The sequence below is a fragment of the Malus domestica genome, chromosome 14, assembly GCF_042453785.1.
Source record: "Malus domestica chromosome 14, GDT2T_hap1".
In the NCBI taxonomy this organism is placed as follows: Eukaryota; Viridiplantae; Streptophyta; class Magnoliopsida; order Rosales; family Rosaceae; genus Malus; species Malus domestica.
In genome coordinates this window covers 24,349,850-24,418,740 of record NC_091674.1, presented here as the reverse complement: position 1 = coordinate 24,418,740, position 68,891 = coordinate 24,349,850, and the positions used below count along the sequence as shown (strand labels likewise).

Here is a 68,891-nt window from a genome sequence, read left to right as displayed (position 1 = left end):
AAATAAACACAGGAGAAACTTAAGGAGTGAAATGATTTTCATACAAATATTTTAGTAACGCATGAAACTCAATAATTAAAATAAGAGAAATGCTAAGGAGACTGTCTCAAAGTGAGACTCTCCATAAACTATACGCCACTTCATGATTCTGGCACAAGGTTTTATGATGTTGTCACATGAATTACGCTAAAAACATGAGGTGGTGGAGAGTTCATAAAAAATCTCAAACTCAAAAGAATTTCCTTAATGTTTCCCATCAAAATAATTCAAATTTATACTGTTTACATGTATCGATACTTAATATCTTTTTGGTCAAATCCCCAAATATCTTTTACATTATATTTGGATGAAGAAATTTAAGATTACCAAAGAATTTTAAAATGACGGGATTTTATTTTCTAGAATTTGTGAATTTTCTTGTTTGGTTTGCCTAAAAGAACAATGAAATTGAATACAGAATTTGTTATTTTTAAGCTCTCAATCATAGAAATTGGGAAATGACACCTATGTATATGGAATTAAAACTTGGGAATTGGAGGTCCCAAATTCCAAGTTTTTTTCTACGCGGAAATTCTAAATTTCTGTGTTTATGAATCCAAACAAGAGAATTCGTGCATATCAATTTACAAATTCCGACTTTTATCCAAATTCTAAGTTTATTTCCTTCATCCAAACATAGCGTTAGAAATTGGGAAATGCGGATAATGTCTAGGTCACATGGTTCAGTTCGACAATAAAAATATAGGTCACGTGACTCTCATTTTATTTTACTCATTTATATAATTCCATACAGGATATCTTATCTTTACTGCAAATAGGCACAAGAAATTAATTCTTTATGCAAAAAAAGGAAAACGTGATCAAATATTAATATGTAAATTGATCACAGCATATTTTGTGAGACGATGCTGTAGACAGGAGTGCAAATATTGTTTAAGAAGCTTAGGCCCACGAAATTAATATTATGTTTTTTTATATTTTTTATTGGTGAATAGAGAGGGTGAAGACATCCAAACAAACTAATATATATCATTAATAACAATAAAGCGGTCCATAGGGGCACCAACAATATCATCCATTAGATGTTGCATAAGTCACTGGGGAGAAGACTGAAAAGAATACAACCCAAGGTTCAAATTGTAACTTCATTTGGCTAGCTGATCTACAACATTGTTCACTTCCCTGAAGATATGTTAGCTCACAATGCTCAATCCGTCTCATCAAATCCCTACAACTCTTCAAAAGGGTTGCAAGGGGCTGGAAAGTATCTTGTACAGACTGATTCAACAATAAAACAGTAGAGGAAGAGTTCATCTCAATGATTAACTTAGATATGTCTTTTCAATAGCAAGCTGGAGTTCAAAATATAATCCCCAAAGTTCAACATCAATAATCTACCCTTGACCTAGATTAATAGAGAAACCTCCCAAGCAACCTTTGTGGTCACGGAGAATTCCTCTAGCACCGATGTTGCTCGAAACCATTTTTCTAGATCCATCCACATTCAATTTATGCCAACCAAGAATAGGAGGCTCCCACCTCAACATAACATGCATTTGAGGAGGTGGTCTATCAATTTTTAGAAGGGAATCTATCCATTCAAAGGCAGCTCCAACAATAACCTTTTTAGGATCACTAGGGAGGGAAAAATCCACTTCAAAAATTTGGTGGTTCCTCCATTTCTAGATATACCAGCAAACAAAGACAAACAAACAATTTCATGCTATCTTGCTAGACCCATTACCTTGGACGTCACGTTAGCCATCAACCAGGCTTTCAAGTCCAAATTAAAAGTATTGCATAATTGAGAAGGAATTCGTAGAATATCCCACTGCATTCAGCTTTGCTACACTCCCTTAGAATATGTGTAATGGTCTCCAAAGGCCAAGAACAAAGGTTGCAAGAGGAATCCATAGTTAAATTCCTTTTGGTTCTTTGCTCATTAGTAAGTAATTTACCTTAACCAATGAGTTAGAGAAAGAATCATATAACACATTATAGTTAGTCTTTACGGTGAAAGTTCCATTTGAAGTGCATCTCCATATAAGTTTGTCCTCTCCAGCACCAATAGTCCCAGCAGGCCAACTGATAATTTTTCGGACCAAGTTTTCTAGAAAAGCATATCTTAGCTTACTGACATCCCACCAACCATCCCGAAAGAAACAAGAGATTGGAAAATCCTCCTCATGAAAGTTATTAGCTTCAATATAATTAATAAAAGGAGCATTCAACACCCAAGGGTCTTTCCAAACTTGACACCATCACCTTTTCCAATTCTCCATTTCATTCCTTTGTGCAACAAGTCAATTCCATAAAGAAATCCTTTCCAAGTGTATGAGCAGTCAGACTTCTCATGTAATTTAGTATCCAAAATAAAGTTCCCTTGCAAGTATTTCGCCTCATAGATTTTCGCCCGGAGACCTGTATCCTTAACATGAATTCTCTATCCAATTTTAGCCAACAAAGCTTGGTTCATCTCTGTCGTTTTCTTTAATCCCACACCTCTAACTCACTTGGGCCAGCAAACAAGGTTCCATTGACATAAATGAATTTTCTTTTTCTGTTGAGAGTCCCCCCAAAAGAAGTTTATGTTCAACTTATCCAAATGCTCGCATACACTAACTGGAAGCTTAGTGGTTTGCATAGCATACACCGGTGTAGCAAAGGTGACTGCTTGGATTAAGGTGGCTCTTCTAGCCATTGAAAGGATATTACTCTTCCAAGAAGAAAGTCTACTCTGAACTTTATCAATATCACCCTTATAAGTTGATTTAGAGACTCTACATTGGATCAATGGCATCCCTAATAATTTCCAAGATTATCAGATAGAGAAGATCCACAAATAGCACTTATTTCTCTAGCCTCATTTGCACAAGTATTAGGAGAACAATACAACATAGATTTCTCAAAGTTGACTGCTTGGCCAAATGCTAAAAAGAAATTTTCAATACATCTCTTCATGACCCTAGATTGTTTTGGTGTTGCATCTGCAAAAAGCATAAGATCATCTGCAAAGAAAAGATGAGAGGCGCGGGGACCAAACTAAGAAGCCTTGACATGTTTCCACTTACCAGAATTGACTTCATTAGTAATAACATGTGACAACTTCTCAACACAAAGTACAAAAATATAAGGGGACAAATGATCCCATTGGCTAATACCATTACTAGGCGTAAAGCTCTCAGTTAATTCACCATTAACACAAACCTGGTAATTAACGGAGGATATGCAGTCCATGATAAGATGAATCAAACTTTCAGGCAAGCCAATCTCATAGAGCACACCACTGATAAAGCTTCAGTTTAAGCGGTCATAAGCCTTAGACAAATCAATTTTCCATGCTAAAAAACCTTTCTTACCCTTGGACTTTCTAAACTTATAAAGAATCTCTTGTGCAATGAGAATATTATCCGTTATATGTCTACCAGGGACAAAGCTAGCTTGATTTGGGCTTATCAATCCAGGGAGAAGAGGCATGAGCCTCATCCTTTGAGGGTTCTCAATTTTAGGCACAAAAGCAATTAACGTACTGTTCAAACCATAAGGCAATTTATGAGTTTGAAATGTTATTTTAACCATATCAACAATATCACTTGCATATTTGCCCCATTGAGCTTGATAAAAGCAAGTAGGAAACCCATCGATACCCGATGCTTTAGTACCTCCAATACTGAAAAGGCTATCCTTAACTTCCACATGGTCAATCTTTCTATTAAGTGATCCAATATCATCCAAATGAATAGAAGGAAAAAGTTTAGGTAGAGAATTAACCTGTCTAGACCATTTCCATGAAAGAAGAATGTCTGAAAGTACTCCACAACAAGACTTTTCAGGTCATCATGGTCTACAATCCAATCACCATAATCATTCTTCAGTCCCTCAATTCAATTTCTCCTTCTTCTCACAATCATGGTAAGATGGAAAAATTAAGTATTACGGTCACCGTCTTGTAACCATTTCAATCTAGACTTTTGATGCCAGAAGACAGCTTCCTGATTTAAAATTTCGTTGAACTCTGAAATTAATTCCTGTTCCAAGTTGAGAAGAAAATTGTTTGGGCCTCTACATAGTGTTTTATGGATACCATCAATGCGTCTATGGAGCTTCTTCTTCTTCTGCTTGAAGACATGAACATTCCATCTTTTAAGGGGCTCAACTAGAGCACAAGTTTTGTCCAAAGCAGAACCATGAGAATTACTCTAGTTTTCTACAATAAGCTCATCAAAAGCATCATGCCCAAGCCACATAGCCTTAAATCTAAAAGGTCTTTGAAGAGGATTGGGGACATGAGTAGATTGAAGACTGATTTTGAGAAGACAATGATCAAATTTGGTATGTGGTAAGTGGAAAACACTTGCTTCTGAGAATAAGTTTCTCCAAGCCATATTACATAATCATCTATCAATTCTTTCTAGAGTATTCTTGTTAGTCCAAGTGAATTTAGGATCAACATATCCTTAGTCCAACAAATTATTTGTATCCACCAAAGCTTTAAAGTCCTTGATCCTACAAAGAGGAGCACCACCTAGCTTATCACCCACCTCTAACATTTCATTAAAATCCCTTGCTAGCATCCATAACATTTGGTGGTAGTCAACTACACCATTAAGGTAATCCCACAATTTTCTTCTCTTCGCAATACAAGGGCTAGCATAAATGAACGTAAGCAACCAGGGGTTATAATCAGCTCCCCTCACACAAACCGAGATGGATTGATCAGTGGTGCCAATAATATCAATATGAACTTTACTGTTATCCCAAAGAAGCCATAACTGTAACGCCCCGCTTTATTTCATAATTTACCTTTAGTGGTAGGCCAAAAATGTCATAGTTACCCTTTATGTTAATAACCATTCTAACATTTCTCAATTTGACGATTTTCCACTAAAATTTAATCTCATTTATTTTATGGCTGCATCTAACTTCTCATTAGACTGCCTACGTACCCTTCGAAGGGATCAAGCCAATCGTAGTTTACAATTCACAAACATAGATCAATGACAATAAAATAAAATAACAATTCAATATAAATCACCGATATTATAATCACTCATACGTAAAACAAAACACCTGCAGTCGCAATGAGCCCACTAAGCTTCATGAAATGTCAACATCACTCTAAGATAAACGGCACACTAGAAACTCGGTTTAGTTGACTATAAAAAGTCAACCGTCGATCAAGATCGAGGATAGGGTTCATAACCCTAGAAATCTAAACCGGAAGATCCGCCTATCATATTTATGCTTTGTAACTTCTCAACATCCACATTATGCCTCTAGAACAACATACTAAAATTTCATTACGATCCAATGGTTGGATCTCCACCAATCGCAAATTCAAGTGGCGGCCAACGTTTGATTTTACAAACTTAGAAATCTAATTCGGGAAGATCCGTAAGTTCCTATTGTCCTCAAATATTACGTACTATTACGTGTTAAATTTTGGTGACAATCTAACGGTCGGATCATCGATTCATATAATATCCAAATGGCGGTCCTTATCAAAACTATAGTCATGCGACGAGATTTCGTCAATCGAACGTCATATATGGAATCAGGGTATTCAAATTAGTCTAGGAAGAGCAGGTGGAGTCTTAACCCATGCGCTGCCACCACGTGCCGCCGCACGCGGCTGCCGATCACCCCGACTCGCAGGAAAATCAACTATTTCTAAAAATTGCCAAATTTTACAAAATTGTATATCTCAATGAGGGGAGCAATTTTCATACCTGGGCCGAAGCCTAGTTTGGCCAGAAGTGGCCTGAAATTACCAAGAACCGCCAGAAAACCCTAAAAGAGTGAACTTCAATTCGTCCATTATGTCGCTCCCCCCCTCCCCTAATGTTGATTGGGCTTTGTTCCTGGACTCCAAAGACACCTAAGGGTGGTGATGGTTGACGAAAATCCCTTCGAAAATGGATGAATTCCCGTCGTGGCTTCGGAACACCCACCGTCGGTTCTTCACCAAATTACCCCCAAATTCCTTCAAATTTTGGGTGAAAATGGAAGAGGGAATGGCAAGATGATGATTGGGCATGATAAATCGGTCCAATTCGTTGGAAATCCGATGGAAAACCATCGAAAAATATGGAAGAACGGGTCGGGTCATGCGGGTCAAGGGGAAACCCTGTTTCCCCCTCATTTTCTTCTCCCTCCTTTCCCCTCATTTCCTCTCTTCCTGATTGGCCGGTCCCATTCCTCCTTTCTCTCTTTCTCATCCCAATCGTCCATCTCCCTCTTTTCTTTTCTTTTCCTTTCATCCCAGCCACACACGTGGCATATCACAAACAGCTTGCGCCTATACATTCGTGAGATCGAGCTCTATCCAAAGATGCCAAGAAATATGATCAAATATATGAGGATAAAATACATCCTCATATAGTTACGTTAAACCAACTAAGGGCATTTTCATCTTTTTCACTTATCGATAAATTTTACGACGTAAATTATAATAATTTCCGATAACAAAATTATAAAATTTCTCAATTAAATTTTCATAACCATAAATCGATTTATTTTCGATTTTCTCCACATATTCATAATTCAAATTCATATACTTAAAATTTTCAGGGTATTACAATAACCCTCCAGAGAACCCATTAGCATCCACTATTTTAAATGAAGGAAAGCCCAACGATTTGGCCACAAAAAGGGATTTGGATCCTCCCTTGAGCTAATGGAGAGGATCTTCCTGACCAATCATCGTGGGTCATTGGATTTTTATCTAACGGTTATAATTATTATAACTTTAAAGCATAGTCTAAAATATCCATAATATCCTGATATTTCCATCGAAATTTCCATGTTTTTGGACTACCGATATTTTTTTGGACTACCGATATTTCCGATATCATCGATATTTTAGACCTTGCTAAGTCACTCATGTATCTTACCATGCAATGTATAAAGTGTAAAATATTATACTAATTCATTATATATAAATGATTATGGTGTGTTTAAACTTATTTCATTAATTACTACATATTTTCTACACTCACAATATTTGCCAGCTCTCTATATAATCAACTTAAATCAGTTATATCTATCATGCAATGCATTTCCTTCCAATTTTTTGTGATAAACTAATAGATAATTGACTAAATAAACATCCTGCAAAGTTTCAATAAAAATTTCCAAGTTTTTCTTACAATTTCCGTGATTTTTATTTAATTTTTATCAATATCGATAATATCCTAATATTTCCATCACAATTTCCGTGTTTTTGGACTACCGATATTTCCGATCGATATTTTATACCTTGCTTTAAAGGGATGTTTGTAACTGTTAGATAAAAATCCAAATTGCAAGAATCTCCAATTTGTGGTTTTGCTTTAAATTAGTAACATTATTCTAAAATTTGATGCAGCCAAATCCTCTAGAGTTCCACACAACTATATTCATGTTTAAAAATAATATGGATTGAGAAGGCAGAGAACCAACATCATCCAATAACAAGCACTACACCTTTAGAAATGTTGACAGAACGCATACCTAACATATAAAAATTTGAGACACAATCTCCTGACAGATCAAATGCTAGGATACCCAGAAAATCAAGAACACAGACAACCCTAGAGATTTGCTGGTACAAATTAACAAAATTGTGGAAAGTTACAGAATTTTGGGAAGAATTACCAAATTATCTCAGATGGGTTACGAGGCCGCAACCATCTATATCAACAATCGAGGCAGCAGCAGAAAAACAGAGATCGAAAGAATGATTTTCCACCGATTAGCAGGAGGTCCAGGTTGCTTTCACTGAGGAGAGAGAAATAATTGCAGGGTGGAAGATGGTTAGGAAGACTAGGGGAATAGAGGGTTAAAGGGCATAGCGTGATACTGGATAAAGGGAAAGGGTAGATCTGGAGGAGGAAGAGAGAAGGGATGAAGGTAAACAGGAAAAAAAGGCAAGCAGGAGAGGCTCACAGATGAGAGCATTTCACAAACGTGGGTAAGCGTCTACGTTTTTAGAGTTGTTAATCTGTTAAATACAATTGTGTTTTGAATTCAAATTCTTCTGATTAGTCTATCTCTCATACTTAATTGGTTTGACTCTACACAATTATTCGAGAATGAATAATATTTTACTCTTAACGAGAAATTTAACATTGGATTGAGTAATAGAAGTGAGAGGTCTTAAGTTCAATTCTTATCAAAAGTGAATTCAATCTAAATTACTATGACTAGTTATTATGAAGTTTAATCCACTTCCTCACCCCTTAGTGTAGTTACAATTATATATCATTTAGCTAATCTTCTCTTGTCAAATTGATGCAGCACTTTGCCAGCTCATGAATTCTACAAGAACTTGGAATGTCAATGTAGTGGTGTTTCAAATCAAATATGCAATATTATGTGAGTGAGGACTTAAAATTAAAAATGTGACGTCGTGTTATTAGTCAAAAATTTCACGATAGCTTCCAAATAAGGCAAATAAGTCCTCCAAATCAAGGAAGCTTTCACATGAAGTAGCTAAGAGTTTTCTTTTCGCCTTATTGTTCATTTCACTGTAAAAGCTCTGCACGTTTATGGATCCGACAAAACACTAACACATACAAATTTACAGATCACAAAATCAAATAAGAAACAAGTTTGATTCATGGTCATGTCGAGTTAAATACTAATTTATTATGATTGGCTGAACTCATTGTTTGGCTCAACTAAAATTCTCAATCAATCTTTAGTTTAATAAACCGTTGTATTAATAATAAAAATTAAAAAACATGCAAAAGCAGTCTCACTCCTATTTCTTATTTTTTTAGGTAATAAACAATCAAATTTTTAAATATTAAACATAACCATATTCCTAATTAACTATTATTATAATCTTGCAGTACAAGGGTAGCCGATTGACCTGACACACGGTGTTTTCTTGTATCCAAATCTGTAGGACAAGAAGGAGCATGTAAGGTATGAACCCTCTTCACACATCTCGTACCTGAACAACCAGGTATCATTCTGATTCATGACTTCCGATTCCAAGTCGGTAAGCACGCAGTCAGTGGGAACACATACCAAACACACGGCTGTCCCCAAGCAATATATACATACAGATTGATCAGAGCATATTCTCTGTATCATGCTCTTGCAACATAGCATATTCAGTTGATGAAATTAAAATCCAGTGCAAGTCAAGGTTCATGATTCATTAATCTACGAGAAGTAGTATCGGTACAACTATACGGGAAATATATAATCTAGGAGAAGTTGTATCTCGGTTTTCCTAAGGAGAACTATCATTCGGATCAGTTAAAAGCTCAAAACTAGTAACGAGTTAGCAAAGCTCTTTCTACATTACAGAACTACAAATGCGCAGGCAGGACATAGGAGCGACTCTGGCGTTTCATATCCCTTCATTTGTTTGCAACTTCACGCCTTAAAAAGGTGGGGGCAAGCAGCTTCTCCAGCTCCACTAATCTGAAATTACATGTACATAATTGGTAAAACAAGCAGAAATGTGTTCTGGAGCATAAAATGTAGCACCAAACATCAATCGTTGACTTACATCTCATATTTCTGGATTGCTTCCTTTCGTTTCATCACATATGCGTCACCATCTTTAGGTGCATTGATCAATGCATTGCATACAGAGAGTGGAGCTGGGAAGCCGGTCAAACCAACAGAATTGGGTCAAATGACAAAATTAAGAAGGAAAAATGCAACATCTTATATAGCACTTCAAATCCATATGGCTATTTATAGCCTTTAAACTGAGTTTATTCGGTCTCGTGACAGACTTCAACTTATTTGTTTGTCAATTTTAGGTGATGGCTCCATTCTCTGTAATGCAACCAAACTAGAGAATGTTGTTTGAAAAGACAAAAGCACACCGGTCATTCCATTCAGAATGGCTTTCAAATATTCCACAGATTATAAAGAAAATGTTACATACATGGCAGCAAAGCTTCTTGTTTCATTGCCACGTCTTTGTGAACCTTTAGGGAGGCTGGTTTGTCAGGCTGCTTGATACCCTGTTCAACACACGCAATATAACCATAAATTGTAATCCATCCAAACAGCACTCAGAAATAAATAGCAGTCAACGGAAACTTTTGATAGATTATGATCACCAAGTGGATGTATCCTCTGTTACAAAAAATAAAAACTACTGAGACAAAAAGAAAAAAAAATCTTACTGATGTGGTCCATATCGAAGAAGCATCTGCATCTTCAGACAGACGCTTGGAATTTTCTAGGCTAATTGGGCCAAAACAAGAAGTATCCACTACCTTCTTCTTTTCCCGCCTCTTCAGTATCTTCATATGGCACTTCTTGATATAGTGCATCAAATGATACTTAGAATGCCTAGAGCACAACTCTGCTTGGATATCCGGGTTCTCAGTTAGCCAGTCGGCTATATCTTTGGACTTAACCACGTCATCTTTCTCCAACGATTCTAACCAAATGTAAGCCGGTCTCCATTGATCGGTGCGCTTAAATCGAGCATGTGGAATATCACCCTGGTTTTCTTCCTTTCCATCCTGCCATTTAACATTACAGAAACCATGTCAAAACATCTGCATAATATTACCAATTCAAACATCAATGGTGTATTTCCCAAACTCCATTAGTAAATTAGCAAAAACACCAATGACAACTATAAGTTTTACAGATACATAAGAGCTTAATTGGAGAAAAGAACTCTTCAACTATCTACTTGTCAGGCTCTAATTGATTCTTAGTTGCGAAATTCCGCTGTTACCTTTCTCCATTGGAAAGCAAGAAAAGTATTTTTCTAAATTATTAGGTTCGAAGTGTTTTTCCCTAAACTGTAATCTTTTCAAGGGTTTATAGTCGAAAAGCCCGATCGTTTGCCTTATAATCTGCCAGAAGGCACCTAAAACTTTCGCTAATTTGCCTAAAAATCTCATCTAATCCCAATTAGCTTAATCACACAAAGATTGGACCTTTAACAAAAACCCAATTTTCTTTCTGGAAAATTTAACAAAATTAAACCTGAATTGGAGAATGTGGGTCCTGGTTGGGGAGTCGCATGCAATTCTGAATGGCAATGAGGCGGTGGCAGAGGTCGCCGCGGGGCATGGACTTGATGCCTTGGGGTATGAAATCGAAGTTGGAGTCGATCCAGGCTTCGACCTCGTCCATGGAGACAGCTTTGGCCTCGGGGAACGAGCAGAGCCAAGCTCGGGCCATGGTCTCCCATTCCTGGGAGGACTGCTCGCTGGCGTTGTCGTTGTCGGAGACTCTCTGTTCTGCCACCGCTTCTTCTTCTTCGGTTGCCGCTGGCGGTGCTGCTGGTGGTGTCGCGGCTAGGGTTTGGTCTCCGGAGTTCGACATTTTGCTCCCCGCGAAGGAGGAGGAGGAGAAGAGAACGGAGTCTGACACCGCTGCGAATTTTGCAGCAGCTTTCTGTGAACTGTTGATACAATTGAAACAAGGGGGCAACAACGACGTCGTTTTCGCGATGGTGGTTTGGTAACACAAATGTGTGACATTTATTTTGGGTTAATTACATTTTAACCCCAATAGCGGACCACGAGGATTTTTGTTTTAGCTTTATAAACCCAGTTTAAAAATTGTAGTAATTTTAAACCACCCATCAGCGTTGACTAGAAGATCAACCGTTAAATACTGACATGATCGCGTGTAAGAGAAGAGCAACTACATCGACCGTGACGTTCCATGTCGATAATACAATGTTATAATAAGATGACATGCAAACTCAAAAATAAGATTATATTTTCATATATCAAAGGTACATGTAGTTCTTGGAAAAAGGAAAAAGAGTACAAGTTAAGCAATTTTCTTAATTTAATTCCTACCAAAAATATTTCTAGCATCCTTTCTAAAACAACAGCATCCAATCCATTGCTCTATAGTTATCCCAAGCAGAACTACCTGGTCTTGTGTGCTTTGGCCATCTTTTTCTTTCGTTTCTTCAGAGCCTTCGGCACTTTGGTTTTCCGAGCTTCCCTCTTCTCTTCCTTCACTTTCTTCTTGTTCTCTTTCCTAGCAGCTTTCTTTTCGAGAGGATCCTGTGCCTTGGTTTCGGAAGAGGAGCTCTGCCCTTCCGAGTCACTTGAGTTGTCATCTGTATCAGAGTCAGATTCAGTCTCGGGATTTTCAGAGGGATCTGCTACAGCAGTAGCATCATCTTGTTTCTGCTCCTTCTCAGATGAAGCTGGTTGACCATGAGGAAGAGCCTCCTTCAGTCCTGTAATAGTTTTATAGTACATGTCCCCTGTGTCCTCTCCGCTAGTTAACCGTATTACATCCCGCTCAGCATTCTTCACGTCATCTAAAGTCTTTGGAATGTACGACTGGAAAGAAGCGAAGAAAAACAAATCAATGTCCCAAAAGTTCGGGTGCCCACAATCACGCAATGCGAAGTCAAAGGCATTCAATAAAACATTGTTACATTTTCATCACCTGTACAAATACAGAGTCTGCAATTTCCTCCTCTGCAGATATATCTCCTCTTGCCGTAACCTTTTGTTGTACCTGAAGTTAGCCAGTCAAACAGAGATCTCACTTAAGTTGTTCATCTATTTATTTGTAGTGTATAGGAACCTAAATTCTTTAATATTTGAGACCAAAATGGACGGAATCAAACCATATCGAGATAACTCTCCACTGCATCATCAGCAATAGTTGGATCAACTATAAAATCAAAGAGCTCTCGAATTGTCATAACAGCTACACCATGTTTCTTAAAGAAATCCTGTATGCCACACAGCGCTTGATAAGCTCATAGCAGTGAGTGCATTACTTGTATTTATCATAAGCAATGAAAGCAGAACTTTGGAAAGAAAGTGACTTCCGCAACTTACAGATACATGGACACAATCTTCTCGTAGGAAATCAAGGGCATGAGGGTGGTCCAGATCAACTGCTTGAGAAACATCAATAATGTACAAGTGGCCCTGCCAAAGAGGAAGGGAAGACATAAGAACATAGCACACGATCATGTGCAATAAGCTTAAACTTCAAGTAGTTAGTAGCAACTCACCTCAAAGTAAAGTATGTTGTATTCACTAAGGTCTCCGTGCACCAGTTTGCTCTTCTGATACATTGTTCGCATAGCAATAATTATCTGGAAAAAAATACTATGCTGTCACTCCAGTACCCAAAGAAAATATCAAACACAAAAAACATTTTTGCTAGCATAAAAGTAGTTCATTTAAAAGTTTCCCAATAGTAATCGTTCGTATTTAGTATACAATCCAAAAACAAATCTTGAAGATTGTCTTTAAGTGAGCTGCAATTTCACCGAGACTAGCAACAAAGTAAAAAATCTAAGAGCCTTCAAGGCCTGTGCACATGTCCCACTAGAACTCTCTTAGCCAATAGGTTCTTGTATTTAAATTATTATCACAGAAATATTTTCATATCAAAGATTTTAGCAAACCTCCATATAACCTTCCCGTAGCTTGTCTAGCGATAACGCAGCATCCTTAAGACGAGGTGCTGCCCAACCCGATTTCCCTGTAATAGAGTACATCAATCAAAGCTACTCTAACTAGAAACAATTTTTTACATAATCTATAGGACCAAATCAAATTGTGATTTATATTCCGTCAGAATATATGTCCATTAAAGTTAGACATACCTATGAATTCCATGACCAGAACATGAAGTCTTAAAATAACTGTAGATGGGCACCTAATTCCGTTTTCCTTTAGCCTGCATTTTTACAGACCATCTCACATTCATTAGCACGACAAAAATTAGCTTTATAATTAATAGGACTGAAATGGAGTTTTTACATAAGCTTAAGCTAGAACCATAGTGCAAAATGGATAGGCACTTCCTTCGTATTTCCACATATGTGCTTATCAGAGACAAAGTGAAGAGAGTACTGATATGCAGGTTTAAACAGTATTAAATTAGTGCTGCTACTTACCAAAGAATTAATTGTACTCGTATTTAAAATTGTGTTTCTCTTACCTCTTTAAATTCCTCATTTCTTTCTCAGCCCATGTCTGCACCATTTTCCTAGGATTGCGCTTGCAGTATCCATGTCTGAATCGGTAGTCCCCTTGTACGTATCTATCCCTGTCCCTGAAGTTTTTTGGCCAGGAAACTAGTAAGATATATTATAAATCTATTGCTATAAACACAGGTATGGAAGATTCAACACGCTAACAGGTTGTCCTCGAAACTGAAAGATAACAAGATAATAACTTACGAAAAAAGAAAAGGATTTAAAAATAAATTCAAAAGAAACATCATACATCTACATGATAAAAAAATTTAGAAGATGTGGTAAACAATGAGCAGTTGAACACTATATATTTCTATGCCCCAAAGAAATTTCTCATATTTGTAGAGTTTATAGTGTTTAACTTAATAACATTGTGAAACTGTCAATTAGCCATTGGAACAAGCTCAAAGTATCACAGAAAGCTTACTTAAAAACCAGAATAGATGTTTTGAACACTTTGATAGCCATTTCCTGGCCATCAGATTTTGTTGCGTGATACACATTTGCCTGTTCAAGAAGCAAAAACAATTCCACGATCAAAACTAAATTAAGCAGTTATCATCACCGATTCACTGCAGCAAGATCAATACCAAGTCAATAAATTACATTCAGAGGTTAAAATATGAGTAACTCAATACGTACTTCTTTCCCGGTAGAAATGCAGCCATTGATATCATGAAACACGCCACTATTCAACATTTTGAACAAAACCATCCGAGTTCTAGGATCGATGGCCTAGTGAAAACACACAATCACTACAACTAATGAGCTAAAACACATAATTGGAATGATTAAAGAAAACCCATGAATGGAAAATGCTGTCTTTCACCTGCTCAACAGTGGCACGGTCTGCTTTCTCAGTAGTTTTCGTTCTGCCAATGGCCATGTCCCGAACACTTCCCCGAATGGCAGTGGTCACGGAGTTGGACATTCCAACGTTGAACCTCCCTTCCCACTCCTACACCCGCAAAACCGAAACAAAAGACGTCAACTTTGCAAGAAAATCAGCACCAAACAATAAACAGACTTGCAACCAAACAATTTTACAATTGAAATCCACTTTAAATTCGAAGTCTTACATACAATTACAACAGCAAGAAGAACAAACCCGATTAAAATTTCAGTGTTAAATTTGCAAAATTTGTACCTCCAGAGGCGAAGCTCGGATGTGGGTAGTGAACTTCTGGTTGCGATTAGCGAGAGGCTGAAGGGTCGAGGAAGCAGGGCGGGAGTGAAGGCCGCCGTGGGCATTGGGCCGCCGTGAATTGATGGTGAAGCCGCCTTCTACTCCTCTGTCGTCGTCCTTGGAGTCCAAATAGTCCAACGCATCTCCGACGTCGGAGTCCGACGTCCAAAGCTCCTCCTCCTCTTCGTCTTCTTCCACTTCCTCTTCTTCCACCTCTGCTTCTGGTTTTGCTTCGGGAGCTGCTTTCTCTTTCTCTGCTATGTCTTCAACCGGGGCCATTTGGAGGGAGCTGATCTGACGCCGATGGAGTTTTTGGTGGTTTTGATTTCTGAAACGGCTGAGAGCCGCTTGCAAATTTAGGGTTTTGCGCGCGATGGAAGACGCCACGTGGACTCTGTAATTTCTTCGTAATTAGAAAAAGCACCACAATAATATTTGTATTTCTGTAAAGGACTTCAAAAAAGAGAAACTGGTGCAATAACAATTGGAGCTGAGGTTTGGTAGAAACTTAAAGCCTCCAATTTCCCTAATATAATTAAAGCCTACAATTTTCCTAAAACAATTAAAGCCTCCAATTTCCCTAAAATAATTAAAGCCTACAATTTTCCGAAAACAATTAAAACCTTTTCTATATGAAAAATAACTTTTTTTTATGTGAAAATTAAAAATACTCCTCATACTATCGAGATTTTCTAAAAAAAAAAAATGAAAAATACATTGACGGTAGCTCTACAAAATGTGCGTTAAAAATGTGTGAATGACTAAAATGACATTTACTACGTTAATTGGGTTTAATTGTAGCTATAATAATTATAGATAATAATGTAAGTTTCGTTGTGATATACATTATAATAAATATTGTGATTGTGTAAATCCTAAGTAAAGGTATATTAGGAATCTTTCAAATCTAGAAGATCTTTTCTATTAAACTTTGTATTACTTGGAAAACAAGTTTCTCTAGCACAAGATTTGGGAAATAACACACAGAATTCCTCAAGCATATTCTTGATCTCTCTTTCTTTTCTGCCATACATCTGTCTTTTTCCTCAGTTATATATAGGCCACAACAATTTTCACTTTTACCCACTTTCTCTCCCACTCCTATTTTTTATCTCTCTTTCTTTATTTTTTTTAACTTTTATTCGATAACTTCCATAATATGCATGCATACAAATTGCTAATACCACACACAAATAGCTCTAGGGTTTAGTAAAAAACCCTAATCGATTGTCCTCGACGATGAAGCGATCACAAATAGCTCCTCCTGCTTCCGCTTCCGCTTCCGATGAGGTTGAGGATACGGATGCTAAAATAAACAAAGACGACAGATTCAGTGGTCTTCCCGATGAAGTTGTTCATCGTATTCTGTCCCCTCTTCCCTACTCAGATGTAATCCGAGTCGGAAGCTTGTCGAAAAGATGCAGGCAAGTTGGTTCCTCCATTCCCACCTTGAATTTTTCTCAATTTCCCTCAGATTCTACAGACACCTTCGACAAGCGATTGGAGCTGCTGGCTTCCTTGGACAACTTCTTCTCCCGCCGCCAGCTCGCTAATGGCAAAGACAAGATACGGTTACAAACCTTTGATCTTGAGTGGGAGTTTCCGCACCATGGATTTGAGCGGGATACCAACATCCCAAATTGGAGGGACAATGAGGCACGTCGAGTTTGCGCTTCTATTCGTAATGCTGTCGACTGTCGTCTTGAAAATCTTTCTGTTTTCTATGGGATATGGTCGTCCGCCAACGCCAAACGTGAACCAGTTGAGTTTCCTTGTTGCGCTTTCAACTGTGGGTCTCTGAAGTCTATAGATCTTGAAATGTTTGATACAATTATTAAAGCTCGCAGCATTGCTACTTGCACTGTTTCTAATCTGGTTTGCTTGAGGTTGAAAGAAGTGACTGTGGAAGATGGTGACGGATTTTGTAAATGGGTTTCGTCGGCCTGCAGATTTCTTAAGGAATTGGTACTCAAAGATGTGGCTAGGTTACAAAATATCACCATTGAAAGCCCGTCTTTGAAGTCGTTTCGGCTGCACTTGATTTCGGGGTGGAGCCCCCTCCACCATCTTCATATCTCTGCTGAGAAACTTGAGCGTGTAAATATAGCTTGCAATGGCCGGCCGTTGGAAATCTCTGCTCCAAATCTTAGGTACTTGAGGATGCAATGGAGAGGAACCAAGATGATGAACATTCGGAATCCAGGGGAATTTAATCGTTTGGAAAAAGCAGAGCTTGAAGTTGTCCACAATCAGCCCGGAGTTGAGATGGAAACCGCATCTCATGATCAGTTCCTCCTCTCTAGTGTTGTTCAAAGTGTTAAAGTTCTTGCTTTACACGACCGATGGACTATAACAACTCTGTCCAAGGAAGGTTGCACTGCACCACCATTACATAACGTTTGGTGCTTGCGAATGAGTACCTGGAGTTTTGACGAGTTTGACAACAACCTAGTTCCAACAGTGGCCTCTCTTTTCAAAAGACTCCCTAATTTGAATACCTTGGAGATTTACGTGTCCCATTTGTTCGGAATACCAGAACATGGATTTGATAGCGCATATTGGCAACTCCAAAACCTGGATTTTATATCCCAGCTTAAGCATGTAACCTTAGAGTTAGAGGTCTCTGAAGGGTTTAACGACTCTAATCTAATCGAGTTTGCAAGGTATGTGCTCGAACATGCTCAGAATTTGAAGAAAATGGCTGTGATTTGTGAACCCAGTCAGTCAAGGTTGATAAGTTCGATAAGGTCGGTCACGAGTACTTCCAATGCCTCAGTTGTCTTTCTGGAAAAAGGCTCTATCTGCACTTCCGTGATTTGGCACGCCTATTCCGCGGGATCTGTACAAGAACTGAATAATCGCTTGATCGATCCTCTTCCTGATGTGGCTTAGTAGTCTGTCTCACTAGTTCCTCCTGCCCCTCTCTAGGAGTAGGTGTCTTTCGTTAGTAGCGAGATCCTTGATTCTTTATATGCACTAATGATCGATTCTACGTTACTTCATTTTATCGAAATTGGAAGATCTGTCATGTTATGTGTGTTGCTTTTGTTGATAGTATTCACTTATATGGAGCTAAACGTATTTAAGTCAAGTCCAATGGAATTGCAATGGACTTGTAGCTCGACTGGTTAACGACATTTCTCCGATGTTGCTTGTAGCTCGATCGGTTAACGACATTTCACTTACATATTCATTACTTAGCAATCACATTCGGGTGTCCACTCACGCATTTGGCCCCTAGTTGCTGTAAGTATTAGCTTTTAACATGTCCTCAATATATGAGCAATATATCGTCGCTATGAGCGATATCCATTGAATTTGATTTATTTCGAGATTTAACCAAAAACTTTGAACCATGTGGTTATGAGACGACACACACATGTAATCTACGAGTTTAAACTCTAAGGGTGCGTTTGTTTGCCTTCACTGGCTTTCACTAGACTGGACTGGACTAAGTATTAGTCCAATCCTGTGTTTGTTAGGAGCTGAGATAGTTTTAATGAGACTAGAAGGGACTCGCCCAGACTAAAGGCTTCTCTAGCCAATCTTAGTGAGACCCCTCAATATTGAGCGGACTGCTAATCCGCTTCGCCCCTTCCTGCTTCGTCCCTCTTATCAACGACTGTAGACTTCCCCATCTCCCAGAAAACCCAAAAGAGTAAGTCTGCAATTACCCTCAACCACCCATCTCCCAGAAAACCCAGATGAGTAAGTCTGCAATTACCCTCAGCCACCCACCTCCAAAGCTAACAACTATCTCTCTCTTCTTTCTCTCTGAATCGATGGAATCCAACGCATAACCCAAAAATAAAACCCACCGACATCCAAGCACAAACACCAGAAGAGGAAGATGAAAGTAACCTTCCTAATCAGTCCAGCTGCCCAAGCCGTCATCCAATTTGTCTCGGAACACCCAGAAAAAACCCACCTCAGTGGCCCATTTCTCATCTGGGTTCAACCCCACCAAGAACCCAGACCCTAATTCGACCAAAACCGAAATCTTTGAATTGATTTGTCGTGCCTTTTAGAATTTGTTAGAGATAGATATTCTAGACAAAAATATTGAAACTGAGAGAGGGGAGGGAGAGAGTGGCAGAGGAAAATAGGTTTACTGAGAGATGATTCTAGAAATAAAAAAAAATATTGGCCATTAGGGAGAGGTAGATGATTTCATAAAATAATAAAATAAATAAAATTATAATATAATATTAGATATACAATAAATAATATAATATTATAGTTTATTAATTATCCTGTTTTTTAGTCCCTGAAGCTAATCCAGTCCGAGATAGTCCGGTGCAACAAACGCACCCTAAGGAGAATAAAGTTGAGAATTTAACTGAAAATCCCAGATAATGTAACAAAAAGAAACCTCCATGTCTTTGATGTATGAGAAGTTAGTATTATCCGTTCATGTACACCCCACTCCAGGGTGTGACTATAACCTTAAAAATACACGAAAGCTACGGATCGATTTTGATAGCTAAAGCAATGATGGACTACCTCAAAAACGAACATCTGTGATGTATTCAAGAATTTAGGGCCTCAAGTTGCTTTCGGAGATCTTCTAGGTCGTCAACTGTACCCTCTGTAGCTTCAGTAGGCGGTTTTTGGAACTCATCTGCACTGGGAAGCTCGCGAACAAGACCTTCTGGAAGAGCATCTGAGACCAGATGGCAGATGATGATGAGAAAACAAGCCATTCATAAATTTGTAAACCCATAAATATATCAACTATAAGGAATTGTAAATCACCACAGAATTCCAATTCCAAATGGTGGAAAAATTCGAGATGTTCGAGCGAAATCCATAGAACTTGAAACAGTAAAGAATAAATTACCTGGAGTTTTGGCCTCCGTACTTTCTGGCTCGTTATCATCAACAACACTGCAAACACAAATTGAACGTATGCTTTCATTTCCATGAAACTAGTCCTCCAAAATGCATGTCATTCTTTTTATATGCAACTTGGGACACATCCCTGATGTTCGAAACCATTTAACACGAAGAAACATTAACTACTTAATATGAAGATACATTCCATTGTTGGTAGAAGTACCTTATTTCCCATTCATTATCAAGATGAAGTGGAGATTCCGGAACTGATGATGCTTCAGCTTCCATCTTTGCTTTAATTGCAGCATCCTTAGCTGGCTTTACGAGCAAGTATTCTTTCTGCACGGTAGATATTGCCTCAGCATCAATGACAAACAAATTAACCGGATGTTTAAATAAACAATCATTAGATCCATTTCGAGTGCCCGAGGCCGGATCTTAGTTTCTTTACCTGCCGATCTAGACAAGCAAAATTAGAACACTGAGGGTTTGGCTTCATTTCCATAGTTGGGAAGAAGTCTTTAAGAGAATTATATCCCTGCAACCAAGCAAATCAAAATTCAGGCAGATCGGCGCGGAGCAGCGATGCATTATTTGATGCTAAATCTTAAACATATAGATCTAAGATTTTACAACAACCTTCAAGATGTTTTGCCAAATAAAGCAGAATGAGAGAGAATATACATACGACTTACCAAGTATGGGGAGACGTTTCCAAAGTTCAGCAAGTATTTTAATGTATTTTGGACTAGAAGCCCAGCAACAACTCCCTAAAAGATGAAAACAAATCAGTTGCTTTAGGACATGATATACTGACATATTAATCAACCAGTTATAGATTGTCTCCACTACTACAGATTAACAAAGTGAATCATCATCTTCAGTTGAAGGATTTTTTTTTTTTTAATTTCTCTTTGTAGTATTATGTACCAACACATTCATGCGGTCACTCTACTACATGAATTTGAAGCAAACTACCAGTGAAACACTAACACTAGCAAGTTTGAATGATAAAAGTCCAAAGAAGGGGAGCCGCCAACAGACTGGAGATGAAATTTTCTTACCATAGTGGTAGGTAAAGATGCAGCACACACCCCTTCACGCTTAAGTGTACGTTCATCCACTCCAGATGCCACAACCTAAGGAAGAGATACATATAAGACAGAAAGAATATCAATCTTCAATTCTTCATGTTTTACATTCCTCACAGAGAATCCTTGAGCATCATCAAAGTTCAAGCAAGAGAATCATACCAAAGGTGGTGCACATGCAAAACAGGCAGTCTCACCAGGGATCAGCAACTGAATATGGCCTGAAACAGCATCCTCAGACACACCTGTCAAAGTTTATGTTCTTCATGTGAATTTTGTCCTTCACCATATAACTCATACAAACAAAACTAGGTCATACACCATGAGTCTTTCAGTTAACACTTAAGGTTTCACAAATGCAGGAACTATTTGCTTACCAGACTCCATCCATGTCTGATTCAGTTCATTGCAAGCCTGTTTCACAATAAAAAATAAAAAAATAAAAAATAAAAAAAACCATTATGATGGTTTACTTGGAGGCAGAAGAAACGAAGAGAACATAATTACAAATTTAGAACGAAGAGGACATAATTATAAATGTATAAGTGATAACTTCATACCTGATTAACAGCCATTCTTGCTTCATAATTATCAACACAGCTTAGTACAAGGTCCACTCCACTGCCTTCTTTATTTGGGCGAAACGATTTATTTTTTAAACTGGCCATAAAGGTATCAAAACCTTGCACAGTTGTGATGTTCAGTGTATAGCTCTAAACACAAAGAAATTGATTAGCATGGTTACAAACTATGGGCACTATGATTGAGAGATCAAATATACAAAGATCTATACAACTGGCATTATCATACAGTCCATTCATCTATGCCTAGAAAGTGTACACGGAAAAATTAAGATCGAATAAACCATAAAAGTTGTGATGAAGTTTGAAAGGAGAAAAAATCCTGATAAATGCTTACCTCAAGCACAACATCGGGATTTATGTCTGAAAGGGTCTGTACAGCAGCATCTGTTTTCGTCATACCACTCTGAGAAGGAAAACACATTCACATTAAAATGAAAACTTCAAAAATGTATGATCATGAATTACTTGGAAAATAAAATTTTGTGGGGTATGTAAAAAAAAGGAATAAAGGCGAGAAAGGGACTTTGGTAAATCTTTGAAGCATAAAACACCTAATCTTTGAAGCATAAAATGACCTGATTGAGGACCGGTAAAGAAAATTTTCACATATTAAGAATGACGAATGAGAATAACAAGTATGAATACCTGCTCTGGTCGAAAGAATAACCTATTCATGTTAGCTAACTCTACTTTGTCATAATCATACAACAAAAGGCGACCAATACCACATCTTGTTAGCATCTCAGCTGCTACACTTCCTACACCGCCTACTCCCTGCATATAACGAAATAGGACATCACTACAAGGCATTGGCAATAACTAGATTTAATTTCGTTTACAATTACAAAATGATTGGGAGCAGCCTCTCCATAAATGGGGGTAAGGCTAGCCGACATTCACCTCTCCCAGACCCTGCGTAAAGCGGGAGCCTTGTGCACTGGGTACGACCTTTTTTTTTTTTACAATTACAAAATGAAACAATGAAAGAGGAGATAAATACATACAACAATGGCAACTGAGAAGTCCCGTATTCTTTCATAATTTTCCACAATACCCATCCTCTGAAGTGCCATAAGCCTACTGTAAGGATTGCTATCTACCACCTCGGCACTCATATCCTGCCAACATAACATATAATGCATGAACAAACAATGCAATCATCACCTAATATCATGCATTTTGACAATGACAGCAGATAAACCGTAGAATTACCTTCACTTTTGAACGCCGAACAGGTCCAGAATTTGCAAGGCTCGTAAGGCGTTCTACACGCAATTGTAGCTACAAATTACATTTTTCATGAAGCAAAAAGAAAAGTCAGCTCTACAAGAAAAATTACAAAACCTTAGTAAACTTCTCAGCATTCAGCTAATTGAAAACGTTTCACTTATGTCTCATAAATCAAACTTCAAGCTAAACACAAATAAGTAAATATCCTAGTTTCTTTCTCTTAATTTTCTCAGGAAACAAACAACCACCAAAAATTAAACGAATAAACATGCAATCAATTAACAAGCAATCCTAATCAAAAGATCACGCATAGATTACTGAAACTTCATATGAACAATGAAAATTAAAACATAAAAACCGAAAATCGATCCGTTTCAGCCAAATCAAGCAGCTAATTCGATCGCAACCAGTAAAATCCAAACCAAAAGCGCTCTCAAATTCTCCGCTGAATCTCAAACGGATCGGAATTGCGAGATTTTACCTTATCGATGGGAGCATGATGAGAAGGATCGGCCAGCGATTTCTTCAGCGATTCAAGGTCGCTCAACAACTCCTTCAATTCCACCTCCATTGCCTCTCTCTCTCCTCTCTCTCTCTCTCTCTCTAAAAAACGCTCTTAAATTCGGGAACCGGTACCTGCCTTGCGGCAGCGAAGGAAATGGTGTCACTGTTGTTTGCCACTTTGCCGGAGCTGGTCTGTGAGCCTGTGAGACCGAGAGTGGACCAACAATTTGGGCCCCGAAAAATTGGGCCATCGAATAGTTCGTAATATCTGTATTGCTTAAAAAGCCCTAAATTGCGACAACTTAAACTATAAGGACCAAAGTATTTGTCTGGTTAATTCCGTTAACCAACGAGACAAAAGAGAAAAATAAAAAATTTTAACGAAAAGCTACCGGTACTGTTTATTTTAATGAAAAATTACATTTTTACACTAAAAAGTCAATCCTGGTACTAATTACTTTACCCTTTATTTTGTCTTTATCGTTAAAACTCAAAGTTTTTAAACTCCTTTCATTAGTTTTCCTAAAAATTAAACAATAAAAGTAGAACTTGTTTGTCAGTAAATATCGTTAATATATATATATATGATAGTTTTATGTTTGTTTATTTCTCTTGTTTGAGACACGTTATGAATATAGAATGTTACTTTACAACAAAAAGAGTTGGAAAGAAAGGTTAACCTATTCGGGAATCTCCAGATCTACGCTTATTTTCAGCTTCCCGAAGCATTTCGTCGCTTACTACGCCCTTCCTCGTCTCTGGGTGACTAGGTATCCACCGTAAGCCTTTCCTTGTTTGAACCTTACCCTTAACTTTATTTAAGGCTATGCAGCACCTAATGTTGTGGTCTAATGATAATATCTCTTATTGAAGTATGAAGTTTCAGATTAACATTTAGAGTAGAATATCGTTGTATAAAAAAGTATAACTTTGTCCAATCTACATGCACCAGTGTCATTATTTCGCCTTCAGAAATGTAAATGCTATTAGGTCTCGTTTGTTAGATAAAGCTAGCTTGGGTATGATTGTTCACTATATTAAAGGCATTTTGAAGTAAGAAATGGATACAACTTCCTTATTCTGTCCAAATTGAAAGTTACTCATAAAGAAAAGTTCTCCATTTTGATCCTACAATTTTTGTGGAGATTAATAGGGATATCTTTTCTTCATAAACAACCTTCAACTTGAACAAATATGAAAGTTGTAATTCATTTATTCTTTTTAAATGCATTTAATATAGTGAATAGGCATATCTAAGTAAATCTTTTCTAATGGTATAGTGGTATTCATTTTCATTTGTAAGTAAGAGGTTTTATGTTTGATTTTCACCTAAGACGAATTTGAATCACATTATTGCTACATCATTGTGAGAATTAGCATGCTCCCTCATCACTTAGATGTAGATGGTATCGTTTGTTTAAACAAAAAAAAAAGTAAATATTCTCTAACAAACGAGAGTTATTATTTGAAACACCATTACTTATTAACTTCTCTCCTAAAAATGAGTGTCTCACGTACATAAGTTGGAACCGAAATAAGATTTTCAATTATTAATGATGTTAAATAAATGAATGTAAGGTGGGGCCCAAAGTGAAGAAACCATTTCAACTTCCTTGTGGTATTGTGTGCAATTGTTCATCCCAACTTCTGTTCCTGCGTGCGAAATTTCATATGGAATTATAACACAGTTTGATACGCCACCCAAATTTTGTCAACCATATATTTCAATGTTTTAGTGGGTCTAAATTGTCTTCTGCAACTTCCCACATTTTTCAGTTTTAGTAGTGTTATTAATTTTAAGCACACTAATTAGGAAGAAAGTGATGCGGACAATTTACAATATTACAATAGCAAACTGTGGGTTTGAACTATACCGACATCAAATACGTTCGCTTGTTTAAATTTTAATGAGTCAAGTTAAGTTCCAATCTGACAATATAATATCATATCAAGCGTCTATTAAGAAGAAAAAAATCCTTATAATGTTATTATTTATGTTTTTTCCCATTTAAAATATTTTATTCAAGTATATGATTACAAATAGAAATCGGGTAGGTCTAAATTACCAGAAAAAATGGTTGTTTGATTTGTTTGTTTGTGTTTGTGTGAGCTAGCTAGAAGAGTTATTGGATTGCTTATGCATATGGAAAGTGTTTATACCATATTTAGGGCCTCGTATTTAGATCTTATACAAATACTCGGAGGACTTAAATGTAATTATGTGATAAAGAAAGGGCCTCACTCTCACCCTCAGAGGCCAATCCTTAGGCCATATCATCACCCTCTCAGAGCTCTCATCCTCACAGAGAAGTTCTCTCTCTTTCTCCCTCTTCAACTCTTACAGAAAAATACAATCAGTGTGGACGTAGCCCGAACCTTGGGGTGAACCACGATATATCTTGTGTTATTTACATTTCTTGTAGATTCACGGTCGGATTTACGTTGTTCCAAGACCTTCGGTTTTGTGCATCAACAGAAAGAAAATAAAAAAGGTTTTGCTTTGCCTATTTAGACCATCTCCAACCTTTGGGTTAAAACCTAAAAATTTTAGTCCATAAAATTTAGGTTTTAGCCAATAAATAACTTTTCTGATCCAACACTTCTGGCCTAAATTTTTTAGATTGAGATTATTAAAAAATAAATTTAGGCTAATTTTTTATTTTAAAGTAATTTAAAAAAAATTATATACATTATCATAATTTAATTTTATGAACATTTTAACCTAAAAATATTTAAATTCTGATAAATATTGACAAATCACTAAATTTGGGTGCATTTTGAGTTAAATATATTTTTTTAATTATTTTAGCTGTTGGATTCAAATTTGGGCTGTTAGATATTTTTTTTACCGTTAAATTTAATTATATTCGATCTCAACCGTTGGATTTAACAAATCCTAGGAGCCATGCCCATGTGGGTGGAGTCCCGTTGGTACCCACACCATTTTCTGAGCTAAATCCTAGGGGGATTTGGCTTTTAGCTTTTAGCCCACACATTTAGTATGAATTAGGTTAGATATAGGAGGAGAATAAAACCTAAAAAATAGGATTTAACCCAAGGTCGGATTTGGTCTTAGTAGGGTTTCTTTTGGGGCTAAAACTCGATGGCTTTGAAGAACGATCCATGAATATTGCTGTGTCCCATTATGTCATGGAAAAGCTTTGTCCTCTTTCCAGAATGGACCACTTTTATCCCAAATGAAAATTGATGGCAAGTAGGAACATATTCTTTGATGAACTAAATCAAGTAAAAGTTTACAAAAAATTTGCCTAATCCAATCCCTGTCACTGTCGAAAAAGCAGCCTGGGAAGGACCTAGGCACTAAAGGCCGTCCCGATTAGGGTCTAGCTATTTAGAAATTTGTTGAAGTCTTTAGACAGCGATTAGGTGGTCTAGGAAGCCCTAGGCGTTTCACTTTTTGTTTGTTGGCTACCCGTGAGGTGCCCTGTTAACTCGAGGGTCTTGGGGCGTGTTTAAAGTGACGTAGTGAATATATTTCAAACATCATATCTCACTTGATCAGGGTTTTATCATTTATCAATCGCTTTAATGTCCTACTTAGTTACAAGCCTACGTTACCAAACTCAACTGTTTCATTTTTTGTTGCTTTACATTATTCTTTTTAGATTAAAGGGTTCGAAGATAATTTTCTTGTAAAAGAATTCTTGACTTTCTTTCTTGTAAAATAACTCTATATATATATATATATATATATAGGAATTGCTTAAGGGGAGGGATCCCCATTTTTTCAAAAAAATGGGGACACGCTCCACACCGTTGGATTTGAATTAAATGAAATCCTGTGGTTGAGATTCTATGGCCTGTGTTTTAATCTCAACCACACAATTTCATTAAAGTCAATCTAACGGTGGGGAGCGTGTCCCCATTTTTTTTGAAAAAATGGGGATCCCTCCCCTTAAGCTCCCTGTATATATATATTACTTTATGTATTCATTCAATTGTGGTACTTTATAATTTATATGTTCTTTTATTTTGTATTTATGTTTCCAATACAAGTGTGTGTGTATATATAATTAATTAATTTAAATATAGTTGTGTGAGTAGTCACTTATGTATATATTTTGATTATTATATATAATAAATCTAATTAAAATTAAATAAAAATCCGTCTAGACTCCTGCACGTGCAAACTAGAGCCTGTCGCTTTTTAGAACCTTGATCCCGGTATAATAGTATTAATTCATGATTGAGATATGATTAGAATTGAACCCTAAAAATCTATTATTATCATCTTAACTCGTTTTACGACGCTCTTCTTCTTTATTTGGTCTAAGATGGTAACACCAAACACGACTCAGACACAATTTTTACCATAATGAATCCCATGAGCAAAAGCTCCTTTATCAATCTAGACGTAGAAGGATCAAACCCCACCAAACTTGTAGATTCCGTCTTACGTATATAATGTATATATGGTATGTAGTGTGTACTACTTACAAGGTTATCATTCTGTAGCTCTTGGCTTTGACCAAAAATAGAGACGCAAGCTGTCGTCACTTCTCAGTTATGCAGCCTTATAGCTGCAATAGCAACAGTAAATCTCATTATATAACCGATAGCGTAGCACATCATGGTACGACTGATATTTGGGACCTTAGCGTGCACAGAAAGGAAGGTGTTCTTCTAGGGTTCTACCTTCACAATTGATCCTAAGCGACATTTTTATGACCTAAAAACCTTAGCCAACACTATATCGATCGATCGATCGCGCATCTTCTGTCATGTCGGATGGTAGCACCCAAGCTTTTGGCCTCGGCATGGCCCGGCAAGAGATGCAACAACGCACCATGCATGTATCATTACTAGAATGAATGCAATCGAGTACTGCAGTATCAATGCCTCTTGGCATGGGGTCACATATATTCTTCCTTTAGTATAGAAATTATTGTTGCTCAAAAGTGGCACGTAAATGGGTTTCTAAAACAATGTAGACATGCTTCAATGTGTAGTGTGGGCATCACATTGCACCTAACTCTAAAAGTTGTTTGGATATATTGGGGAATCCTTCAACAATGAGCTTTGTTTTACAACTAATTTAGGGTTTAAATTGCTCATCGAGTCTCTTTCACTCAATATGCATGCATGTGAAGAAGCACTTGGTATGTTGTGATTATGCCCCTCAACACGATAGCTTCTAAACAGAGCAAGCTTACATTAAACGAGTTCACTGTTACATGTCATTTTGGTTCTATTATATATTATTATGTGGATAAAAACTTACATATGACATTATATTATTAAAGGATAACATATATATCCCTCTTGCTTTTGAAGGGTGGCGTATCTTTCTCTCTCTCAAATTCTCAATCAGTCATAAGCACACAACAAAAGTTAATTTAAGATGTGGAGAGGTTTACATCAGCCAGTCATTGTCATTCTCTCTTAAGTTGCGAGGTCAATAAGCGAAATCCATGACTTCTCAGAAATTTGCATCACTTGCTTATATACATATCCAATGAGTTCAGAAAACAATCATGTGAATGTAAAACAAGAACTAACGACCGACCATGCCCTAGAAGTTATCTTAAAATCAAAATAACCCCTGATGATGCAACTTTGCTTGTGATTGTGGCTAATTAATCCTTCCTAATTAACAAAAAAGAAATTGAATTAGAGGTATGTCTGTCCTGCGAAACGTGGTTGTCGTGATGTTTTTCGAGGCTGAAGACGACGAAATATGTATTAAAATAAATTATTTAATCGTATTATAGTTGCTCCTGTAGACTGTTGCTAGTTAATTAATTGTTATTAACTCTTAATTAGTGTGTGCTCTTATGTAAAAAATTTATGTTAGTACTGTCGTTGAAGACTCAAGTGAGGTCTTATATATTAATTAATTTAGTCATCTGACTGGGGGATAACTTGCATCAGAAGACGAAAATTATTTAGATGTTTATGCAGCACGCAACGCAACCACGTATGCAATTGCATCGCAGGGATCATCAACAAGTCAAAGTCACCATTTTGTATTAATTTTATTGTTAAAAAGAAGAACTTCTTCATGAACGTGGGAGCATCAACTTCTTCATTGATGTCACATTGCTAATCTTATAATTTCTTACAAAGTTAAGACCCAGAATTTTGCGCAAATCTCCTCTCGCAACGTATGGATGTGGGATCATCAACTCCGTTCCTGTGGTCTTTTGAGGAATGGGAAAAATTGTTGGAATTCTATGAAAGAGTCTTCGAAGTCAGGATGCATGCAAGTTTTGTACGATTAGGTGGAGTGGCACGAGAATTGCCTCTTAGTTTATGTCAAGATATTGATTCCTTCAATATTTCAGTAAAATATGAATCATATAATATTATAGATACATAAAATCATCCATGCACTCAGATTTTTCCGCGATGCTAATTCACGTTGCAAGTGATGTTGTGGTGCGAATGACGTACTTATCCTTCTCTAATTAGTGTTAAATCAATGTCTAAGTCATTAGATCCGTGTTCACAATCTATACGATCGAGTTCAACTGCACATGAAATATGTCACCAAGATCAGCCATCACACACATAATTAATTAAAAGATTTGGACAACAGTTTTGGTCGGTAATATGGCACTAATCAATCTGATTAAGATCAACCAATTTGTCACTTAGCGTTAGCGTAACAAAGCCATGGCTGGACCCAAAACTGAAAAGATATAAGTCTACAGTAACGAGGCATGTGTAGATAGCCAATTCACTGATTCTAATTATTATTATTTTAAAAAGGAATCATTTGATGGGTTCGCCACAACAATTTATCCTTTTGGGGTTCAGGAAGGTTTTCAAATGCATTTTAGCTTTCACTGGCCACCATCGTGCGATTCACCAACGTCGAAAATCGAACTTAAGATATACCGTGTGGAATTTGAATATGAAATTCATTCTCAATTACTAGGTCACACCGTGGTGTTTACTGGTTCTAATTATTTCAAGTCCATAGCATTAGCCACATGTAAACCATTAAAACGACATATGTACGATGTCACACCAACCTTAAAAGGCTTACCCCAAATTGATTGATGCCATTGCCACCTTAGCCTAAGAGGCAAAAGATTAAGCCAAGTGTGTGAACATGCAATTAGCCTAATAGCCTCCTTTCCAGATTAGCACAGCGATATAATTTGTTCTTGGACCAAAGCACCCACAGTGCGAATGCTTTACATCATGGAGATTTAAATTAATTGTTAATTAATTAACCCTTGATTTTGATGTTTTAGTTTCTTGAGTCTAGATTAAGATTGAGTTAAGCAATAATTATAAATTCAAATTACCAAAAAGAGAAGAAAAAATATATAATCATACGATGGTGGTAAGAGAAATACTGAAATACCTATGTGACTCTTCCTAGCCTCCAAAAATGTGAGTTGCCATGGCAAAGCACCAACTGATTCCTTTTTTGCTAAAAATAAAATAAAAATTAAAGGATACTATTGTTAAATTGTTAATCTGAAAGGTGCATGCATGCTTGTGGCAAATGGCCTCAATGCAGCAATCATTTTCTACCAAACTATTACAAATGGACAAGATTTGTGTTCCACCAACTCCACATCCTCAAGCCTTATCCAAATCCTCATTCCCATATCCAAGTTGTAGGAGTTTGGAAGTTTTTTTTAATTCAATTTTTGTTCATGTCCCCACTCACAAATGTGAAATATATGTATATCCACGTTAGTAACTTGGTTTGCAAAACTTTCACAGCTCACAACTTGTACCACCATGCCCTAGGGTACGAAATGAGTAATCAACGTACAGATGGAGGCCGATAGAGACATCATATAAGGTTTTGACTCCGATGTAAAGTTTTGGGTGCATGTGACGGTAATAGTATGGTGATTTTCAGACGGAACAGATCAAAAGCAACGTTTTCATCTTTTATTACAAAATTTTAAAATTTGATTGGATCGGTTCACATTTTCAAATTCAGAATTTTTTTTAGAATAGGAGTAATCTTGAAAGTTTTGGAACACAATTTAGAAATTTATATCTTTTGCAAGTTTTTTAATATTCCCGAACTTTCTCATACATGCATTTTATTATTTTTTTCATTGGTATATGCTTGTGTATAAATTGATTTCATTTTGTGGTATAACATATATAGGAGTAGGATGCTTGTGCTTTTTTTATATATGTGTATGATTAATATAAGAACAATGACCAAAATGTATCCACGACTAACAATAAAATACAAAAGATGATTACAAAATACATAATTTTAATAAATAAATTTAAAAATAAAAAAAATTCAAAATTTTTAATTGAATAAGGTCTAAACACTTAGGAAAACTTCATGTCGAAAATTCGGAGTTCTCGAAATCTATAAAATGCATACCAATTTTCATTCTAATTTGTCAAAATAAAAAACACTATTTTAACTTGCATCCCTAGATAATATTATTTGCATGAGTGACATAATTAGTTTATTCCTTATAATAGAATGTTAAAAAAGTACGTGTGTAACATGAACAACTAAATTAGTAACACTGCATAATAATATAACAAATTTTGTTTTTTTGAAAAAAAATGCCTCCTACATCATAATCCCCAACAATAATACTTGCACGAAAATTTGAAACTTACAAAGTGGTTTATATGTATGTGACAACTTCCACGTTTAATCCAACAAGAGAAAAGATTAGACACGTATATATTTCTGATAAAAGGTTGTGAAACTTTCACAACTCTCAAGTTGCACCACCATGCCTAAGAGTATGAAATGTGTAATGAATTGATAGGGGCAGATAGAGACATCATATATATTAGGGTTTTTACTGTGATGAATCTTTTTTTGTGCATGTAATCATAAAACCATCACGTCTTTTTGTCGTATCCTGGTCCGGGTCCACCACATCCCGGGCATGTTTCATCACCGTAGCACGATATTGTTCGCTTTGGACTTGCCATTCCCTCACGGTTTTGTTTTTGGGAACTCACGAGCGACTTCCCAGTGGGTCACCCATCTTGGGAGTGCTCTGGCCTCTTTCTCGCTTAACTTCAGACTTCATACGGAACCTGAAGCCAGTGAGCTCCCAAAAGGCCTCGTGCTAGGTAGGGATGAGAACATACATTTAAGGATCACTCCCCTGGGCGATGTGGGATGTTACAATCCACCACCCTCAGGGGCCCAACGTCCTCGTCGGCACACTTCCGGCCAGGGATTGGCTCTGATACCATTTGTCACATCCCGACCTGGGGTCACCACACCTCGGGCCCATTCCACCACCGTAGCACGATATTGTCCGCTTTGGGCTTACCATTCCCTCACGGTTTTGTTTTTGGGAACTCATGAGCGATTTCCCAGTGGGTCACCCATCCTGGGAGTGCTCTGGCCTCTTTCTCGCTTAACTTCGGAGTTCTTACGGAACCCGAAGCCAATGAGCTCCCAAAATGCCTCGTGCTAGGTAGGGATGAGAATATACATTTAAGGATCACTCCCCTGGGCGATGTGGGATGTTACACTTATAGTATGAGCGTACGTGTGAATAATTTTTCGTAGAGTAGAATGTTAATAGTTTAAATATGTATTATAACATAAATGAGTTGACAACATCACAAGGTACTATTACGACTCAACCGGTTTACAAACTTTGTCGTATATCACACTTACTATCAATTAACTTAAAAGATACTAGGCATTAGTTAGGCGGCAAAATGGGAACTAGTGTGTAGGCGGTTAGACTGGGCCTAGGCAGGCTAGGAAATTTAAAGTAAATTTATTATATTTCGCATAAATAAGTACCTATTCATATTTAAAAAAATAAAATAGATAACTATATTGGGATACATAAATTGCAAAATAAAATGATATATAGATCATAGAGTATTAAAACAATATTGAAAACATGTGATTCAAGCATATAATGAGTGTTTGTCCAAGTATTCAACAAATCTCTTACATTTTATTAAAAATAAAATGCAAAATTAAAATTATCGATCTTATGTCTAAATGAGAGTCGCGACCTAGACGGGTGCCTAGGCAGGGGCGCAGCCACCAAGGGACTAGGGTCCTAGGCTCATCCTAACTTATGTGAAAGGTGTATGAAATCAACCAACGGCACCAAGTTTTTATTTGCAGAGGTGTGAACCTCATGGAAGAAAATGAAGCAAACAACGTCATTAGGCTGTTTTGGTTTTAAATTTTGTTTGACTGTTTAATGAAACAATGAGTTTGGCAGGGGAGTTTTAAAAGAGACGTGCAATTTTAAATGGAAAAAGCAACCTCACTACTAGTTCGATTTTCTCATCTAAGAGTAATATACACCCTATAATTTTCTAAAGCAAACCACCTTCTTTATTTGCAGACCTCTTCCCCTTATCCTTCTTTTTCTTACTTCTTTGTATTTTCTTTAGCCTTGCACAATCTATCTCTTACTTGGTTGTCTGGGTTTGTACATATTTTTCTTCTTAGTATTGAATTTAATAGAGGCCTTTCGGTTTTGTGAAGATTACACAAATTGCATATATTAACATGTTATAAATTCAATCTTTATCCACTCGCATATATATATATATATATAGATACATGTGTGTGAAAGGCCCATCTTCACTCAAAATTCTGGCTCAGCCACTGTGCCTAGGTGAGAATTTTTAGAATGGTGCATGACGTTATACTTGCATGAAAATTTGAAACTTACAAAATGGTTTATGTATGTGCCGAACTTCCACGTTTAATTCACGAGAAAAAAGAAGAAGATAGGCATGTACACATTGTATGGTAAGAAGTTGTTTGGATTGAATAAAGTAAGGTCCTACTCTTACCCAATTTTTTGATGGAGATTTAGTCCGAGAACATGATGAAAAATAAGATCCTTCGTAAGACTTGGAAAGTTTGGCTTTTCCGTCACTCATGCAGGCGGCCTAAATAAACTAAAAGCCAATAAACATGTTTTTCATGCTGCTTCCATGAGAACTAAGCATATATCATGGGGATTTAAACCAAATTAATTTGAAACTTCGTTTATAAATAAAAAATAATCATGTGTTAACATTTTGTGTATGTGCTTTCTTTAAGTGAAATTTTAATGAATTATCCGATCGGTGGCAATTTGGCGATTATGCAATCGAAGTTATCTGGACACATGCACTTGCTGACATACTTTTCAACATACGTGAGCGTTACTGCTCTATGTAAAACCCCACATGCATTAAATAGTATACTAATAAATGTGTTAATTTTATGCGTTCCTCTTTTGTTTTTTATTTTTTTTTTATTTTTTTTTATCAAGTGTTAATTTTGTGCGTTCAAGTAACATCACTCTTAAATAATTGTCTTATATGCATATTTCGTTAGAAATAACGGAATCTGCAAAAAACCCAAAAACTGGTCATCGTCTACATTCGTTCCAGATTTCGTAAAAAATCATCCCAAAAGTGATTAAAATCTTAGAATTAAGTCTCGACGCCCACCTAAACTCGTTTTGGGACAAATGGGGACGGATTCCACCAATTTTTTCTTTCTTTCTAAAGTTGTATACATATTCCCCCACTTATTTATTCAAAATACTATTGCAGATAAAACCTAACCTTTTGATTCTTTTTAATGTATAAAAAATACTAAGGCGTGTTTGCTTATAAAGAATAGATTTGCGAGTATTATTTTTAGAGTGCTACTAGACTCATTCCAGTGTCTTATTTCTCTATCCATATTACAATCCCACCCACTACAAAATGTTAAAAACTTGAAATGTTATATTCCCACCAACTGTTATTCTTAAAATAACCTTTATATTGAAATTATTTTTATTTTTATTTTTATTGAGTAAAACAAAATCTACAAAGACACAATTCAATTGATCAAGTGCACAATGAGGATCACATCTATACAATACATTTTACACAATTCCCAGTGTCTTCTCCATCCTCCAGCACGCCACCCACCCTGAGAACACCGTGTTCCACTTCTTGCACCTCCCACAACAATCGGCACGTGGATTGTGGACAGACAAGCCTTTATCCTAGTTTTCAAGGTTATTTGCTGGTACTAACAACAAAAACAAACACCTCCCACAACAATCGGTACGTGGATTGTGGATAGACAAGCCTTTATCCTAGTTTTCAAGGTTGCTTGCTGGTACTAACAACAAAAACAAACAGATCAAATTAAAATGGCCAAAGGTACAGGGGACTTGATTTTTTGAAGATTTAGAGAGGTGGGTTGTTCTAGAAGATGGAGAAAAACGAACCTGACAACCTATAGGGCATGGGTTTTTCTTTTCTTTGGTCTTATATGTCATATTACAAGAAAGTAAATTTGGTATTAAATTTTTATTAAAAGATGGGTGGGAAAATAAGACGATTGGATAAGTTTATCACCACTCTATTTTTATTCATGTGTTTATTAAAAAATAAATAGTAAAAAGTAGGTATATCTCATACCCATTGTATTCCTTCTATATCTGAAAAATTAAGGTACGAGATAATCAGAGAAAATGGTTTATCCTATACCCGTTCATTCTTATCCCCACACCGAGTAAACATATGCTAAATTATTATTATCTTGTCTATTCATATTGCAACAAAAAAAATACACGCGAATAACGTTTCTCTCGACTATAAACTAAAACGGATTTGTTTTCTTAACTATACAAATAAATGGATGTTAAAAATCCAGTGTGCCCAACTTGATCTAATTAATTATTGTGTGTTTTGACCATCCTAGTGATGAATATAAATTACAGAATTTGGTTATAATACTTACATGTTCCTTTACTGTTACTAAAAAATGTGATGGAAGAACTCGATTATCCTGGAGTTTATCATTTTATTTTTTTTCATCTATTTCTAGGGTACAATATTTAATAATAGAGAATGTAATACATCATTATTAATGCACCAATTATAAAAATTTGAAGAAACAACAAAAGATTCGACATTGTCTTGCACATATTAAGTTTTGATTATAAAACGTTATTGTAACAATAATGCTATCGTATTACATTTACTTACAACAACCTCACACAAATATATAGTGCTCACTTGTATTAAAAAAACGATTCAAATAACATCGAACCTTTCAATTCTAACTTTCATGACAATTTAAGGCCAACGGTTGTGATGTTAGTTAGTGGTGAAATGCCTTGGTGGATCGAGCTCTACTATTTAACCCACTCCTTCAGTTTCAGCTCTTCCATCTCTATAATTTAGATGAATTTTATCATTGCTTATTCAATAATTTGTAATAATCTTTTTTTAGAAATTATTAAAAACTCCAAGGAGAATTATAAATAAAAGAATTTGGGAAAAAAATTCCAAGGTGAATTCGGCAGAACAATAGGGCGTACTGTACGGGGCCTGCACCGGCTGGCCTAAAGCTCAGTCTGGGGTCCACAACGAGTCTTTTGACCAGACCTTTCGTCTCACCCCAAATCGCTAAAACCGGAGAGAGCATCCTATTTATTTCCAGAAAGGGCTCCCTTTCTCATATTCCTACTAAATCAAGGATTCGTGCTGTTAAAATTTAATTTAACTGCTGAAGTTATTATAACTTTTAAAGTGTGTCTTTATTTGTAGTCGTTGGATTAAATTTTAACAACATAGATTTCTTGATTTGGCGGATTAGGAGGATCAGATCCCTTTTCTTTATTTCCCACTAAAAATTAATTTTTTTTTAACAATCGATATTATTTATACTAAGGGGAGGGAGTGTGTTTAGCTTCACAATGAGCTAGCAATAATGTGGTTTAAATTCATATTTGACGAGAATAGTACCTAAGACTTTTCACTAATAAGTGAAATGAATATCACTAGACGTGGTACTAAGGGCTGGTTTGGTATTGCTGTGCTTTAAAAAAAAACTGCTTCTGCTGTGCTGTGAGAATAAGTGGCTGTGAAATAAAGCTGTAGAGTGTTTGGTAAACTTTTTTGTAAAAATGCTTTTGAAAAAAAAAAAACAGTATCATAGTGTTTGGTAAACTTTTATGTAAAACAAATGTAAAAAAAATTGGTTTTTCAAAGCTGGGTTTTGCAGCTTCTTGTTTTTGGCTTTTTTTTCACCAAAAACTGTGAAAAAAAGCTGAAGCTTAATGTTTATTAAACACAAAAAAAGATCCCAACTTTTTTCAGAATCACCTTAATATCAAATCAGGCCTAAGTAGCACTACTCAAAATTAATTAAACCAAATAGAAAACTTAATCAAGGATTAATAACTAATTCTCTTCAAATCAATCTCGCGGGCCCCACATACTGGCTTGTCGTTTGGTCTCCCTCCTTCCCCGTGTATATAAGTGCGTCCAGACGTCATCGTTCTCGACTTTTATCTCCACCCTCACAAAACCCACAAACATCCAGACAACCACCGTTTCCATACGCACAGAGAAAGATAGAGCTTGGATTATGTGAAGATTCTGCAGAAGAAGAAGAAGAAAGCCAAACATGGAGGCGGCGACGCTGCAAAGAAAAAAGCTCAGAAGCTCCCGCCGATCAAACGCAGCCGCGAAGTCGGATTTCTTCGACGGCCTGCCCGACGATCTCGTTGTCTTCGTCCTCTGCAAGCTCAGCTCCTCCGCTTCCTCGCCGTCCGATCTCATCAACGTCCTCCTCACGTAAGCGCCGTGAACTCGGATTTCTTCTTTTTTTTGCTTGCTCTTGATGAATTTGTCGGTTTAATTTTTGGAAAATAAAATAAAATATAGGTGTAAGAGATTGAACCGGTTAGGACTCCACTCTCTGGTATTATCACAGGCCGGTCCAAAAGCATTTGCAATCCGGGCCAAGAACTGGTCCGATTCTGCCCACCGGTTTTTCAAACAGTGCGTCACCGCCGGTAACATCGAAGCTTCCTACACTCTCGGAATGGTCAGTCGCTTAATTTTATCTATTTATTTTCTTTTCTTTTAATTTTTGTAATTTTCTTTTATTTTTGGAAAATAATTTCGCTTTTTTCGCTACAGATCCGATTTTACTGTTTACAAAACCGAGGGAGCGGGGTGTCGCTCATGGCGAAAGCCGCCATGAGAGCCCACGCGCTGGCGCTGTACTCGCTCGCCGTGATTCAGTTTAACGGCAGCGGCTACTCCAAGAATGATAAGGACCTGCGCGCTGGCGTGGCTCTCTGCGCTCGAGCCGCTTCCCTCGGCCACGTCGACGCGCTTCGCGAGCTCGGCCATTGCCTCCAGGACGGTTACGGAGTCAAGCAGAACGTCACCGAGGGACGCCGCTTGCTTGTCCAGGCCAACGCGCGGGAGCTCGCGTCCGTTCTACGCTCCTCCGCGGCGTGGCGGTCCCACCATTACCAGCACTTCTACGCCTGCCTGACGGGTCTGGTCAGCTGCCCGCTGCTGAGCGACTTCGGGTGCAACGTCCCGCCTCCGGAGCTCCACCCGGCGAACCGGTTTATGAGGGAGTGGTTCGGGTCGGGGCGGTGGATGGCGGGGCAGGGAATGAGGCTGTGCTCGCACGTGGGGTGCGGGCGGCCCGAGACGAGGCCGCACGAGTTTAGGAGGTGCTCGGTTTGCGGGACGGTGAATTATTGCTCGCGTGGGTGCCAAGCGCTGGATTGGAAGCTGCGACACAAAGTCAAGTGTAAGCCGATCGAACGGCGGCTGGCGGTTGACGGTGAGGCAGTGGAGGAGTTGGGGGGACTGGTGGAGGGTGAAGAAGGTGACAATATGGCCGTTGGTTAATGAATTGATATAATGGAAAAGAAAAATATGCGTTTTTATTTTATATGTTTTTTGTTGTTGGTTAAAAATAAAAATAAAAACTACAGATGTATATTGTGTCATATATAGAAAGGGGTTAAATAGTATTCTGTATTGGACTTTTTTTTTTTTTTTTTTGCCAATTTATACTTGGGGAAGGGAAAAGTTTGGCTAAGGCACACAATAAACAATTTAATTTGGTATCGAATTCACTATTTACGATATTCGAACCTAAGATCTTTTGTATTTCTTACTTACAAGTAAAAAGAAATATAATACTGAGTGGCTATATTGGACTTGATAATAATAGGTTAACCCCACAAAAACAGACACAAATCCTCTTTGGATCTAAGCCTAGGGATCAATACATCCGGACCATTGAAATTTGATCTAACAGCTACAAACAGATAACTCTTCTAAAAGTTATAATAATTGTAGCCATTAAATCAAATTTCAATTGTTTGAATCTATTAATCCCTAGGCTCAGATCTGGAGAAGATCTGTGTCCCAACAAAACATGCATGCAAAACGCAAGGAATATGGAGTTGGAGTTGTTCTATTCTATATGTTGTATTAGTGTGATGGTGTATAATTAGACGTAATAGGATTTGATTAAGTTGTGGTGACTTTTGTTAATTTATGCTGGAGAGTATATTTTTTAACACATAAGGAATCATGTGATGTTACATATTACAAACCACCGTTATCATGTGTTTATTATTAATACGTAAGGAATCGGAATATTGTACTTAATAGAAATAAAAATTTTGTTTTTTGGATAACAAATTAAAATTTTATTTGGTAAATACTTTTAGTTTTTAATAAAATAAAAACTGCAAAACCAAAAAATGTAATTCAAAGCCAAATTCTAGAAAAAAATTTGTATAGAGCTTGGTTTGCCACTAGACTTCATTAAGTGACACTACAATCCACTCAAAACTCGCCACGTTTGTTTTTCCTTAGGTCTTCAGTACTCTCTCCCACTTCTTTCTCTTCCAGTTTTGTTTCTTGCTTTCCTTCAAAAAAAAAAAAAAAAAATTCAACATCCACTCCAATTTTATCATGGAAAGCAACCAAGAATCTGTAAGTTTCATTTCGTTCTTTATACAATAGTTACTTTCATCATGCGAACTTGACATGAATAACCCACATATATAGGCGTATAAAGGTTTTTTTTTTCTCTTAATCATATTTGGCAGAGATGTACTTTCTTGAAAATAGAAAGCTACTAGGATCAAAATAAAGTGAAAGATAACAAATAGGTTATGAAAAAATTAACTCGATAATTTGGAGTGTGCACTTTGGTATTTATAGAGAGGAGAGAAACAGTGGGGGAAGGTATTTGGAGAGAGGAGGGGGAAAGAAAGTAAAGAAATTTTCTAAAGAAAAAAGTGCGGAATTTCATAAAAAGCATGAACCACAACTGGGAGAGAGAAAGGAGTGGGAGATAATGAAGAGAACGACAAAACAAAGTGGAGGGAAGTTTGGGAAGAAAAAAAAAAAGGGGAAAGTAGGAAAAAAAAAGGGGGAAAGAAAAAAATGGAAACATTAGGTTGATATATATAATATATTAATTAGTGAAAAATAATTATGAGAATTTTAAATATAAAAGAATGATAAGATATTATATTTAAGACTTGTCACGTAGGGAGTTTTGAGTGGATTGTAGTGTCACTCAGCGAAGTCCAATGACAAGTCAAGCCCCACACAAGTTTTTCTCATCTGAAACTATTTTCCTTTTTTGTTTTGAAGTGAAAACAAAAAATGAAAAAAGTGAAAATAAAAAATGAAAAATGAAAACGAAATGGTCATACGTTACTGATTTTTAGTCATGTTTTACTGGCCAACCCTGGTAATAATACAACAATTTAACTTGGCTGCTAAATTACGAAATGGTCATAGGTTATTGACTTTTAGTCATGTTTTACTGGCCAACCCTGGTCATAATACAACAATTTAATTTGGCTGCTGAACAATTCAGCAGCCATTCCTGCTTATACTCAATCTCGTGTGAACACATGTTTAAGTTTTGATTGTTTTAATCAAATGTCAAGGTGGTGAAGTTTCATTAGTTGGAAATGGTTGAACAAAATTAACCATATTCTTCCCTGGAATCATACTTTGAACTTTTGTTTAGTTGACAAAATTAAGCTTTTGTTTTTTCAATTTCGTTTTCATCGTAGGCCAGCCAACCGATGAGAGGTATCTAGTGACGAGAGATTTTTCAGTGCTATCGTTATACGAGATGATATACCACTTGTCCTGATATAAATAATGGGATATGTGTGTCAAAAAGTTAATAACTTAAAAATATGTGATGTACCACTCGTGTTCCCGTCACAATTAAAAATTTCTCATCCAGCGACTCTTCAACTTAAATTGCACTAGTCAAACTTAACTGGGTGCTCACAAAACAAACAGATTTAGACCAACTTATGTTTTGGTTTGATTTTTTGGTCCAGAAAACTAAATTTGCACGGACAAAATGATCTGACGGATTGACGTGCGCCAAAAAATTTAGACTTGGATTATCTCTTCTCCAGTCTTCTTTGAATCTAGACCCTTTGAATAAAAGAAAGGGTGTGATATTCACACTCCATTTTACTTCTCACACACATTTAATTTTTGTAAGAAGTTTTAACAAAAAGTTCACGATACTGTTTACTATAACGAAAAACCATATTTTTACACTAAAAAATCAAATCTAATACTATTCACTTTTACCCTTTATTTTGTCATCATCGTTAAAACTCAAAATTTTCAAATTCTTTTCATTAGTTTTTCTTTAAATAAAATCTAATAGTTGGGAGTTGATTTACATATTTAATGAGCCTTATCTTGTTAATTTTATTGATTTTTTTTTTGTCAGAAATTTTATTACTTTTGTTCAATAAAATAAATAAGTATACGGCTCACTGAATATGTGGCTTAATTCCAAACCGTGAGAAACAAACTTTCCATGCACATTACGGTCAACAAATTTGGGAAAGAGTTCTAACCATCAACTTCTTTTTTTCTTATTATTTTTTACACATTTGCTCATGATCAACCAAAAAAAAAAAAAAGGAAAACTGGACTGATCATAAACTACATGATCAAGAGTAGTACATCAAAGATAACGACGGTAACGATGTCAGTAAAAAACACCAATAAATAGACTTATCAAACTCATTTCATGTTACAAGCAACAAGATTCAATCATAGACACCGACAAATAGAGACTTATCAAACTCATTTCATGTTACATGTAGCGGGGTTCAACCATAGACACCGACAAATAGAGACTTATCAAGCTCGGTGGGGTTTTCTAGTGTTGTAGATAATAATCTTCTTGTTGATTCCCTTCTAATCCGTCCTAAAATGACATGAATGGCTTTCCACATCTTCCAAATTTTTCGGGCAGAAATATTGAAATCGGAAGATTGAAAAATCACTTCCATACAATCACAATAGGTTGTTAGGTCTCGTGAGTTCATATGATTCGGTATTTTCTCTTCCATGGTTCAGAACTTAACAACAGACCAGAGTGCAGAATTGAATACAAACATTGTGCCTACAAGTGAGTCATGATTCAAGAGACAACAACCAAATACTAGATGCTTACACTCGGGAGGGGAAAAGGTGTTACGCCGAGCATGAAGGTCCGTTTACCGGTTTATGGTTACGAACGATACAAAATCTAGGGCTCCTCAAACTTGACTAAAATTTGGTTAAGGTATGGTTGATGTTTCCTGACCTGCAATTGAGACGTAAAAACACAGATATCAGTCAAGTTTTCGGCTCCTGTGTTTCTTAAATTTCAGGTAGACGAGCCATGGGCCAACTCCAACAACATAGATAATATCCCCACTTGGCCACCTGCTCAATCCATCAGGTGTGGGGTTTTAATACAAAAGGTCTCGGTATTAGTTAGAGTGGGGTAATTCTATATAAATGGCTTGTTCTCAAGCCTTCTGGCCGGGGTAATTCTATATAAATGGCTTGTTCTCAAGCCTTCTAGCCGATGTGGGACAAATGAATTCTAACACTCCCCCGCACGTGAGACCCCATTTTATGGGTCACACGTGGAGTTCCACACATCGGCAACCACATAGAGCCAAGCCGCCGGGGCTCACCCGTTCGCGCTGGGCCAATGCACATGGCATCTTTTGGCCTACGTGGAGCCAAGTCAGGGCTCACCCATTTGCGCGGGGCCAAAGGGGACCCACCCGTTCACGTGGATGTACGGACCCGTCCCCTGGCTCTAATACCATCTTAAATTTCAGGTAGACGGCCCATGGGCCCACTCCAACAACATCGATACTGTCCCCACTTGGCCACCTGCTCAATCCGTCAGGTGTGGGGTTTTAATACAAAAGGTCTCGGTATTAGTTAGAATGGGGTAATTTTATATAAATGGCTTGTTCTCAAGCCTTCTGGCCGATGTGGGACAAATGAATTCTAACAGTGTTATGGATAAAGGATTTGCAGGTTGACTCAATTGGATAACGCTTTGGAGGTTCACACAAGCAACCTCGTAGACGCATTAGCGTTTTAAAGGGAAAAATTAGCGAAACTATTAGCGACTGCTCATCAAAACTAGGAAACGTCAAGCTGAAGAGATTAAAAGCCTAATGTTCTAATTTCAAAAGCATATGCAAAATCAAAATGAATTTAATAGAACAGTTCAAGATGTGAATGAGACACATACTTTCACACCAGCCAATGATAGTAGTTTATGGGAAGCAATGTAGGCAACTTCTGGATTGTTTAACCTCTTTTCCACAAAATATATAACTTCGGCGACTCCTGACTGCAAATAAGAAGCAATTGGCAGGAAAAACAAACTGGTTAGACACTGGCAACGTCCCACATTGAACGTGCAAATGCTCAGGTTCTTGAAATTTTAAGGCAATAAAACTAGATTACCATCTCTTTACATGCTCATGACCAGAGTTTTAGCGGGTTGGAGAGGGACTAGGAAGGGAGGGGAAGGCGGGAGGTGGGAATGACATAAGCATGGTTATTTCAGATATACAGAAAAATACAAGCACAAGGAAAGCATAGGAAGAACCTGAATGATTATCTTGGCACACTCATTGCAGGGGAACATGGTCACATAAAGCCTCTGCAAAGAAATAGAGAATAAGCTTTCACACAGTACTTTCAGTCACAGAGGGCAACGAAACAGAATAACCACAAAATGGAAAAGAAGAAAATATAGTCAACCATCATTTAAACTTAAGCACATTTTACAACTTGAGTTTCTACCAAACATATCCAAGTAAAAGTCCCTCAGGGTCATCATTTCGTCAAGTTGGTCGAGGACAACATTTTAGTTCGAATCCACATTATAATACTACGTCAGCAGATGGAGATGATATATTCGTAGTTAATGGGAATGGGTAAGTGTAACTAGAAGTAACCTGTCCTGCAGCAGAAGCATGATTCGTGTTTAGGATAGCATTGACTTCAGCATGACAAACATAACTGCAAAACGAAATCAGAAATACTAAGAGAAATAACCAGAGATTTGAAACAAGTATACAATGAAAGCGCAAGCGTTGGATATGATGTGATAGCGGTGGGATGATAAATTTGACTAGTGCAATGGAAATAAAACAGATATTAGATTCCAACTTCAGAATAAGTTCAGAGTAAACAGCAGACCACGAGTCAGAAAATTAATATAAGAAAGCACAAACACTTACGGATACTTTGTCTCCAAAGGATCCCCAGTTCTGGATTTCTGAACAAGAAAGGACAGCTTTACCAATTACTACTGAGTACTGACCATAGCATCATATAATCATTCTTTTTTCTTTGTACAATTTCATCAAATAGCGTAGACAAACCTTTGCCCAAGGAAGCTTGTCATCCGAACAACCTCTCGGGAACCCATTATATCCAATTCCTGAAAAGAGAGAAATTGGCTGGAAGTCAAAGGAAACTACATTCGCAAAAGTTCAATGATCGTAAAAATCATAATCAATGGACAACAAGAGCCATACAATCACTGAACAATATACTGCGATATAATTTATAATTCAACGTAATTTGGATGTAGAGGCCACGTCAACGAATCCCATACCTAGAATTACACCATTTTCACTCACCAAGCATGCTCCAACCTATACACCACAAATACAAAACATAGCACCAATGACCAATCAATATATTGTCTAACTCACCAAGTTCTTATCAGACCACAAATCGAAGAAATGTGCAACACTCTCATTGCTAATTCTCAAATTAATTCCTCCTCATTTAATCACAAATTCATCAGCATGCATACATGAAAAAGCAGAGAAATATGACCTGCCTGTTAGGATCTTTGGATCTTTCAGCTGATAAAAATGCAATTGCCATGAAATAATCATCCCATGATAAATATCTGCAATCAAAACAAAAGAATACAGTTACAAATTAAACACCCAACAATAATACGAGTGAAAATTAACCATTTTTGTAAAAATTTGTAACTAATTACTCATATATTTATTACTGCAATAGAGAAGTCTGACCAAAATCAAAGGGGCTTTATGAAAAGTTGGAATTTTGGACACTAACCCTTCGCGCTTTGAGGGGTCGAAAGGGCTCTGAGAAGAGCATTTCCTGGAAACGACGCCGTTTTTCGACAAATCGAGTTTGGGGGACTGCCTCTTAGGGTTTGAAAAGAAGAAACGGCAAGTGAGCGCAGAGGCCAGGGCACCGAAAACGGCGGCGGTGGAGACCAGGGCGAGCTCGCGGGAGTTCATTGAATTGGAAAGGGAGAAACTTCCGCCGCACTGTCACTTCCCGAGAAAATTTCCAACTTCGAGTTATGGTGGTAGAAGAAATAGCGGGAAAATTAGGTGAATAATTGGGGAAGAAACGGAAACGCGCGGCAAAAAGCGGGTGGTGAATATAGTAATAAAAAAAGTTTGTATTCATTTACCAAAAAAAAAAAAACTTGTATTCTTACAAGTGGTGGTGGAGAGAATTTTCAATGTCGGGAGCATGACCTGGTACACCAAGCTTCCCAATACAAGTGATTGAAAATTTATTTTCAAGTATCAAATCACTTGTCTTATGAAACTTAGTGTAACGGTTCATGTTCCCGACACACAGAAAATCCTCTCGTCTTTGTCAATATGATGTAAATATGGCTTACACATTAGTCCATATAAGAATTTCGAACTCACGCGTCATCAATTTATTGTTAGATATTGCAAACTTCTTGGCTCATTTTGAAAATCATCCTAAACCAGAAGGTTGCATAGTTAAACCTAAAATAACATAAAAATGGGCAAAGAACAATAACCCACAACATAACATTGTTAAAATTGGCCCCCATCTTCGTTAGTTCAGGTCTTGTGTAATGATGGTCTCCCGTGTCCTCATTAGTTTAGATGTGGTGGTGTTTGGGGTGACACTTTTACTTGATTGAAGTGTCTGTTGGTTGTATCCCCATTCATTACCTTGTTCTTGGTTGGTCTACCATGGTGTATGCCTCGTGGTAGGCTTTCTTATTCCTGTTTGGCTTCTTAGCCTTAAAATGTGAAATCCTAGCTTTTAAAAAAACAAAAATAATAATAAATAAAAATAAATAAACAAACAAAAAAATTTTAACGTGACATAAAGGTTTAAAACTGTTTGTCGATTGATAGAAGATGGCGGATTTGAAAATTTGGAAGAACTCTAAACCCATAAATTAACTGAAAACTTTCGAATGAAAAAATTCTTAAAAAACGACAAGTCTCATAATTATTTTCTAAAAAAATCATTGCAATATGATCACTTAAACTACGAGTCTTTTGCAACCATTGTTGTTACTGCTCACATTTTAAAGGGTCACTCCCACTTTTGACTTGCCGTAGGATTGTCCTCCTAGCCACTATCTCCCTAGGAGTACTTTAGGGTTGAAATACATGATAAGAGGTGTAGGGATTGGGGTGGGGTGGGCACTCCAATGAACAAAACTTGATGAAGGTCTTAGTTGGAGGCCATGATAAATTAATCATTGTCCTAAAGTTTGAGTGACCTCCATCACTACCCCAAATGAGGTGGGATAATTTGGGCAGATCCAAAAGGATGACAAGTATAGATTAGGGGCACATACCCTTAGCAAAAGCCTTCCCCAACTCCCAAACTTTCACACCCACCTTGTCCACCCCAAAACCTACAACTTTCCCCTGTAATGCAAGCTTTCCACTCGATTTTGATGGCAGCATCTCAGAGACAAATGGATACCAATAACTAGACCTGGCATTTTGGATCCTACTCGTTAGCCCGACCCGACCCGTTAATATTAGTATTTACGTGGATGCTTAACGGGTCGGATCGTTAACGGATTAATCCGTTAACTAACGGGTCACTTTGGGTAAATCCGTTAGCACCTGTTAACACTAGTTAATTGATGATGTTTTAGTAATTTCAGTAAAGTCTTAACAACAAAATATAAACTCTATGCAAAAAAAAAAAAAAAATTGTTAATGGATGAAACGGGTCGGGTTCGGATGACTCGTTAGCTTAACAAGTTGAGTTCAAGTGACTCGTTAACTTAACGGGTTGGGTTTAACCCGACCCAAATCTAATAAACCCGACCCGTTTACAGATCTACCAATAACTTCAGTTATCGGTGGGACTTGTCATGTCCATGACCAAAAACTAAAAACCTTTTGATCTTCCATTTCTATACTTTGACGTGCATGTCCTCCAATCCAATGCCGTGCAAGTGGTACATCTGTTTCTTGGCATGTACATATCAATATATTTCGCTTGTTCCAGCACCGAAGTTGATATGGCCGAGTTGGTCTAAGGCGCCAGATTAAGGTTCTGGTCCGAAAGGGCGTGGGTTCAAATCCCACTGTCAACAATCCTTTTTTCCTTCTTTTTGCAGCATTCCTTTTCTGATAATATGCATTTCTTCTTTCCCTTTTTTATTCACAACTTCTCTTGTTTCAACTTTCCAATAAGTAAACGTGTCATAATATTGAAGAAAATAACTCAAAAACCATAGCAGCCAACAAGTTACATAAATTTTATTTGCAAGATGTTCGTCTTTTACTAAACGACAAATTTTATTCAATGATCATATATCTAACGTTTTGTTATTGACGTATTATCCACATTATTATCAGCACCTTATCTAAATCATCAAGGAATAAAGAACACACCTCAAATCCAGAGAAGTAGAGAAAAGTAGTGGGTTCAACTGAATGCCCAACGTTTTTATAGTGAACCTCCCTATCACATGATGTTTGTTGAAGAGATGTCTCTTTGGCGGGACCCGTCTGATCCAACTAGAGATTTTTTTAATATGATCGGAACACGGAGTGGTAAATTATGTGTTATTATATAAATGGTGTGTTATGTATGTTAAAAAGTTAATAACTTAAAGAATATAATTTTTCACCACTAATATAAAAAAAACACGTGGTGTACCTCATGTGTTTCAATTACAATGAAAAAAATTTCAACTGCTATAGAAATTTTTAATTATGACGGGAACACAAATGATATACCACGTGTTTTAATAGGAATGATGAGAAATTTTATTTTTTAAGTTATTAACTTTTTAGCACATATATCTCACAATTTGTATAATGGCACGTGGTGTATTATCCTGTGTACTAGTTACACTGAAAAATATCTCCAACCGCTCAAGTGGCAGGATCAGAGACCCAATCATGGTCCTCAGCCTCACGTGCCAATCTGCCCGAAGCGTGGAGCGGTTGAGATATAAAAGTGGGTCGCTTTTTTTAGGAAATGGATCATCTTCGGATCCCTTCCATTAAATCATCTCAATCAATCAATCAATTTGAGTTTTTGAAATTTAATCAAACTGCTAAAAATATAGAGCTTTTAAAAATTATAATAATTTTAGTCGTTTAATCAAATTTTAAATATCCAGATTGATTGATCGAGAGAATTTGATGGAAAAAATCTGGAAATGATCATTTTTTCCTTTTTTGTACAAGAGGGCCGACAACAATGGGCCTACCAATAAAGCCTCTGAATCTACGTCCAAAAAACCAAACCGCACGTGCGACTGTAATTATTACGCGCCCTTTCATCATCCTCAGTCATGTCCCATAAATAAAAAAAAAAAAAAAAAAAAAAAGAGGGTCAAAGAGATTAAATAGTGAGAAGAAAGAAGATAGAAGGGAAAAAAGGCAAATCATAACCCAATTACGTGATCCGTTATTTTTACTTGGGGGTTGGCTCTTCTGTAACGAACACTGGGATTCTCGTTGTTCTTAAATGGGAACGGTGTAGTGATATTTTTTATTTATTTATAAGTGAAATGTCATATATTCGATTCTCATTGAAGATAAATTTGAATTACATTATTGTTAGTCCATTGTGATACTTAACACATTTACTCATTTGTTCAAATAAAAAAATACAAAGGGATGTAAATGGTCGTTATTGCATAAATTTATGCAGAGTAACATTCTCTTATTAGATATTGATTGGTCAAACAAAATGATCAAATGTGTGAGATTTGTTGACCATAAAGCATTTCTTGGATATGTAAGATTGTTTGAACAAAAACATTTATCGAACTATATGTCAATGTTATAAATGTCGCATATAATTTTAAAATATAGCATGTGAGACAGTTTGACAAGAAAATATTTTTCAAATAATTGTATGTCAAATATCCTCAATCTTCACTAGCACTAATTATGCCTTGTTTGTAGGTGGCTTTCTACCACAGTGGTGGAGACAAGTGCTGTCTTTGCACGTTCAAATTTCGTTGGCTCCCTAATCTAACAAATATATCTAGGTCGTACCCAGTGCACAAGGCTCCCGCTTTACGCAGGGTCTGGGAGAGGTGAATGTCGGCTAGCCTTACCCCCATTTATGGAGAGGCTGCTCCCAAGTCTCGAACCCGAGACCTACCGCTCATGGGCGAAGGCACTTGCCATCGCACCAAGTGCGACCTCTAATCTAACAAATCTATCGTTTGATAAAAAAAAATAAAAAATAAAAAAAAAAAATTATGCATTCTTTGATTGATTAATCTCCCTTGAATGCTTAATATTGAATAATATAATGTGAGACTGTTATAATTTCTTGGACTACCATCTCTTGATTCCATTACCCTATTAATCCAGAAATTAACGTTAAACATGGGCATGATGGTAATTTGGGCTTGCTTTAGTTTTGTGTGTGCGTGTGTGTGTATATAGGGCACGCAACTTTTGGCATCTCACACAAACTGTTTTTGCATCAGTCATATCTGTACTAAAAAACCCTTCATTTGCTTCTTTTTATTTCCAATGGAAGGAGATGATCAAAAGGAGTTGCAGCTCCTCCCTTCTCCTCACTGGATGACATCTCCGCCGTCGGATTCTTCCATAAGATATCGTCGATCAAAGTCAGCAGTGCAGGAAGGGCCTAATGATTCCCAGCTTGACCTACAATTATCAATCAGTGTAAGGCCAGCCAAACCTTCTTCCTCGGATTGTTATGCCTTCGCCAATCCGAATACTTCCGAGTTTGATGTCTTGAAGCCCAAGGCAGCCAGTTGCATGGAGTCTTTGAAATGGCAGGCGGCGGAGCAAATCAGACTGGCGGCTACGGAGAAGGCGTACGCGGAGCGAGTGAGGGAGCTCGCAAGGAGAGAGATGGAGTTGGCTCAGTCGGAGTTTACGCGTGCCCGGCACATGTGGGAGAGAGCGAGAGAGGAAGTGGAGAAGGCCGAGAGAATGAAGGAGAAGGCAATGCTTCAGATGGACTCGACGTGCATGGAGATCACTTGCCAGTCGTGCCGGCAAAGGTTTAGGCCGTAAAAAAAGAGACCATTTGGTTAGCGGATAAGAGACGGCAGACAGAGAGAAGAAGATCTTTGTGTTTATCTTTCTTGATCATACTTTTGAGTATTGGATTTTGTGGAATTTTTCTTTGGAGAAAACACAAAGAAAATAATTACAAATTGGTGGATAGAATGAAAGTGTGAGACATGATGAGATTTGAACTATGTTCATTCGTGTGATGAATGTGTTATGTTTAATTTGTAAAATTTAGAGTAGAATCGGGCTATGCATGTGTTATGTATGTTTAATTTGTATTCCAACCGGGAACTGGAATGACACTTTTCTTTTGATACGAGGACTAATCCTCACCTCCTATTTCGCATCCTCGAGCAACTCTGAAGATGGTATACACCAGAGAGGAAAGAATGCAAAACTCTAGTTACACGAACCAAACTCGATCACACTTGAAGTTTGATATGAGAACAATTCTCTCCTCCTATTTTGCACCCTCGGGTAACTCGAAGATGGTGTACACCAGAGAAAAAAAATATATAGCAAAACTCTGGTCACACAAACCTAATTGGATGAAGCTTAATTAAAGCACAATCTTTATATGCTGCATAATTCTGTCTGATAAATTTATTGGAATGATTGCGGAACTCGAATGAACTACGTGTTGTTTAATTATCTGGAGGCTACAAGATAATTTCAGAAAAATTACATATACAAATATGAATCTGGATCCAATATTTGTGCTTCTATAAATGCCAAGAAGCTTGACTTTTTAAGCTTCCATATCTGGCATGTTGACTCGGCCAACTGCAAACAAATTTACTCAGTTCATCAATCATTTTCTTAATTAAAGAGAATAATTTTAATTAAGCTAATTGCATTTGACTGACTGAACCATCGTGACATTAGATTGGGCAAGATTGCATGGAATTCAGAGCAAATTTTAATTAAGCTAATTGCATTTGACTGACTGAACCATCATGACATTAGATTGGGCAAGATTGCATGGAATTCAGAGCAAAGAATAAGTGTCCTCTTTTATCATGACTTCGCAGTTTCTGAACATATACAACAAACTAGCCTGCTGGACTTGACGATATTTTAAAAATAATATTTTTAAAAGATAATATTTTAACTTAACTACCGCAAAGCGATATTTTAAACCATAATTAAGAAAGAAAACTCAAATTTAGGTGCAAAGAGACGGGCACATAATTTGACGATATTTTTAAGTCGCAAGCAAAATCACAAACTAACAATCTTAGTTTAATTTAATGGTACATCTCTTCATAATGTTCGAAGAGTTTCAAGATCGAACCCCTCTCCCGTTGATCTAAAGATGAAGTTGCAACAAAACCCTAACTCCGAGATTTTTTATTTTATGTACAAATCAAAATTAGTTAACCACGACTGAAATTTGAAACCCAAGTGAAGTGAAGACAGGGAAAGATCGATCGGGCTGGGGAATTGTCAAACCTGACGTAAAGAGGGTCAAGTTTCAGAACCATGATGTCGATATGGAAAGGCAAATGAATCAGAACAAAAAGGGGCAAGTAATTTAGCAGCAACAAGACATCGTTGCTGTACATCCACTTGGATTCAACCTCTTAACTTTTGTTCATCAAATCATACACGCACTACCCATGTCTCCGATCCAACACAAAAAGAAAAGCATTTCTATTGGTCTAAGTCATGACTCTGCTGCAAAAGCTTCAATCACAGCACTGAAACATCGCTAGCGACCGAACACGGATCGACTCCTTACACGTAATGATTCATTTCAACGTAACTGTAGATCACAATCTGACTGACTCTGTACAACAATATCTCATTACAATGACAAAAAAGAAAAAATTTTGGCCGACATATCGATTTTTGAATGACTTGTTACATGTAAGGAGACAAGTATTTTCCCGAGCTAGCTAGCTTCGTTTGTCAGCAGCTTCTGCACAAATACAATCAATCAGCTAAGGATATATACATACACACACACACACATACACATAGACACACACACACACATATATATATATATGCATGGTTGCCTGCAGCTATAATGCAGTGACTTTGATTCTGGATGAGGTAATAAGAGCAAGAGCTAGACATAATTTATTGGGCACAATGAATCACAAACTCTCAAAAATTAGGTGCTTCTGAAAAGTGCAAGGAGGCATGGGAAGAAAGAAAATAAAGAGTAATCAAAGATTTGACTATTTATTTCAAGGCAGATCCTTTATTTGATTTTCAGAATCTTCCCGTCCCCAAGTGAAGAATCTAATCTGCGATTTGATAACACGCCTTTTTTGTTTTGTTTTGTTTTGTTTTAATAACGTAATATTCTAAACTATTTGAATTACAGAAAATTATCGTAACTCTAATATAAAAACAAAAAAAAACAAAAACTGAGCACACCGCTGTTAGCCAACCGCGTAACGCAACCCTTTTTTTCACTTCTTGATAACTTGGGTTTACTGCTTAGGTCCCCAACTATTTACAGAGACAGAAATACCCACCACCCTTCACTTGTTCACTGTTGGTTCTTCGAAAAAGATGATTCCCTAAAACAGTCTTTTGGTCTGCAGATGTGAGCACTAGCCTAGTGGTTTCATTATCATTGCTGCTGTTATTTTAAGTGATTTTCCTTTTCTTTCTTTTTTTTTCTATATTTGCTTATGTTAAAAGGATAAAAAACTTAACTAATATTCAAAAGAAAAATACTATTTAAACAATTGAATGTACTTGTACTATAGTAACCCAACAGTTGTTATCATGAGATGTTCACTGCTCAAAAGTTGGAAACCAATGATGGAAGTTCATGGCTCTTGAAAGTTCACAAAAACAAAATAAAGTTATTGTAGCTCAATTGGTTAAGAATATTCAAATATTGGACCCGATGATTTTATGTTCACCAAAAGAAGTTGAAGCTCTTCTTCAAAAATTAAGTGACAATAAGAGAAGTAGACCAATTATAAGCCTCCTTTACAAGTTTCCTTAACTTTCTGATATTGGGACAATTTTTTTCATATTTTCACACCAGCTTCACATGTAAGCGAACCTGCTATGACATAACGAAGAAAGTTGAGCTTCCGCTGCAAAATTGATTGGCATTTTGGGGGGTAGATTAACTCCCTATACGCCATTGTCAACTTTTCCGATGTGAACAAATCTTCAAATCCTTACATTCGACTCCTCTCTTTCTCAGTATCACTTATCTATAATTATAAAAAGTGCCTATTACTGGTGGAGCCTAATTGATTTAAACCTTAATGCTATATATAACAGGCAGTACTGACATATGACCACCCACGTTATGGGTGATGCCTTTGTCTTTGGATTTCTTGTCTGCAGAAATACCAAATACTAGCAAATACCAGGGCCATCGACTCTTTCAGAAAGTTGTAAGAGCAAGGGGATAAAATATGTAGGGCATCATGCTTGTTGAATCATCAAACATAACCCTAACATTTGTCTTTTCATATTGTCCACTTATGATGTTCATTTGATGCTCTTATTTCTGTGCAGATTGATGTGTTAAATCATATATAACTCTACATTTTACTTACTCTTATGATCTTATCCCATGAGTCATGGCTGTTATAGTACTGTAGTATCTACTCGCGCAACGACGATTGTCGATGAATGTAGATTTTGAGGAAAGGTTTAATTTAACACGCATAACGGTTATCATTCACCTTCTACGCGCTCATACGCAACTGTTATTAGTATGATTCTAGTGTTACACATCGAGTGAGACGTTCTTGTTAGGACAAAGACTTTTGTAGCATTAAGTGAATCTAGATGAATTTCGAAACCAACCATTGTTTGTTCATGTGACACAAAATAATGTTGTAGATATTATCATAGAACCAAGTTTTGAAGTTTTGAAAAGCAGTCTAATTCTTGACATGTTGAAGACTTTTAGCTCATATTTTTTATTTTCAACATTTTAATGACTTGAGGAGAGTTCGAGCATTGCTCAAAGTGCTCAAAGGTCTCAAGAGGAGTCCGTGCACTGCTCGAACTCCCACGAGTAGTAGTGCCTATACTTTTGTACCTATCTTTCAACATGTAACAAAATAGAGATAGAAATTAGGTAACTGAATTCCTAAAGATTGTTTGTTGTTGAGTCAACTCAAGTGACCAAATGAAGAAAAAAAGGGCACCTCACTTTTGAAGTGGGAAAGTTCACATGATCATGAGTTCATGGTGGGACTCAAATTGTTGCAATCACACCATGTGAAAATGTGATTCACACCCCATCGCATCACTGGACTGTACCACTACCAATGTTTAAAATATTTGGATAGGTGGAAATCTCGCTATGCAAATTTATGAAAATATCGATTGTTTTCGATGAAAATTAAAATGAAACTTTAGGGTTATGAAACACTGGTTTGGATGAAATATAAGAGTTTCTTTGATATTTAACAGATTTTTTGGAAATATTGACAATATCTGTTGATTTCAGCCTAAACATAAGAGTTTCTCCATCATACTTCACCCCTCATTTCCATATTTTAAATTTTTTTTTTTTTAATATTTCTATGGAAATATTGAGTGTATTGAAGAAATTTTAAACATTAACTACTACTAGATCATGGCGTCGTATGATTTGTTTGAAATACAATTATCTTGATGTTCTGGTTGTTTGAGAGTTTCTATCTCACAAAAGAAAACCTGTCTTGTAATTTTTTGAATTTTAACCACAGTAAGTGGCCCAGTGGTAAGGGTGCGGATTGCAGCTACTGAATAAACAAAAAAAAAAATTGTAATGTCCGAGTTCGATGCTCCGAGCTAGCGAATCTGTCACGACTTTAGTAGGGTGTATTCAATCAAGAATTGGAGAGACTTTAATGAATTTATTTATAAATCCATGGATTTTTATGGAATTCAATTGATTTATAGAGATTCCATATAAAATTTTGATTCAATTTCCTCGAAATCTTATGGGAAGATGTGAGATTTATAGATGCTTAAAATACACTACGAAATCTCTCCAATTCCCCAACTTTCTCAAATTCTTTAAAATTAATTTCTAATTGAATACACCTGAAATGTTATAACATTTCTAAGAATTTTAATAAACTATCTTAAAATTATAATTGAATATACCTTAAATTTCAGAGAATTACTTAAGATCTTTATTGAATACCTAGATTCATTAAAAAAATTAAATCCCCAAAATTCCAATTGAATATAGTCCCGTAGAGGCGGTTAGCGACTGTTAAACGTTTGCCTCCAAATTCCGAACAAAACAGAGGGAGGAGAGGGACGATCTCATATCGAACCCTAACCCTAACCCTAAAACCGAATTGAAAGATGCAGGAGAAGAAGAAGAAGAGGTACGAGTTCGAGTACTGCGTGGTTTGCAAGCTGAATCACGACCAAGGTCCGAGCCACAAGTACATACCCAGCCACACCAAGTCCCTCTCCGCCTTCCTCACTCGCTTCCAAGCCAAGCTCTCCGATGTCCGCTTCTTCCTCAAAAACCCTATCCCTCTCCGCCCCGAACACGCCTCCCGCAACCGCCTCTGGTGCGTTTTCTGCGACTCCGACATCGACGAGCTCGATAGCTCCTTCGCCTGGTAAGATTTCTGTCCTCAATTTTTAATTAGCTGTTTAACTCCTGTTTGTTTGCCGACAAATCAAACGAAAGTGGAAGAAAATTGGGAGAATTGTTGAGCAATTTGCATTGTTGGAAAGGAATTGAATTGTGCATTGTGATGTACATGACATTGGAGTTATGCTCTGTTTGTGATTTTGTAATTGTCAGTGGTAATGCAATTAATCACCTTGCGAACGTGGAACATCTGAAGAATTTGAAGCATTTCTTGTGGAAATACGGTGGAGGAATGGACCGTGTCGATACATTCAGAATTTCGGAAGATGAACTTGCTAAGGTACATGTATGCTTTCAGTTTCAATCATCAGTTATGTGATCTTCTGAGAAAAGATACTAGAATTGTGACTTCTAGTCAATTTTAGAGTCAAGTCATTAACGAGCGGTGATTATTTTGTGTGTCTGCAGTGGGAGAAGAAGTGTAATTCATTGAAGCTTGAAGCTGTGCCATGTGGTGAAGGATCTCAAGGACCGACATTTGGACCATCGAATGATATCCATACTGAACTGAAATACGGAATTATAGATACTTTTGAAAATAATAGTAGTTCAAGTTTTTCAAATGGTGTTATGCCTTTACTATATCATACAAATGAGTATCAGGTATCCCATTCAGGACTCCCTCAAGTTACAAATGTTGGCTGCTTTTCGCAAGATGTTGCTACCTCTTCTTATCATGGGGGATCAAGTTCTGGTACAAATTCCATAAATTCAAACGCTTTATCCTATTTTTATGATGTTGATATCTTATTTAGTATCCATATGGTTTGTATTTAATATAAGTTCCTCCCGTATAATTATATGGCTTATGCATGCTTTATGCTCTCTGCTGTGTGCTTACTTCGTGACTCAGTTAGCAGGAGTAACCAACATTCTTTGGTTTCTAATGGTAGAAAATCCTCGGCTGATGGTTACTTCAGTAATGAAAGGGTAAGTTTGATCATCCACACTCTTCACTAAAAACATCTGTTTCTTGTGGTTGCATATAAATAAACGGCTATAAAATTGGAAAACAAGTAATACTTTTGGTGTAGATGAGAGAGGGGTCTCAGCATGAAAGAATGACAAACGAGCAGAGCAGTTCTCCAGGTATCAACCTTTGATTTTTTATTTTTAATATGTTAGTATTCTCTCTGCTTCTGTTCAGCTGATCATCCTGGTGCACAATGTATGCATAATTTGAGCAATAAGCTGTCAATTCTTAGGAATTGTAGAAAAACTTGTATACATCTGTCTGGAATCTTGGTGGCTTGGCTCAGGAGGTTGATATAGTTATCTTCTATTTGTTATAGCTGTGGATCCTTATTTAAAATTTCTCTACAGTTTTTCAGAATCTCACCCAAATATCGTCCATGGGTCCTAAAGAGGCTAGAGGAAATGTGCGCACTGGGGCACCTCCTCCTTGGCTTCAAGCAGATGAAGAAATTCAGTGTAGTGTTCCACTGAAACGAGTTTCAGGTAGCCTTGTTCCCCCGTCAAATAAATCGGGGAAGTCCAAGAAATTGAACCCAAACCGTGTGGGAGCAGCTTGGGCAGAAAGGAGAAAGAGGGAGATGGAGATGGAGAAAAGAGGGGAAATTGTCATGAGTGACTGCGATGCCAGTTGGCTCCCTAATTTTGGTAGAGTTTGGCAGTCCGGTAGCCGAAAAGAGTCCAGAAAAGAATTTGAGTTGGAGAAACAAAATTTACCCAAGGTTGAAAGTCAGTCGGATATGCCAATTAAGATACAGCCTTACATCAGCAAACGAATGGTGAGTTCCATGTTCCATCTTAGCATGTAAGTTTGTTGTCGAATTCAAGATTTTTAAAGCTATTTTTTTGCGTTTTAGTAGATTTTTCTTAGAAGTAACCCCATCCCCCATTTTGGCTGAGCATGTTGACTTCTTCACTTACAACCCGCTTTCCACCTCATGCTTACAAGGACAAGAGATGTATGACCTGGCACCAAACAAGAAGTTCCCACCATTTGATCTCCATAGGGATTAGTTTAGTGGCTTTTATTTCATTGCTTTGGATTATAGATTACTGAACTTATCACAGTCCAGACCATGCAGAGAACTGACCGGAGGCTTTCATTTTAGTGTTTTTGTTAATAAAGTTCATAAAATTTAGGCAGACACAACACAATACACACTCGTCAAGAATTACCAATGCCTCAAGCACTTATTTTGTTTCCCTCTTCATGCAGAGAACTGATTCGAGTCAATAATTTTGCCATGATGGTTATCCAAGTTGACGATAGCTCCGATGACAGACACGGCGGGAGAACCAATGTGCATGTTCTCTACTTTTTTCCGCGAGTTTGTGGTGTAGGTCTCGTCAAATGGAGCTGGCAGTATGATGGCAGGCAGGTAGCAAACTGAAATTCAGCCGGAATTTGATTATTAGGCTACTGTACAAAATAGAGCTGTAAGTTCAAATGACTGGCACTCAAATGTATCCCAACTTGAATTTTTTCCGATCAAATATATTCAATGAAACTTTTGCCTCAGATCTTATGCATGTTGCAAGTGAGAATGATATTTCTTCCGGTGACATCAATGTTTAGATCCATCTTTAATTAGTTCATGTTGAAACAGCATCATTAGTAGAATTGACATCGTTAGGCAATGGATATTAGATCCTGCAGGACCTGCACTGGAACTGCAGATTTGCACACAGATCTTTACGTTTTGGCACGCCAGTCATAGACACACAGATTTGCACACAAATAGTGATTCTTATTTACAAAGAAAATAAAAATAATTGATTGAGATCTGTCTACTAGGAATAAAAAGAGCTCCTACTCTGTTTATGACTGCAATCTCACAACTTGAAATTGCTGTCTTTCTATCTTCGATGCCGAGCTGGTTCATGAAGAACTGCCTTGGTGTCCGATTTTCCTACATTTTACCATTGCTCTATTGGAGAAGCTCAATGATCAAAGGAGCTTGTTCTCTTTGTACTTCCACGGTTCCACCTCAGGGTGACAAAATAATGAATAAGGCTATTAGATTACTCTATCGTAATCTCTTTGGCAGGGCAAAAAATTGTAGAATTTAATTGGCCTGTGATCCTAAAGTTCCATAATCTCCCTTTTGAAGAAACTAAGTTCTCATCACACAGAAACTCCCAGGAAAACCACTTCTCGATCATTCGATCTACGTCATGCACAACGACATGCGTAATGTTTGCATTTCTTGCTATCATACTAGCAGAATAGATTGATGACATCCTACCCGGTTCCTCTGGTGTGTTCCCGCTCGGTCCATCCACCACCACCACATCCCATTTAAGCTCGTAGACTTCTTGCGGTAGGTTTTTCAATGCAAGTTGACATTTTGATTGTTGAAGCAGTTTCGGTTTGCAATCTGGGTTTCCCCTTGCATGCTGGAGCAGCTTGTAAGCCTCTTTTGCAGGTATCTGGTAGTCCACCTTGTAAACTCTGGTTGTGTTGGAATTTGGTTTCAGTGTGCTTATCTTGTTTTGATCATCCTCTAGAAAGACGGTGGTGCCGCCTGTATTGATTGATGAGAGAGATACGTACTGAGGTTCAAGCCCGAATATGAGGAGGTTGCAGGGAGCTTTCTGCGAAATGAGATTCGACAGCAGTTGGTATTCCTTTTTCCTGAGGGCGGAGGTGTTGGCAGATGCGTTTGTTTCTGCCGGAAACTTGGTGCATATGAAAGGGAAAGAACATGTTTTTCCAAGAGTAGGAGGAGGAGGAGGAGAAGTAGTTACTGCAATTCTAACAAGTCTGAGCACCGAAACAATCGAAAGGATCAAAACAAGGAAAGGGATGAGTTTTGTTCTGGAAAAGTTCATGGCTTTAGATCCTCTTGATTGGTTGTGTCTATGAGCCTTGTTCTCTTGTTCTTGCGGTGAGACTGCAGAAGTGAACCGAACGAGAGGAGCTACGAAAGAGCAAAAATGAGGCACTTCGGGGGGCATTTTTTCGGGTTTCTCTTTGCTTTCAGCTCCTCCGCAGCCGCCATCACAACCTCTCCTTGTAGGGAGGTGTCTGGTGGTGGGGCATTTGATGGTTGAAGCTGTTAAGCTGAAAGACCACGTGGCGGCTGGCTGGCTGATTGAGTGAGGAACAAGGAAAGGTATTGCTTAGGTTTAAAGGGTTTATTTTCTTTTTAATTATTCAGGTGCTTGTTTGTTTGTTACATAATGCAACGTTGCGATTGCTAACTTGTTTAGTTTACCTCTGAAAAAGAATAACAACAATATCTACCAGTGAGTAGTTGCTGGCCAACTTTCAAGCTTCTAATCATATGGACTTTGTCCACCTTTTGTTAGTTACCATAATATGACTCGTGATTTGCTCTGAAAAGTTTCGGGAAGCGATTTCCACACGTCTTTTTTCTCCCCTATACACTCAAAGAAAGATCCAAGTAAAAATAAACACCCATGTGGGTGTGCATAATAAGAAAGAAAAAAAATTGTGTGGAAGTCACTTCTAAATGTTTTGGGCGTGACAACTGATTTGTTCTGAGTCGGCATCAATTTTGTCCCACTTGTTCCATAACATAGGTTAATTTACACTAGACGCGTCGGCAAATGAGAAGCGAGCACGGAATCTGGTGTACACTTCAAGGTAGTTTTTTTATTTTCTCGATGCAAATCACAAATTGACACATGTACAAACGAAATGTTTCAAACTGTGACGATTCGATTCGTTGCCGCTAGGCAATCAAGATGAACAATCGGACATGCATTTCAGAACCAAAAGCAGCCAGAAAGAGAGCGTGGGAGGAGTAAAAAGGAATAGAAATCACAAAACATGCTAAAATCTAAGAGGTTTGATTAATATGAAATGACCCACAATCATTCGAGTTAGCAACAAGAGATAAGATAGCCTAAATTATACAAGACTGCACATTCAACATTAAACACAGCAGTGATCAGCTAGTGATTCTCCAACTGCTCTGGATCAATAGTTTTACCAGGTCCATGTCATCCTCACAAGAAAAAAATAATAATAATATTAATTCAGCTCCAAAATCATCTGCCAAAGCTCAATATCCTTCCTCCGTGCCCGCCACGCACCAAATCATCAGCAAATTAGTCTCTTCAACTGCATAGAGAAATTGGAAACAGTCGGTATTAGTATTCGTTTTGTGTTAGAAAGTTTCGTCCTACAACTCGGAAAGTTTTGTGCATGATCACAAATTATACAGTTAATCAGTAAGGTCCCCTTTACTGAGTAGTTCACAGCATCCAGTGTTTACACAGTACAGCTAAGAAGTTTTTTAGATTAAAATCCCAGAAGGAATTGAAACCGACAATAAACTCAACCAGCATTTTGAACCATCACCTTGCAATGCAGGCATTTTAATGCATGATCACTGAGGTTTGTAATATGCAGTCCATGCTGGGTAAGCGAAGTGATGACAACGAAAAAGCAGAAGGCAATCCATTCGGAAGATAAAATCAATCAATCAATAAAAAGCAAAGCGGCCTAATTTCAGTTATTTGGGATGGCAAGTACACATCATTTAAGTTGATTCGAGAAACAGAAAACAAAAAGCAATTCTATAAAGAAGACCATTGGATAGTATTACAGACTACTGCAATGGGTCCAAGGCCACTCTTCCCCATTACATAGAAGGTGAAATTCATAAGGAATTTGACCTCAATCACTACTAAACTTATAGGGCATCTGATAATAACTACATCATGCAAGATGTTCGGTCTTTTCGTTTTTCCTTCAAGAAGACCCTTGGAATCACCACTATTCCACAAGTAAAAGGAACATCTTTATCATGCATAGACTTTGCGGAATCACCGCTATTCCATATTCTCCTCCTCCTATTTTCCCGAAACAAGCATATCCATAAACCATCAAGACACTGAAGTTGAGTACATAACACCACATCAACCATTATCAACAGAAATACTATAAAATTGCCGTCTCAAGTTTCATGTTTGGTAACTTCTATATTCTATAAAAGTGCCTCCACCAACTCCAAGATTTCCATTTGCTTAATAAGCAATGAAAGCACGCAGGTTCAAGAGAAGAGATAAATATAAACTTCCAAAATCATAAGTCCGAATCACACAACAGTCAAATGCTTCTCTTGGAACAAAGACAAGTTATGCCTCGAAACCTATAAAATTTAGCTCTTTCAAACAAATTTCGTAAGTCGTATTCGAAGCAGAAGACACGCACAAAGAAACCATTTCAAACATCACAAACGAAACATTTCGCCCAAATCACGCTAACGAAAAAGAACATAACCGAAAAGAAGCTAAATTTATCCGAAATGAAGCCATGAAAATGTCAAAAACCCTACTCAATAGTACAATTCCCACATCAAGAATCATCAAAGTTATCCGAAATGAAGCCACTTTTCAAAACATAGATACAACACACATTACCTTTGACCATCAAGGTTGCCCTGCCCACTGCTCCCTCCACTCCCGTAGGACCCATCATCCGCCGCAGTCTGCCACACCGACTGCCACGCCTGCGACGGAGGCTGCACGCCGTAAACCCCAGTGGGGTCCACCGCAGGCCTCCCAATCATCATCCCCCCGGGGCCACCAGCCGGCTGACCCATCGGCGGATAGAAATATGGCACCCCACTCGCCGTCGCCCCGACCATACCTCCGAGACCCACCGCCTCCTCCTTGATCTCGTCGCGGGGCACAATATCCACCAAGAAATCGAATATGTCGGTGCGGGTAATGGCGGCGGCAATGTCGTTTTTCTGGAGAGTCCGGCGCTTGTTCTCCTCCGCGTGGAGCCAGGAGCGGATGGTGAGCTCGAGGATGAAGAGCTCGCAGGCCTTGGCGAAGAGGACGGGGGCCTCGGCGGAGATCATACGGACGTCCTCGTCGGCCTTCATGATCTTCTTGATGCGGGCAAGGGGGAGCTGGTGGTTCTTGAAGTCGTTGACGCTCTCAATCTCCTGGCGCTGGAAGGTCCAGAACATCTGGAGCTGCTGCTGCTGCTGCTGGAGGAGGTGGTGGAATGGGGGGGCGGGGACGGAGGATTGGGTTGCTGGGTAGGGGGAGGATTGGGCTTGCGGTTGCTGCTGGGTGGGGGCAGCGGCGGCAGCGGTGGTGGCAGTGTTGGGGTTGGGGTCCATTTGGTGTGATGGGAGGAGCCAAATGGTGGGTTTTGAGGGGGTTGGGGGAGGGAAGATGAAGGGTTTGATTTGATCAGAGGGGGTGGATTGAGATTTGATTTGGGGAGCTTTTGTGGTGGAGATTTGAGGATTTCAAGGGTTGGAGATGGATGTGAGGAGAGAGAGAGAGAGAGAGGAGAGAGAAAGGAAGAGAGGCAGGGATGCTCTGTTATTGGTGGGGTTTTCTGTCTTCCAAGAGGCATGTACCACCTCAGATTTTCTTTTAATGGAAAATTACCTTAAATATTTAGAATCCAATAAAAAGTTTATTTGTCGTTTAATATTATGATCTAATGTTATTTATTTTTAAAGTAAATGAGAGCACATCATTACTAGTTTATTGTGAGTCTTAATCTACATCTTTTCTTAATATAAATAATATCGGTTTTAAAAATAATAAAAAAATAAAATAAAAAGGTTTATTTTAATTTAATTTGTTCAATTTTTTAAGAAATAAAAAGTTCCACTTTATCAATACTAGAAAAATTCACGTATACCACAGTTTCAAACAAAAATACTTTGTCGTTTGGTTAATTATTTCTATAAAAGTAGAGAAAAATATAGAAATGAAGTAGTGATATAAGATATGTAGGAAGTTTTTCTGGTAAGTGACAAATTTTAGGTTTGAAACATTCATGTTTAATTTTATCTCTGAACCTTATATTAACTTATTTGTTGTAGCCTATTATATTAACTTATTTGTTGTAGCCTATTTTATTTGACAAAGGGAATTGTTGTAGCCTATTTTATTTGACAAAGAGAATAGGGCTGGCGGCAAGGGTAGAGAAATTGAGAGAGATGTGTTTGTAGAATTGTAAGGGAATGTGTGTGTTAATCCTGCCTTTATTTATAGTAGTAAAAGGAGAGAATATATTCATTCATCCCCAATGAATACGAGTTATAATATGAAAGGATAACTAGAATCAAATCTAATATAAGATTTACACAATTACACTTAAACTAGGAAAGTTTACAACATTATTTTATTTTATATAAATATAGCTAAAGGATGCCTTAGTATGATAGAGATGCATAAAATGATTAGTAATCAGTTACTAACTAATTCAAATACTTAAATTTATATTAATGTTAACCTAGACGGAGTTTTTTTTTTTTTGTATATAACTTGCCAAAAAGCTACACCTTATGAGTTATACATATTTGGAATGAATATTTTTGTAATACTATTATGTGAATCTAACTCATCACGTCCGTCCACGTACGAGTTCCATGTTCATCGAGATTTTATAGGTCTTATTCAATTCTTGTAAGAAGAGAACACATTATATACTATTCTTGGCAGAGGCAAATGCACATGGAATCTTTACGAGAGAAAAAGAAAAGATATTCGAGCAAGTCCATCCTTAAAAAATAAAAAAAATTGCTGATACTCATCCCATTTAATCCCTCTAGTGAACAGTGATAGACCCCGTGAACAGTAAATTGGTCAAATGCTTCTTCATCCCTAAAAAATGTGCTGGCACAAAGTCTAAAAATGCACAGGCACAAACGACATCAACTCCTACAAAATGCGCTGGCATCCAATCCATTTAAAATATTATTAATTTTTTTATAACTAATAAATTTTATTTTAATTTCGGATAGGATTTTTAACCAATCTCGTCACGCCACATGTCACTATCTGTTTACAATAATTTAGTCAAGATTTCCGATTAGATTTTTAACCAATCTCGACGCACCACGTGTCACTATCTGTTTACAATAATTTAGCCAATATTTCGATAAGATTTTCAACCAATCACGTAGTGCCATGGGACAGTGTACAGAACCTCATCCTTTTTTTTTTGTCCATATAAACCCTACATCCCTACATTCATCATCATTCACACACCAAACTCAATCCTTCCTTTTAGATTAGAATCATTCTTCATCGTTTTTAAATCTTGAGTTCTTACAATGTCTTCTTTAAGGAGATTGCCCAAACAGTTTGAGGAGCAACAGAAAAGATTGTTGGCACAACAGGAGGAATTGTTCAATCTCGAGGAAGGTGGAGATGAGGCTTTCGCAATGGAGGAGGACGAGGATGATGAAAATAGAAGGTAGAGGGCCTCACATTCCCACCGTGTTATGGAAGTTGTGGGTCAAATATTTAACCTCAGACGTGCTGCAAACTTGGATAGAAAGAGGGGGAAATGAGGTAAAGGTCTATTGGAAGATTATTTTATCCCCAACTATGTATTCCCTGATCATGTTTTTAGACGTTGTTTTAGAATGCAATGAAGTTTGTCTGACAAAATCATGAGTGCTATTTGCAACCATGATTCATACTTTGTGCAAAAAAAAAAAAATGTTTTTCATGTTCAAGGTCTTATTCCTGAACAAAAAATTACTACCGCATTGCAGATGCTTACATATGGAGTATCTGCAGATCAAGTGGATGAGATAATGAGGATGGGAAAATCAACTGTTTTGGAGTCCCTGATGCGGTTTTGCTCCCCAGTCGAAGCCCTTTATACCAATGAGTACATATGGACACCCACGCCAAGGGACCTGCGAAGGCTGCTGAGGAAGGGTGAGATGCGATGCTTCCCTGGCATGATTGGAAACATTGACTGTGTAACGCCCCGGTCCCGAAATATTTACTTTATTTCGAGAAATAATAATATTAGTGATAGGCCCAAAATAAAACTCTTATTTAGTTTATTATCATTAGTTAACAACTCCAAATAAAATCCTTCATCCCACAAGAAATTTATAAGCATTATTCATTTTTCCATAACATGTAATTTAACTTCCAATTTAGTACCATTTCTTTGTAGGGACCAATTTCCGTTATGTAACCTTTATTCTAGAATTAATTTTAACTTCACATATTTTATGGCTGCATCTAACATCTCGTTAGACTGCCTACATACCCTCAACAGGGATCAAGCCTTTCGTAGTTCAAAATTTAAAAGTTCGAACCAAATACAAAACTATTCATTTACTCCCACATACACCATAGTCATATTAATATTTAAACCATAACAATTAGATCAAAAACAACATACTTAAAATAATGAAATTCATATAACAACGCAAATGTTGGCTCCCTGGTCGTGCGCCGCTGCCCCCGCCGCCGTGGGTGGCGGTCGACCACTCAGACTCGCCGAAAATTTCAATTATTTCTAAAAATTCTCAAAAATTACAGAAATGAAGATCTCAATTAGTAGAGCAACTTTCATACCTGCGACCAAAGCCAATTTGGTTGGGAAACACCTCAAAATGGCCACGAACCGTCGGAACCCTTATTTTTGGGTGTTCTTAATTCGTCTCCAAAACAACTCCGACGCCCCAACCAATGAATGGTCTTTATTCCAGACCTCAAAGGGAGTCTAATGGTGGTATTAATTTGATGGAATCGTTTCAGAATTGGGGAAAACAACGGCACGGGTTCATCGCACCCACCGGTGCGGTTTTACCAAATTCAAGGCCAAATTATAGGGTTTTTAGGGTGAAATAGGAAGGGGGAAGGTCATGGAGAGTTTTACAATAGTTGGGTTGGTGAATGTCGCCGAAAAATGGTGAAATTTCATCGAAAAATTGAGGAAAACCCGACTGGGTCGGGTCACCCTTACACGGGTCGTGGATCCTCCGCTCCCCTATTCTCTCATTTCCTATTCTCTCATTTCCTCTTCCAGTCCTCTCTCCCTATTGGTCACCTTCTGTCTCCCCTTTTCCTGATTGGCTCTTCTCTCCCTCCTTTCTTTCCTTCATCTTCCATCTCCACCGCCTAACTTTTTTTTCTTTTAATTTGGGCCACACACGTGGCCTTCCGGATTTGGCTCAAAAAATCTGGAGTATTCTAGAAATGATAAATTTACAATTTTATCCTCGACTTTAAACGTTAATAACTTCTTCGTTCTAACTCCGTTTCACGAACGGTTTGCACCTACGCGTTCGTAAGGTCGAGCTCTATTCAAAAGTATTAATTTTGATTGCGAAAGGTCTACATATTTTAAATAATTAAGGTCCAAACTTTAAACCTCGTAACTAGTTTAATTTAAAACTAAACTTACACAAATTATTATAAATTCTTGAAAAATCATATAAAAGCTCAATAATACAAATACGTTGATTATTATAATTTCTGGGAACACAACTTTAAAAGTTCTCGATTAAATTCTTCATAATCATAAATCGATTTATTTTCGATTTCCTCCACATATTCATATATTTAAAAATTTCAGGGTATTACAGACTGCATGCATTGGACCTGGAAAAACTGTCTAAGTGTGTGGCAAGGAGCTTATGGTGACAGAAAATGAGCCAAAATATCATTTTGGAAGCGATGGCTTCATTTGATACATGGATTTGGCATGCATTTTTTGGTGTTCGAGGAGCTCAAAATGACCTAAATGTCTTTGTCCAATCTCCAGTTTTCCACGAAATGTTGCAAGGAAAAGCACCCAGAGTCATATATTGGGTCAATGGCCATAGATACGAAAGACAGTACTACCTTGCAGACGGCATTTACCCAAGGTGGACAACGTTTGTCAAAATAGTGCCACATCCACAAAGTGAAAAAGAAAAACATTTTGCACAATGTCAAGAGGGGTGTAGGAAAGATGTAGAGCGTTGTTTTGGTATCTTGCAAGCTCGTTGGGCAATTGTCAGGTTAGCTGCCAGAATGTTTGATGTCGAGGCTCTTCAATCCATCATGATGACGTGTATCATTCTCCACAACATGATTGTGGAATATAAGTATGATTATGATGCCGTTGATGAATACGAGCCGGACACAATGAACAACTCAAGAACACATATCTATTGTGCTCATGACGGCACCGAAGATCCCATGCAACACGAGCCACTGGAACGGGATGAACGTTATAATCAATTGATAGTTGAGCGTTACACTTCAATGCAAGAGCCATACTGGCATTGTACCCGTCAAAGTGACTTAATTGAGCACCAGTGGAGATTGCAACAAAATGAAGATAATTAAAAGGAGTTTGTGGTGGAAGAATATAGTTCTTGGTTTACGTAATTTTATTTCGTGTGTTTTTTTAAGTTTATTTGGTTTCGTTTATGTAATTTTATTTCGTGCGTTCTTTTAAGTTTATGTGGTGTGTTTAAATAAAGTACTAAAAATATTTAAGAAATTACATTTATTATTACAAATAAATAAAAAATTACATAAAGTACTACAAATAAATAAGAAATTACATAACGTACTACAAATAAAGATGAAATTACACAAAGTACTAAAAATTAAGACAAAACTAAATAAAGTACTACAAATAAATACGAAATTATACAAAGTCTGTGCAGCTAGGATATGTGGTGCTAGGATCTTTGTTGTTAGGATTTGTGTAGCTCGAACCCCCTCGACTTGTTTCTGGGTCACTTGCACGCCTCCTTCGTACCACGTCTCTTTTTTTCGATGTCCAAAAA

The 68,891-nt window shown here is 37.3% G+C and overlaps 11 protein-coding genes and 1 non-coding gene across 14 annotated transcripts; 6 read left to right on the top strand and 6 right to left on the bottom strand.

Moving 5' to 3' along the window:
• Positions 1-9,125: 9,125 nt before the first annotated feature.
• Positions 9,126-11,683, bottom strand: LOC103454967 (uncharacterized). Of its 2 annotated transcripts, none has more exons than XM_008394557.4 (5): positions 10,957-11,683; positions 10,137-10,481; positions 9,893-9,971; positions 9,506-9,599; positions 9,126-9,417 (listed from the first exon to the last, which is right to left on the bottom strand). In XM_008394557.4, exons 1-5 carry the CDS (start codon positions 11,296-11,298, stop codon positions 9,354-9,356), a joined length of 924 nt encoding a protein of 307 aa, XP_008392779.3. In that variant the 5' UTR covers positions 11,299-11,683; the 3' UTR covers positions 9,126-9,353. The 2 variants fall into 2 exon arrangements, with proteins under 2 accessions (XP_008392779.3, XP_028947972.1); XM_029092139.2 differs by having other exon boundaries at positions 10,230-10,481.
• On the bottom strand, positions 11,684-15,613 carry LOC103454968 (uncharacterized). The gene is made up of 12 exons (XM_008394559.4): positions 15,093-15,613; positions 14,775-14,903; positions 14,588-14,680; positions 14,373-14,452; positions 13,909-14,022; positions 13,571-13,644; positions 13,370-13,446; positions 12,971-13,054; positions 12,792-12,884; positions 12,575-12,682; positions 12,391-12,462; positions 11,684-12,281 (listed from the first exon to the last, which is right to left on the bottom strand). The coding sequence occupies exons 1-12, from the start codon at positions 15,408-15,410 to the stop codon at positions 11,856-11,858; spliced, it is 1,668 nt and encodes a 555-aa protein (XP_008392781.1). The 5' UTR covers positions 15,411-15,613; the 3' UTR covers positions 11,684-11,855.
• A 757-nt stretch (positions 15,614-16,370) lies between these two features.
• LOC103454987 (F-box/FBD/LRR-repeat protein At1g80470-like) lies at positions 16,371-18,023 on the top strand. The gene has a single exon (XM_008394582.3). It carries the CDS (start codon positions 16,371-16,373, stop codon positions 18,021-18,023), a length of 1,653 nt encoding a protein of 550 aa, XP_008392804.3.
• Positions 18,024-19,487: 1,464 nt separating this feature from the next.
• LOC103454969 (ubiquitin-like modifier-activating enzyme 5) lies at positions 19,488-23,550 on the bottom strand. Its single transcript, XM_008394560.4, has 14 exons — positions 23,354-23,550; positions 22,855-22,923; positions 22,647-22,760; positions 22,288-22,416; positions 21,977-22,045; positions 21,619-21,771; positions 21,436-21,472; positions 21,221-21,303; positions 21,032-21,106; positions 20,663-20,737; positions 20,419-20,505; positions 20,191-20,306; positions 19,972-20,018; positions 19,488-19,794 (listed from the first exon to the last, which is right to left on the bottom strand). The coding sequence occupies exons 1-14, from the start codon at positions 23,441-23,443 to the stop codon at positions 19,661-19,663; spliced, it is 1,278 nt and encodes a 425-aa protein (XP_008392782.3). The 5' UTR covers positions 23,444-23,550; the 3' UTR covers positions 19,488-19,660.
• Positions 23,551-37,623: 14,073 nt separating this feature from the next.
• LOC103454972 (F-box protein At1g67340-like) lies at positions 37,624-39,125 on the top strand. The gene is made up of 3 exons (XM_008394562.4): positions 37,624-37,920; positions 38,011-38,173; positions 38,269-39,125. Exons 1-3 carry the CDS (start codon positions 37,751-37,753, stop codon positions 38,998-39,000), a joined length of 1,065 nt encoding a protein of 354 aa, XP_008392784.3. The 5' UTR covers positions 37,624-37,750; the 3' UTR covers positions 39,001-39,125.
• Positions 39,126-42,172: 3,047 nt separating this feature from the next.
• LOC103415158 (uncharacterized) lies at positions 42,173-46,017 on the bottom strand. Its single transcript, XM_008353509.4, has 9 exons — positions 45,568-46,017; positions 45,316-45,391; positions 45,089-45,128; positions 44,853-44,911; positions 44,709-44,746; positions 44,424-44,487; positions 44,072-44,125; positions 43,709-43,810; positions 42,173-42,754 (listed from the first exon to the last, which is right to left on the bottom strand). The coding sequence occupies exons 1-9, from the start codon at positions 45,753-45,755 to the stop codon at positions 42,698-42,700; spliced, it is 678 nt and encodes a 225-aa protein (XP_008351731.3). The 5' UTR covers positions 45,756-46,017; the 3' UTR covers positions 42,173-42,697.
• Positions 46,018-47,773: 1,756 nt separating this feature from the next.
• Positions 47,774-47,854, top strand: TRNAL-AAG (transfer RNA leucine (anticodon AAG)). Its single transcript has one exon. It is a non-coding gene; the product is annotated as a tRNA-Leu (tRNA).
• A 2,413-nt stretch (positions 47,855-50,267) lies between these two features.
• Positions 50,268-50,780, top strand: LOC103454974 (zinc finger protein SHOOT GRAVITROPISM 5). Its single transcript, XM_008394564.4, has one exon. It carries the CDS (start codon positions 50,268-50,270, stop codon positions 50,778-50,780), a length of 513 nt encoding a protein of 170 aa, XP_008392786.3.
• Positions 50,781-55,910: 5,130 nt separating this feature from the next.
• LOC103454976 (TITAN-like protein) lies at positions 55,911-58,867 on the top strand. 2 transcript variants are annotated; one of them, XM_008394565.4, is made up of 7 exons: positions 55,911-56,341; positions 56,530-56,656; positions 56,785-57,070; positions 57,230-57,306; positions 57,411-57,465; positions 57,700-58,127; positions 58,565-58,867. In XM_008394565.4, the coding sequence occupies exons 1-7, from the start codon at positions 56,076-56,078 to the stop codon at positions 58,583-58,585; spliced, it is 1,260 nt and encodes a 419-aa protein (XP_008392787.3). In that variant the 5' UTR covers positions 55,911-56,075; the 3' UTR covers positions 58,586-58,867. The 2 variants fall into 2 exon arrangements, with proteins under 2 accessions (XP_008392787.3, XP_070668193.1); XM_070812092.1 differs by having other exon boundaries at positions 55,935-56,341; positions 57,700-58,153.
• Positions 58,868-59,370: 503 nt separating this feature from the next.
• LOC103454988 (arabinogalactan O-methyltransferase 2-like) lies at positions 59,371-60,306 on the bottom strand. The gene has a single exon (XM_008394583.3). The coding sequence runs from the start codon at positions 60,304-60,306 to the stop codon at positions 59,371-59,373; it is 936 nt and encodes a 311-aa protein (XP_008392805.3).
• Positions 60,307-61,145: 839 nt separating this feature from the next.
• On the bottom strand, positions 61,146-63,707 carry LOC103454977 (nuclear transcription factor Y subunit C-1). Its single transcript, XM_008394566.4, has 2 exons — positions 62,743-63,707; positions 61,146-61,438 (listed from the first exon to the last, which is right to left on the bottom strand). Exons 1-2 carry the CDS (start codon positions 63,453-63,455, stop codon positions 61,435-61,437), a joined length of 717 nt encoding a protein of 238 aa, XP_008392788.1. The 5' UTR covers positions 63,456-63,707; the 3' UTR covers positions 61,146-61,434.
• Positions 63,708-67,785: 4,078 nt separating this feature from the next.
• Positions 67,786-68,442, top strand: LOC139191240 (uncharacterized). The gene is made up of 2 exons (XM_070811816.1): positions 67,786-67,985; positions 68,112-68,442. The coding sequence occupies exons 1-2, from the start codon at positions 67,786-67,788 to the stop codon at positions 68,440-68,442; spliced, it is 531 nt and encodes a 176-aa protein (XP_070667917.1).
• Positions 68,443-68,891: the final 449 nt, after the last annotated feature.

Excerpts from the sequence above, each read along its gene's own strand:
- LOC103454967 (XM_008394557.4), bottom strand. The coding sequence starts at position 11,298 with ATGTCGAACTCCGGAGACCAAACCCTAGCCGCGACACCACCAGCAGCA. Across the intron at positions 10,482-10,956 it reads ACCCACATTCTCCAATTCAG|GATGGAAAGGAAGAAAACCA; the intron begins GTTTAATTTTGT and ends GTTAAATGGCAG. Across the intron at positions 9,600-9,892 it reads ACAAGAAGCTTTGCTGCCAT|CTCCACTCTCTGTATGCAAT; the intron begins GTATGTAACATT and ends CCGGCTTCCCAG.
- LOC103454969 (XM_008394560.4), bottom strand. The coding sequence starts at position 23,443 with ATGGAGGTGGAATTGAAGGAGTTGTTGAGCGACCTTGAATCGCTGAAG. Across the intron at positions 22,046-22,287 it reads TATTCTTTCGACCAGAGCAG|AGTGGTATGACGAAAACAGA; the intron begins GTATTCATACTT and ends TTTCCTTCTCAG. Across the intron at positions 20,307-20,418 it reads TTGCTTGTCTAGATCGGCAG|AAAGAATACTTGCTCGTAAA; the intron begins GTAAAGAAACTA and ends TCTACCGTGCAG.
- LOC103454988 (XM_008394583.3), bottom strand. The coding sequence starts at position 60,306 with ATGCCCCCCGAAGTGCCTCATTTTTGCTCTTTCGTAGCTCCTCTCGTT.
- LOC103454976 (XM_070812092.1), top strand. The coding sequence starts at position 56,076 with ATGCAGGAGAAGAAGAAGAAGAGGTACGAGTTCGAGTACTGCGTGGTT. Across the intron at positions 56,342-56,529 it reads CTCGATAGCTCCTTCGCCTG|TGGTAATGCAATTAATCACC; the intron begins GTAAGATTTCTG and ends TGTAATTGTCAG. Across the intron at positions 58,154-58,564 it reads TCCATGTTCCATCTTAGCAT|AGAACTGATTCGAGTCAATA; the intron begins GTAAGTTTGTTG and ends CTCTTCATGCAG.
- LOC103454974 (XM_008394564.4), top strand. The coding sequence starts at position 50,268 with ATGGAAGGAGATGATCAAAAGGAGTTGCAGCTCCTCCCTTCTCCTCAC.
- LOC103454987 (XM_008394582.3), top strand. The coding sequence starts at position 16,371 with ATGAAGCGATCACAAATAGCTCCTCCTGCTTCCGCTTCCGCTTCCGAT.
- LOC103454977 (XM_008394566.4), bottom strand. The coding sequence starts at position 63,455 with ATGGACCCCAACCCCAACACTGCCACCACCGCTGCCGCCGCTGCCCCC.
- LOC103454972 (XM_008394562.4), top strand. The coding sequence starts at position 37,751 with ATGGAGGCGGCGACGCTGCAAAGAAAAAAGCTCAGAAGCTCCCGCCGA. Across the intron at positions 37,921-38,010 it reads CTCATCAACGTCCTCCTCAC|GTGTAAGAGATTGAACCGGT; the intron begins GTAAGCGCCGTG and ends AATAAAATATAG. Across the intron at positions 38,174-38,268 it reads CTTCCTACACTCTCGGAATG|ATCCGATTTTACTGTTTACA; the intron begins GTCAGTCGCTTA and ends TTTTCGCTACAG.
- LOC103415158 (XM_008353509.4), bottom strand. The coding sequence starts at position 45,755 with ATGAACTCCCGCGAGCTCGCCCTGGTCTCCACCGCCGCCGTTTTCGGT. Across the intron at positions 44,912-45,088 it reads TGAAAATGGTGTAATTCTAG|GAATTGGATATAATGGGTTC; the intron begins GTATGGGATTCG and ends CTCTCTTTTCAG. Across the intron at positions 43,811-44,071 it reads GTGCCAAGATAATCATTCAG|TCAGGAGTCGCCGAAGTTAT; the intron begins GTTCTTCCTATG and ends TCTTATTTGCAG.
- LOC139191240 (XM_070811816.1), top strand. The coding sequence starts at position 67,786 with ATGGCTTCATTTGATACATGGATTTGGCATGCATTTTTTGGTGTTCGA. Across the intron at positions 67,986-68,111 it reads ATTTACCCAAGGTGGACAAC|GTTAGCTGCCAGAATGTTTG; the intron begins GTTTGTCAAAAT and ends GGCAATTGTCAG.
- LOC103454968 (XM_008394559.4), bottom strand. The coding sequence starts at position 15,410 with ATGGCCCCGGTTGAAGACATAGCAGAGAAAGAGAAAGCAGCTCCCGAA. Across the intron at positions 14,023-14,372 it reads ACATCTATTCTGGTTTTTAA|GGACAGGGATAGATACGTAC; the intron begins GTAAGCTTTCTG and ends AAAAAACTTCAG. Across the intron at positions 12,282-12,390 it reads CAGACTCTGTATTTGTACAG|TCGTACATTCCAAAGACTTT; the intron begins GTGATGAAAATG and ends GCTTCTTTCCAG.